Source organism: Staurois parvus, unplaced genomic scaffold, assembly GCF_062004578.1.
Source record: "Staurois parvus isolate SC_StPar_1 unplaced genomic scaffold, SC_StPar_1.0 ptg000030l, whole genome shotgun sequence".
Lineage (NCBI taxonomy): Eukaryota > Metazoa > Chordata > Amphibia > Anura > Ranidae > Staurois > Staurois parvus.
The window spans coordinates 7,228,253-7,300,341 of record NW_028317826.1 but is presented as its reverse complement, the minus strand read 5'-3'; the positions used below and the strand labels follow the sequence as shown (position 1 = coordinate 7,300,341).

Below are 72,089 nucleotides of genomic sequence, written 5' to 3'. Positions count from 1 at the left end.
CCCTCTCCCCTTTCCCACCTTCCCTATTTCCCTACTCCTTGTTCTTCACCCCCTATAGATCTCTTCTACAACCTTACATGGTTCAGAATATACTAATCATACCTCTCATGCCAACCCCACCTATTCTAGTATTATCCCCAGCCAAATGGTGGGGAAAATATTGTTTTGTTTACTTTCCTGTACTGCATTATTTCTAACTGAACCGTATGTACCTACAATGTCTTGTTATTAAAACTTCATAAAAAACTATTGAAATTAATACACAAATTGCTTTCAGGAAGATGTTAAATACCTTTCAAAAGAAATTAATGCCACTGTCATATACAGCCAAACTTTCCTGGGTTATTGGGTGCTGGAAACGCAGAGTTGAGAAAAAAATTGTCTCTGCTATTTAAACAAAAATATGGTTTTCCATATTGTTTATTATAAAACAATGAAAGTTAGTTTATGGGACATACTTATTAAACATTCACTGGTGAACATTTTCTACAACATTATTTGGCTGAACATTCACTGGCATAACATTTATGCATTCCAGTCAAATTCACTGTATTCATATTATGCCAATATTTAACTGATGCTTAGCTTCTGGGATCGAGCAAAGCCCCCATCTTTGCCACATCAGGACAAATACATCAAATAGGGAACAAAAGCTTCCCATCTTCTCCTTATTTTCCTTGGCTAAGAAGTGGGACAATCCTGGCACAATGACTAGGGAGGTGGTTGCTCTGGGGAGGTCACTGTGATATCACTGCTCATTCATCATATAAGTCCAAATATGATGAATGATGTAACCATTGCTTAACTAATATAATTTTTTTTCTCTTGGCAGGAAAGAATATATTGTTGTTGTTGTTTATTTGTTTTCTCATATTATTGCATCATTCCTACTTTCTCTTTCCTTCTCTTCCTTTCTTTTCATTCCTTTCATTTATATATTTTGGTGACCAAGCATAAAGTTTGGAACTGTAGGCATAGCTAGGGAAAAGGTTGAAATGGCTGGAATTTGCAGAAGAGTTTAGTCTTAAATAAGAAGGAAAGGCACCTACCTGAATGGACCTTTGAGAGTCACGGGTGGTGAATCTGGGTGGTTGGGAGGAGGGAGTGTCCTGCTGAAGATCAGTGGGGACTTAGTCAGCATCAAACAGGTTTCTCCCATCCTCCCTCTCCTGAGCCTCCTCCTTTTGTCTTTTCCAAATTTCCTTTTTTTTCAGAGTTGGCCCTTTGGGGACTGGTTTCAGGATATTGTACTTAAAATTGGTCTGTTGCATTCATTTGCTTAATTTAACTGTCATAGCAGTGGGCAATGGTCCTTGAGTGTTTAAAGGCGGTTAAAAATTCTTGGAGAAAGGTAGGTTGGGCCCATCTCAAGTATTGTGTCCTTTCCCAAAATTAGGTTACCTTTGTAACATGGTGATGGTGATTTGTCTCTACTTGGGGTAATTCGGTGATTGGTTGTCCACAAGGTGGCCTTGATAGGAGTTTTGAGGGAAAAACAGATGGTTTTTCAAATGCTATGTGCTCCTTTAAAAACCTTAGACTGGCTAGGAGGTCAATTTTTCATTTATACGGTTTTCTGTATTTTTGATACTTGTAACAAAATCGGTTTTGTATTGTGTTTACTTTAAAATGACTGCTATGGCCATTGGACCCTGAAAGAAAAAATGATTGTCTTATGGTTACTTTGATCACTTTGGGGGGAGGTCTGAGGTTTGTTTGAGTTTTATGGGCTTTGAGGGATGGTCAGAAGCCTCAAGATCTGCAGTCCTCAGTCATATTCATGTACGAACCATATCAAGATTTCCATGCCATCTGACAACTTTTAAAAAATGTTATATTTTGACAAAATATGTGGAAACGTACTGCAAATGATGAGAAACTATACATGATTATCTAGAAATGGTATGCATTTAGGCCATTGTAGGCGTATTTGCTAATGCTAAACTGTCATGTCTGTTTAACAATAAAACAAGTTTCCTCGGAACAGGCAGATGTAGGGATGTTTTGGGTGTCTGGTGGGAAGCTTTTGGAATGCGTCAAGGGTTATCTTGTACCTTGATCCAAAGTTTATATTTGGTGTGCCATCCTTTCTATGAGCAATGGTCCTAAAAATCGTAGATGTGTATTCAGCCTCAACAATTAACTTCAGAATGATAAGAAAAAAAAATAATAATAATAATAAATTAATGCAGCTCAGTATTCTTTAATACATAATAGAATGAACACAGTAACATGACCTCAAACTAGCAGGGGGAAAGTTTGAAACTCATCTTAGAAAGTTTGATTTTACCAAGAGTAGTTGATATTAGGAATAGATTTCCAGCAGAGGTAGTGAGTCAGTCAACAGTAAATGGAATCAGACATGCTTGGGACAGAAAACTGTGAGAGGGAGAAGAAACACAAGGAGCCAATCAGTTGCTCTGCAGTGCAAGGAGCATGCACTAGATAGAGAGAGAGGAACTCATCAGTCTGATGCTTCTCCTTTTTATGGTAGAGTAATTTGGACAGGGAAAGGGACCTTTGAGTGTTACTGAAGAACAGCAGAGGTTTCCTCCTCTGCCAATCAGGACCATACTGTATTCTAGAGCTGTATAAATCTCAGTATTGGATGGACAACAACACAAATCCTTTGGAAGGTAAAGGATCTCCCTTATATGTATTTCATCCGTGGATAAAGTTACATGCCTTAAAATTAGTGTATCCTCTGGAATTCATAGAGTGCCAAACACACTAATTAGAACTTTCCCCTCTGTGCAAGAAATGTTGCAACGTGCAACAAATTCATGTATCTGTCATTTTGTCTGTGACAAAATACATACATATACTAAACATGGAAGAAATCTCTTTTACTTGGTGCAAGACTGTCTTACACAACCGTATCAACAAGAAAGTCAACATAATTAACACTTTCTGAATAGCAAAGTGTTTAAACAAGTGTGTCAATAAGGCCTGGTTCACACTGAGGGGATTAAAGATATGACTTGGGTCGCACTGAATTGCATAACAATATAAATAACACTGCTTTCAATAGCAACTATTCACATCAATGCAGGGCAACTGTGATACAACTTGCTCCTTTGGTGCAATTTACAGTGCAATTTGGCCCCATAGAATATGCAAACCACATCTCAACTCAACCAAAGTCACATCAAAGTTGTACTACATAATTGCACTGTAAATTGAGCCAAAATCTTATCACAGTAGTGTGAACTGAGCCTACATATGAAATTATTCAACCACAGGTGATTTTTGGAATTTCTACCTCAATTGCTAATTCCCTCGAGGCATGAATGGTGGTTTGTACTTTAATAAAATGACCAAAAAAAATGTTCATTTATATGCTGTGATATGAATGCCTTGAAAGACCCATCATGCAAAGAAGCATCGGCATTTCCATGAGCATGACCGCATACAACCAATCACTTGTATGGCAGACTGTGCGTAGCATGCGCAGCTCCCTGGGTGTGGTAAAGCACCGGGAAATTATGCTAGGCTCATAAATGATGCCTATTAAAACCCCAGTTTTAACACGGCTGTGAGTTAACACCAGGAAATAGACACCCTTCTAAAAAGGACTGTTAAAAAAAATGATATAGCACTGAATTGCATAACAATATAAATGACTACTTTGGGAAATGAAAATTATCAACCAACAGAGGACTGAATTCAAAGACACCCCGAAAATCAAAGTGAAAAAATGATGCAGCAGGTTAGTCCATTTTGCCGAAATTTCATTGCAGCAACTCAAAATGGTACTCAGTAGTTTGTATGGCCCCCACGTGCCTGACAATGTCGGGGCATGCTTCTAATTAGATGACGGATGGTGTCCTGGTGTATTTCCTCCCAGATCTGGACCAGGTCACCACTGAACTCCTGGGCAGTCTGAGGTGAAACTTGGCGGTGTCAGATGGACCGAAATATGACATCCCAGAGGTGTTCTACTGGATTTAGGTCAGGTGAGCCTGGGGGCCATTCAATGGTATCAGTTCCTTCATCCTCCAGGAACTGCCTGCATACTCTCGCCACATGAGGCCAGGCATTGTCTTGCACCAGGAGGAACCCAGGACCCACTGCACCAGCGCAGGGTCTGACAATAGGTCCAAGGATTTCATCCCAATACCTAATGGCAGTCAGGGTGCCATTGTCTAGCCTGTAGAGGAATGTGCGTCCCTCCATGGATATGCTTCCCCAGACCATCACTGACCCACCACCAAGATGTGAAAAGCACATGGTGCCAGTAGGGGACCTGCAAATTTTGATGCTAAATGGCAAATGCCAATCGAGCTCTATGGTGCAGGGCAGTGAGCACAGGGCCCACTAGAGGATGTTGGGCCCTCAGGCCACCATCATGAAGTCTGTTTCTGATTGTTTGGTCAGAGACATTCACACCAGTGGCCTGCTGGAGGTAATTTTGTAGGGCTCTGTCAGTGCTCATCCTGTCCCTCCTTGCACAATGGAGCAAATACTGGTCCTACTGATGGGTTAAGGACCTTCTGCGGCCCTGTCCAGCTCTCCTAGAGTATCTGCCTGTCCATCCTGCCTGTACTGGACACGTTTTAAAATATTGTTTTTTTTTTTCAAAATTGTCGGTCTTTTTTTCTTTATAGCACAAAAAAAAAATGAACAGGCGATCAAATACCATCAAAAGAAAGCTCCATTTGTGGGGAAAAAAAGGACATACATTTCATTTGGGTGCAGCATTACATGACCGTGCAATTGTCAGTTAACCTCCTCGGCGGTATGATTATTTCCGATTTTTTGTGCTGAAAGCGGTACCATTTTTTTGCATGAAAATATGTAGTTTTTTATTGTAGGCTGTAATTTTTAGGAATAACTCACTGAAATCTGTACAAACAAGAGTCTAGTAAACATTCCGGATATGATAAAATGTGAAACACAAAATCATAAATTATAATTTAATAAATAATCATAAAAAATAATAATATAATAATAATAAATTTAATTCAATAATATAATCAAACCAAAAACACTGAAATTTGAAATACAGAGGCAAATTCGCGCATCGCTGAGCAAAGTCGCAAAATCGTTTTCAGTGTCCGATGACGAATTTCCCCCACAAATCATTATCACTCAATTCTGCAAGTGGTTCTAATTTACTATCGCTGTTCTCTAGCTGGTCTAAAACCGCTTTTGACGTAAAGGGACGCTTTTTGGACACCATGGACTTTTCTCAGTTTCCAGGCAGAAAGAACAGTAAAAATGCAGGCAGGGCACAGGACAAAGCACTCGGGACAAAATGTATGTGAAATGCATTGAAACAGCAATGTTTTACTATGTAATAATCATTTTAAAAAAAATGAAATTTTTTAAAAATTTCAAATTTGCCGCCGGTTCCGGCGCCTGTACGTCCCGACGTCACAGGGACCAGAACACGGAAGCCGGATGCCGGCATAGGCTAGAGGAGATGGCCGGGGACGCTGCAGGGGACACATCGTGGGAGCGAAGAACAAGGTAAGTGCTGCAGGGACGCCCTGAGCAACGCCACATGGTAAGCCCGAGTGTAGCTCGGGGTTACCGCTCTTGGTACTCAAATTTTACCCCGAGCTACACTCGGGAATACCGCCAGGGAGGTTAAAGTAACGCAGCGCTGTAGTGCAAAAAATTACCTGGTGGGCTGGAGGGGGGGGGGGGGGTATTCTTTGGAGGGCGATTGGTTAATTAACTTGATGCTATACTCTGATTAAAAAGTGTTCCTTTAATTTTTTTGAACAGTGTGTGTATATATATATATATATATATATATATTTATGTATATATATGTGTGTATACTGTAAATATATATAAAGAGATCCAGATACTTTTTTTCTATGTACCTTTATCTTCAAAATTCTGATTTTTTTCTATTTCTTTATTAACATAACATTGTTCCAATATTGCTCACTCCAAAGTTTGAAAAATGTGTATATATATATATATATATATATATATATATATACATATATACATATATGTGTGTTTGTGTATGTCTGTATATCAAACTGAAAAACTTTTTCAAAAGGTCACTACATGAGTAAGAATGAGTAAAAAGAGTAATTTTCTACGTAAATAGTTGAATGTTTCATAAGCTCGGTGAAGATAAGTAGTGTTCTCTTCCCCGTCAGACAGAGGGAGACCCCTATTTCAGTAATTGAGCAAGATTAATGACATCACAGACTTTCAGGAAATTGTATCCATTACGGGAGGGGAAGCCTGTAGAACAGCCCTGACTATCAGACAAGTTTTTGGCTGAGGTGAGTGCCAGAAACAGAAAGATCCCACAAGTGGGAGAAGAAAACAGCCTTGTAAGTGGCAGTGAAAGTGAAAAGCGCTTAACCTGACTCCGGGATGAAAGTTGCAGTTGAGAGAACAAAACATAGTAACGGTGCTGAATTTACAGGATAATAAATACATGATTCATGAACCAGATCTGTATTGAATCACTAATGATTCACCAGACTGAACAGTAACCAGATTGCCGATGACCCAGGAAATGTCTCTACATTCTCTAGACTTTGAATCACAGTATACTATTGTGAAAAAAATGATAGAGAATATGACAATATCATCTTTGTTTTACGCATATTGAAAACCCAGAAGGCAATTTATTATCAGGACGGAAATGCATTTGCCCAATCTTTAAGCAAAAAAATAAAAAATTCCCGTTATCCCAGCCATCCACCCCCTTCTGCATATTCAATGATTTTTGTTTAAAAAAAAGTCCCTTTTGACTTAAAGTGTTACTAAACCCAGGACCCTGCATTCCCTATATCTGCTTTCCCACGGTACACAGGACACGGAAATACAATAATTTTAGTAAATATAAACTGCTACAAAGTACATTTTCTCATCATCAGCATATAGCAGTCTTGTGACTTCTATCAGTGTCCAGCTGAGCACTGGTTAAAGCTTGTGGAGAGGAGTTTTCATTCTCCTCTGTCTGTCCTATGAGGCTGCATAACCCCTGACCCTCTGTCTGGTCAGTGCTGATTGGCCCTATGCTGATCACATGCTGCTACCAAAAAAATAAAACTCTCAAGCATTATACACCACACTGAGCATGTGCAGAGAGTTCCCTAAGGCTCTGTACTATCAGTAGATGGGTTGGGGACAGTAGAAGAAAGTGAGGATCTGAGAAGACAGGATCAAACAGCTTTTTTACTCAAGAAAGAGGAGTAACCCCTTAGGTTTCACAGTGAGTATAACAAGCATGTTTTACTGCATATACAGACTGATTTTAGTGGTGTCGGTTTAGCAACACTTTAATCGCTAGCCTACAGGGCACTTATACCCCCTTCCTGCCCAGGCCAATTTCCAGATTTCAGTGCTGCTGCACTTTGAATGAAAGTTGCGCGGTCATGCAGCATTGTACCCATATGAAATTTTTATTATTTTTTTTCGTGACAGATAGAGCTTTATTTTGGTGGTATTTAATCACCTCAGGGTTTTTTATTTTTTCTTAAACAAACCAAAAACCACTGAAACTTTTGAAGAAAAAAAACATTTTTTCTTAGTTTTTGTTATAAAATTTTCTAAATAAGTGATTTTTCTTCTTCACTGATGTGCGCTAATGAGGCTGCAGTGGTGGGCACTGATAGGCTGCACTGATGGACACTGATAGGTGGCACTATTGAACTCTTCCTGCTCAGCAGCTTCCTTCTTACTCACCATTGTTAGCCAAACACCTGGCTACACCAGTAACACACTCTCTGTCTTAGGGTGTCACCATTCTGGATGGAGGAGCAATGGAGACACCTTTAGACAGTAGCATTATCAGTATCGGGTGGGGAGGGGGTAGTGTTAGATGCTAAGGAAAACCAGTGCAGCCACCACATCTAAGAATTGGTAGTGGTTTGCCCTCTTCAAATGCTTGAATGTCCAGGCTACGATAACCTCACTCCCACACATGCACATGGGAGTCATTGGCATGGCAAGGCACTCTCTGCGATCACGACACACTCAGTGTGCTGTGAATGCAGAGTGTACTGCTCATGCACTGCTGACATCATTGGCCCCTTTAACTGGCTCTGCCATCACTTGCTCCTTACTAGCGCCTCTTCAGTTTGTCAATGGGGTGCAGTGTGGTATCAGTGGCAGAGAACACACAGAGGTGGAGTAAGGTTAACTGCATAGCTGCCAAAGATCCATTATCTCCTGCGCTCAAGGACTCAGATCAAACAGGCGTTAGTGACAAGCAGCGTGTTGTGTGTTCATCCGCTGGTGATCAGAGGTTGTGCAGCTCTATCATGAAGCTGGGGAAGCTTAATAAAACTGTAGAGGAAGATGAAAGAAAGAGCACACAAACCTTGCGCATTACCTCAATAAATAGTGACTAATTTTATTAATAAGGAAATATACTCACAAAGTGATGGTATAACAGGGATAAGTAACCATAATCCAAACAGGGTTACAGGTAAATCGAAAAGGGGGGGGGGTGAAGGCTAACGCGTTTCGAAGGGTGCTCCCTTCTTCATCAGAGTTGGGTTTGGCAGATAGAAACTTCAGTATGGCAGAGTTCCCATGGCAAGGAGATATTCAGCCACTGAGTGTCAGTATTACAGCAGTTCAGCCTGTTTAGTGTCATGTTCTATCTGCCAAACCCAGCTCTAATGAAGAAGGGAGCACCCTTTGAAACGCGTTAGCCTTCATCCCCCCCCCCTTTTCGATTTACCTGTAACCCTGTTTGGATTATGGTTACTTATGCCTGTTATACCATCACTTTGTGAGTATATTTCCTTATTAATAAAATTAGTCACTATTTATTGAGGTAATGCGCAAGGTTTGTGCGCTCTTTCTTTCATCTTCCTCTAACTGCATAGCTGACCAGAGCCACTTACAAAAACACACAGCAGCTATTCTGTAGCTTGGAGTGATGCTGGCAGCTTCTGCAACAGGGAATGGGAGAGCGGCTTGGCCGATCCAACCCAACTGGTAGACTTTTTTAAAAAGGAACACGTAGTCCTTGCACTTTCCTGTTCCTCTGAAACCTTTCCCTGCCCCTAAGTGCTGTCTCAAGCGGAGAACCTGTCCTTACACTAGCCACTCACAAAATGCGCATCAAATCAAGGGGCCAGGGGCTTAAATAAGTTCTGCCCCCACCCAAGATGGTCGATGATGTCACAATGGGCCCAGCTACTCCCAGGTGACCATAGGAAATGATAGAGAAACTAAGTTCCCCACAACTTCCTTCTCTTGCTGAACTGCCGCTAGAAATTTACGATTTGTTTCATTACAAATTAAAATTTGGGCAAAATTTTTGTTATTCAGAGATTCAGATGTATCCGAATCTCGGAATCACAAAAGTAATGAATTGCAACTAATCCAAAATAAATTATAAAGAAATAAACAAATTCATTAATATTTATTTGTCTCATTCTTTTGCGACTCTAGAGAGTTTTGTAAATTCAATAATATTGTTATGATTGGCCAAAGTTGCAAGCAAGTCGCTGAAATAACATAACAATATAACAAATGAATCCAAATCTTCTGAAGTAACTTCCAAAAATATGAAAGGATTCAGAGCAGCGAATATACAAAATAAATCTGAATATATAAAACAAATTGGGAAAACGAACCATTCTAACAACCAATATGACGAAACAAAATTATTGACTTAAAGCGGAGCTTCACCCACAAGGGGAAGTTCCGCTTTAAGGCTTCATCCCCCGCTGCCTGTTAAGGATTGGCACCTTTGGGGGAGTGGGTATCCTATTTTGACAGGTACCTGCTCCCACTTCCTCTGTGGTTGCCTAGGTATCTGAAGCAAAAGTTGTCCCCCCCAAGTCTTCTGGGACACATGACAGGTCCCAGAAGACTACAGGGCCATTCACAAAGCGCAGCACTACTTGTGCATGCGCAGTGGGTACCCGACTGTGAAGCCGCAAACTGTAACAGCCGGGTGTCCATACTGAAAATGCCTGCAGCGGGGAGTGAGAGCGGTGGGTGAAACCAGCTGTGGTGAGGACACCGCGTGATCAAGGAACAGCTAAGTGTCTGTTTTTTAAAAGTCAGCAGCTACAGTTTTTATTAATTGGAAATGAAACAAAACAAATCTTTTCAGCATGCATGTCCCTAATTGCTGCTTAGCTCAGCATCACCTGCAGCGGGGAGTATCGACTGCACCTGAACTCAAATTAGTGAAGATCAGTGTCCAATGTTGCAGTCTGGGTCCACCGCCCCTCGTCATGACATGACCACACCACCAATAGAATCTGCAGGACCTGTGGGGACCCCACCATAAGACAGCCAATAGGAAGTGTCTATGTCACCAGGCAACAACATGGACACCCAAAGAGAGACCCTCATAATCTACAGTGAAGAAAAAAGAAGCCTTGGAACTTGGTCAAGTCACATGACCATGGATTTAGTTGAGTATTTGAGGCATTTACATTGGGATTTATTTTTAATTGTTACTTTGATAAACTAGAAAAGGTGGGGGTATTGTTTATGGGGAGAAAACCCGCTTGGCAGATTTCAACTTTAAATAAATCTTGATAGTGTGTATATGGTATGAACAAAATAAGGTAAAAAGGATGAATGCTAAATAGTCAAATAGGAGGTATCCATAAATATATCCAAATACTTTCCAAATCACTTTAGCAATTAAACATACATACTTGTTTTTTTTTCCTATTCTACTTTATCTACTCAGAAAATGGCAAAAGAAAATATTAAGGTATTTTGATGATAACCAATCTGATGAGTAAATAGGGCTTACTATGAGTTCACAGCCTGAGGTGTGTTTAGTCATCAGAGGAGCCACATATGAAAGAGTGAATATATGGTTATGAATCCTTTAAAAGTAATTAAAATGAGGATAGAAATGTAAGCTCATGTCTAGGAAGTCTTGTCTGCCAGTATGGGTGGGTTTCCTGTTTTCTTTTGGTAAGTATGAGATATCAGATAGGTTAGGTGTACAAATTAAAAAAAAAAATTGCACAACACTCTGGTACATGCCTACTGACAACAGAAAGGGTTAGTACATACAGTTTTATGATTTTTAGTGTTGTTATCTATGTCAAGCGTTTTGCTTCCCTTCCTGTCTTGTAGACACAACAGAACACAACAATCAAACTACTAAAAGTGACATAAATTCATTCTTTGGCAGTTGACCCATTTCAATCCATTCCTGTTTTGGTAACATATCAAAATGTGGATTTTCTTTCCTTTTTTCAGTCTTGGTGACAGTGAGAGAGTACACCCCCCTCCCCCCAGTGGAGGTACAGGCAGCTATAAAAATCTGACAGATTCTTAGCATTCCCAATTCTCAGCCCCAGAGGAACTAATTCTTTGGGGATCATTGGGAAAATGCCCCTTATGTTGGTAATCTGTAGGAAGAATAGAACCCTTGCAGTGGTGTCCAGATTACCTCCCTTAAGGAAAATTAAAAAGATTATTGGTGTCATGCTGCTGGCTTTGCCAAGTATCATTGATCCCAGCAACTCTGCAGGCACCATCAGATAGGATGTTAATTAACTACAGCTCAAGGAACCCCTAGCAACCTCTGGAGGAACCCAGAATGGCTGCCCTACTCTATTGAAAAAGTAAAAAAAACCTTTTGGATTTATATACATTTTAATGCAGACTTTAACCACCCCCCTCCCCCAAACACAGTGGAACAGTGGAATTCTGCATGCACATGTTGAAACATCATTAAAAAGCAGAACTACACCATATCTGAGCTAAACAAATCAAAAGCGCATTTCATTCATTTTTAAAGCAAACTTTTTTTGAACCATGCAATGGGGCTGTGCCTGCACTTCATGGGCTAACTGCTCATTTTTGTCTTGGGGTGATAACAGTGAAGATATAGTTACCAAATTCGCTAGTCCTCGGAGTGCAAGACCTGTCCCTGCCACTTCTGCCCCCCTGTATGCTAGCGTCTTGTGAATGGACTGTTCTTGACGTCATCACAACCATAGACCAGCGTGAGGACAGGAGGAACAGTTTGCCGCTGGACGTAGGGAAGCTCAGTTTTCCTAGGGGGTTGGATGACAGGGTAAGTATAGCTCTTCCCTAAACCCCTGGACAAAGCGAGCAGTTTTCCCATGCAGTGCAGCCCCACTGCATGGGAAAAAAAAATTACATGGAGTTCTGCTTTAATATTCAAAGTAAACTCCCCCATCCATTTGTGTCTCCATGCTTTATTTTGCTGAGAAATCACTTTGAAAAATACCACCTAGCATTTCTGGCCGAGGCTATCTTGAATAAGGGCAGATGATTCATTTAGCAATTAATTCTTGAAATCCTTCTGCCCTTAGCTCAGGCATACAGGCAGGAGGGTGTGCTTAGCTGAGAAAACCCCTCCTACCCTTCCAAAGACTCCTGGGATGTATGATGCCATTTCCCTAGGCATGGAAACTAGGAAGTAAATAAAGAAATGTAAAACATAATTTAAAACAAGGAAATATGATATACTTTCCTATCTATTTACTAATACTAGCAACATAAAGATTCAAAATAATCAATGTTGATTAGCCCCTTTGTGCTGGCGCTTCCCGGACCTTTAAATGTTTCAGAAGCCAGGACGTGGGCGGGGTTTTTGGGTCATGTGACCGCCGTAATTCGCTGTCACGGAGGTCACATGATCAGAAAAGGTCCCGATCGCAAGGGGAGAACGGGACCTTTCCGTGAATCACGGACATATGTGCTGGGAGCACGCAGGGTGCACGCTCTCAGCACATATGTATTTTCTAATGGCACCCAAATATGTGGTCGCTTGGCATCAAGGGGTTAAGAGAGTGAAATTGCACTTTAAGGTCACTTGTACATTATATCAAATAGAGATAGTGAGCGCTCCTGAAAGGCAGCTGCTAAAACACCAAAAGGTACCAATGTAAAAACCTCCAGAATAGACGATAAAATATGGGTGTAGCGCTAAAAAATGTTAATTATGTGGTTTCTAACACAGACCAACCAATAATGGTGTATTAAATATTGTCCGCTAATATGCATATGTATAAGTATAAAATAAGAATCAAATCCCAAGATAATATAATCAGCAGCAGGCAAGCTTGTGATGTCAACCAATGGTTAAAGTGCGCACTCACCGGAAGCACGTGTGATTTAAACCATCAAGGTATCTGTAGATGGGCAGGTCAATCCGGTGAACTTATCCTCTATGGTGTAGTCATCAAGCTGTATTAAGTTGTCTGCTGAATCCAGAGGTCCCCTTAAGGATGGATAAGGTGCTCAGCCTGTATACAGGGCTCCTGTTCCTCTGGTAATGCTGTATCATTGGGGTAACCTGTAGGCTTAATAGCTCCATATAGGAGCCAGAAAACAGGTGCCCATAGTGTAGTAGGTTCACAAATCTTTATTGGAAATGCAGATGACAGGGTGTAGTAACATCCATATGTGACAGGAATGCAGTAAACTAACCCAGAGTTAAGATGGCCGCCGGGCTTCCTCCAGGCTCCGGTGGCAGTGATGTCACGATTTTTAGCGCTACACCCATATTTTATCGTCATTTGTACATTGACAGAGTTTTTTTTTTTTAAATAAACTTACATTTTTACCTCCATTCATTGGTTTTCCTTAGGCACTGGTCATATAGCCAGGGCCTCAGTGGTACCCCCTGGGATGGCTACCTCACCAGTACCTTCCAGGGAGATCTCTTCTTATCTTGCATATGCACCGCACTGGACCTGGTGCAGAATGTTGGTATCCAATAATGGTGCCATATTTCCTGCATAATAATAATAATGGTGCAGAATGTTGGTATCCAATAATGGTGCCATATTTCCTGCATATGCCACATTGGGCCGTCCAATTTGCCCATAATTTTTTTTTTTACAAAAATGCTGTGGGTGGTATTAGTCCCCGAAAATTACAGCAGGGATAATTTTTTGCTGTGCTACATGGCAAAGCATTGTACATATGTGCACTCCCCTCCACAGCCCTTGCTCAGCTGTACTTTTCTACCATCCCACCTGAACCACAAATGTAAGCAAGGCCTTACTGCTGTCTTTTTCTTCAGTAGGGAGATTTCCCATCGCTTCCTGTTGATTAGTCAGTTGTGAGACAGAATAGGGAGAGATGAACATAGAGAGCAACAAAATTTTTTTTGTAGCAGAAGAAAATCCGATGTGTTTTATCTGCTGTCTGTGTCCTCATTAACAGGTCCCCCCCCCCATTTCCAGTCCTGGGGATGTGTGTCAGACAGAACAGGAAGTGATAGGAAACTTCTCCATGGGGATGCGGACAAGTTTGATAACCCAACAGAGCCTGTAAAGTGGTTGACTTGCCTCAAGTGATACATTGTTAAGAAGCTCATGTTCGATGTTTGAGACTTGTTTTCACATGCATGAGATGTGCACATGTTTTCGGGCATAGGAGTATGCAAGGATGTGCACTTGCAACGGTGTGCATGTAGATGCACAGGAAAATCTGTCACAGAAACTGGCACCTGATGGCCTTTTTAAACCTGAGGTCTGCATAAGATCATTGCTGGATGATTTTTCCAGACTGAATTGTGTAAGAAACCACCCTCATCATCTCAGGCTCCACCCACAGGTACTGTAAGTGAAATACACAGAGATGAAACAAATTCTCTTCTTTCTCCAGAGTTGTTCAAAGTGTAGAATTTAAACAGCATTTCTCAGCTCCAGCAGACAGGGAGTGGGGGGATCTGATGTCACTCACTACACAGCGGAGAGCTGAGTGTAATCTGAGACTTGGGTGGAGAGAATAGGCACACCCACTATACAAAGCTGCAAAGGGAAACAGGGACACCTGAAGATGTCAATCATATGCTATGTGCTGGGGGTAAGGCGTGGGGATGTTCCTCAGATCCCTTGGTGTCAAGAAAAACTGTCAGAAGGGATTTATGCAGATAGCAGCCAGAAATTACACTAGATGCTTTGGATTGAGACAATTGCGTTCTATAGAAGGATATGCTTTGTTCATTTTTCATATCACTTTAAGCCTTCACTTCTCTGTCTGAAGCTAAATTAAAAATGTATTGGCTGAAGTTGGATTTTAAAGCAGAACTCTGGAAAAAAATTCTTTACATGTCCATGTTGCTGATTTCCTACCTTCACTGAATATATAATGTATCTTCTGGTTCACTCAGCAGTTGCTCTGAAATAGCCCATTCTTTTTCAAATCAAACTGTTCATTTTCTTTGGTTTCCTGTTTGTAAGACCAGTGGCTGCTATGCCTCCCATTCCCCCAGCCACTGGTCTTGGCACATCCCTTCTATAGTTCCTTTCCCAGGAAGGAGTGATGTAATTCAGCCCCACCTGCAGTGGTGCGCAGACTGAGACTCTCAGACATATTCAACATGTACAGGCCTTGTGTACCCGCCCAGAATCACTGCAATTCCCTGTGGTTGATGGGAACTGTAGTTTCCTTTTTCAGCAGAGAGAAGAGAGGATATGAGGTAATCCCTGCTGTTACACCACCTCTTTACCAGAGCAGATGCTGTTATCATTTGAACTACAGAGAGGAGGTCATAAAAACTCGATTAGACTTTTCTCTTAAATGGTAAGGATTTTCAAAAGTTTATTGACTGTTTAGTGTTTTGTGTAGGGGTATATTAATGGGTGATTTTTTTGTCTATCCTGGAATTCTTCTTTAAGAGCCAACCTAAGCCAGATAACTATAAGCTGTGTTATTGAAGCTCTGAATAACATAAGACATGTTCATTTCATGAAACCATGTGCTGGCCTGTGTATCTGTTCCAGATCTACACACATCCCTATCCAATTACCTGTTGTTATGCTTTAAGGAAACATATTTAATTGCCAGATGTATTACTAACTGTATAAAACAGATCCTCTAGAGGGATTTTGGCCATGGGGTGTAACTCCTGATGGTCACTTGTTGGGTGGAGACAGATTAATGCTTTACATTTAACTTCAGTGGTTGTCGGGTGGGGAAAGGGAGATGGCAGAAGGACAGTGGGAGCTGTCCAGAAACAAAATGACTTGACCTTCATTAAATTCAACAGCTTCAAATTGTTACAAAAACAAACATCGGCTTTCACCGAGCCCATTGGGACATGATTCTCTGCATGATGGATCGAAATATTCATCTTCTACAATTTTATGACAGAGTCATTTCTGCATCATACTTAATAAGGTATGTAAAAAATTCCTGGGAGAGCATTTTGGAAAATATCCTGTTTCTTTTTCTGTACTAATTTTGTTCTGTTTCTTTTAGGCTGTTCCACAATATGAAATTTCACCATAAAAAAAGTTATTCTGGGAAATTAGGAAAATCTTCTAATACGCAGTAACATTCGGTAAACATAAATTGCACTTGACATTTGGGAGCTGATGTATTAAAACTGGAGAAAAAAAAAAGAGAACAAAATTGGAGTTGTTCCCCATAGTGTGTAGGTCTATGGCCACATTTATCATTGTTTAGATGATTTCTGTTGAAAACTTCTGTAGCTCAGGGTCCCTCCAGTTAAAGGCTTATAGAGTTGCCCTGCCCCTTGAAAGATTAGCAAACAGGAAGTCTAGGAAAAGCCTACCACGTGTGACTGCTGCTCAGTGCAGTAGTACTGTGAGCCCTGGTTGTGTGATGATACCACCCTACGGGAGGGCCCATGACAGCCTGGCGAGAATGTGGGTTTAAAGACCCCGGCCATCATTCAACCCAATCTACTGTTGAGCTATATTTAATTAATTGCAGCCCTAACCCCAAAGGGATCGCTGGAAGTATACTGGGTCCCTGTTACCTGTTTAGAGGCTGCCTGCCCTGCTTTCAGTATCAGAAGTACACTGATAAATTTGGTCTCAGTTTAGGTCTTTTTACCTTTTTTTGCTGATCTTGAGCAAAATGCTTGGGGGTTAAGTGTGCAGGAAACTTCAAGGCACTCACAGATCTTGGAGGACAGGTTCCTGGACAAACTTGTCCCAGAAGTATTAGGCCCTGTGCTACCTGCCTCAAAAATAATCCTGAAGAAAGAGGGACAGCAAGTATATCTGAGACCCTATGAGAAAAGCTACATTCAGCAGCAACTTCTGGAGTCTCACCCTCAAGAAGAACTTCCATACCTGTAGCTATAGGCAAAATGCATCCACCTCTTCAGCTGAGCTTCCACTGGCAAGTTTCTTTCATGCAAGTCTTCTTTTAGGCCCTCAGCCCATAGCACCTGTTATGGCCTAGTAGCAGTAGCTCCTCTGGAACATGTACATATGCTTCCACCCAGGGGGAGAACCCCAGGGAAGAGAGAGCCTGATCAGATCCTCCCAAACATTTATCTTCTCTCCTGCCATGCCTTCTGGGTCAGCCTCCCAGGGATTGGCTAGGGTCAGATAGCTAGTCATAACTTAGGGATTGATCCTTCCACACTTTTTCTGGAACATTCTTCCAGAAGCAGGCAGGAACATTAAAGCCAAACTAAAGGCAAAACTTTTATTTTAGTTTTGGAGAGTGGAGAGGGATTAGAACACCTGTCAGTTTGTATCGCTGTCTGTGTCCCAATTAATGAGATTCAATCTTTCTATTTGTCTGGATTACCATTATCATTGAAAGTTAATGTAAAAGAAAATCTAAAATTTTGGGTTGTCCCCAGAAAAATAATAGAGAAGCCTTACAATAGGGACATTAATTCTGGTGACCTGGGGTCCCCAAGGCATTCCTTTAATTTGCAGGAATTTCCTCCAACTTCCTGTTGGCTATGGAACAGGAAGTGAAGGGAAATTTCCACATAACCCTTCCTTGCTCTATCCAAAATGAAGAAAGAAAGTTTTGCCTATAGTTCTTATTTAAGCACCAGATTTAGGGAAAGCCTAAACAGACCTGAAAAATGAAGTGCAGTTTAGCTGAATATAGCAGACCCATACAATAAATTTAGCCAGCCCAGGGAAAGGCTGCTAAATCATGAATTAATGAATTAATAACCGAATTAATGGATTAGTTAACTCAGTTATTTGTTTAAATTAAAACTTCAGACTGAATGTATTACACCACTTTTTCAAAAAATATTTTTACTATTATTCATTTAACTTATTAATTATTTATTTATGGGATGGCTCCAGACTTAATGTATTATGGCAATCTGTTTTTTTGACATATTTTTACTATTGTTTAATTGATTTTGACTGTTTAATTAATTAAACCTATTACATTTATTTAATTAACTTAGTTGGAGCTCAGATTTATCTTTCTTAGTTTTTTTTCAGCTACAAAATACAACAATGTTAACAACATCTAACTCTCACAAGCTGACTAGCAATAGCACGTTAGCAAACAAGGGACTGTAATAATCGCAGGGTCTCCATAATTACTACTATGGCTGTATTTTATTGCCTTGGCATTGGAACACCTGCATCTCTTTTCTCCCAGCATTTCCATCGATGCCTGTTTACTGAATTCCCTAAGAGACAGGGCCAGTCTGATGATATATGGATTCTTTGATAATATACCAGGAAATACCAGGAAGTGGTATTAGCTGGGAGTGGGGATGCATTTCATAAACTTTTAAATATCTTTCTCACTCAGCATATTATACAGAGCTTTGGGAATTCTAAAATTCAGTAGAAAATCTGTCCAGGGATTTATCTGACTGCCAGCATGGGGTCAAAAGGATAGGGTGAAACGGGGCAAAAAAAAATGTTATTACCCCATAAAGTAAGTTGATCTATGCTTGTAAGGGTTCTTTTTCAAACACATAAAACTCACACATATAAAGGTTAAACTTGATGGGCCTGTATCATATGTTAACCTTATCTATTATGTAACTATGTAAAAAAAAAGCTGCTATAAAAGGTGTAAAGTAAAAATCCCCAGAGGTTCTTGCTAATACCTGCCGCAGCATTCCTAGTCCCTGCTACACCCAAAAACCAGGGTTGTTCTGAACGGGAAAATCTCCAACTTCTCGTGGTAGTGACCAGGGGTGGACTGACCATTTGGAAACTCGGGCACTGCCCGAGGGCCAGGGGTCAGTAGGGGGCCCCATGAGATGCCCCTGTTACCTTTTTCATAGGCTTTTTTGAGTTTGGGCAAGGGCACAGGGGCCCCATGATCCCCTATTGCCCGGGGTCCCCATGAGTTGTCAGTCCGCCCCTGGTAGTGACTGAGCTTGCCTACTTTCAGCAGCCCTCCACATTCCTATTGGGCGATTACTGTTCTGTGCTGCTTCACTAACCAAAAGGGTAAGTGAATAAAATAATGTGCTAGGCGGGAGAGGACAGGCAAGCTCCATCATTAACAGGAGAAGCTGAAGTTTTACCAGTTTAGAATGGCTTGGCATTTGGGGTGTAGCAGGGACAAGGAGGACCATTGTAGTTAAATGCAGGTACCTCTGATTACTTGTACTCAATACCTGGGGGGTACCTTAAAGGGTAAGTTGACTTAAAAAGTGAACTAACTTCACTTATCCTGGCAAACCCTTCGAACCCTACTGCACATAGTGACCATGATGTCCTGCGCTGTCAGGAAAGCGTTCTGTACACCATACACTGCAATATACAGTGAGTATCCATCATAATTATTGCAACCGCTCATTTGTCAGTGTAGTCATATTACTGTGATGACCAATGAAAAGCACATCTGAGGTTTCTTTTTATGGTAAGGTGTTTCAGAAGAAAGAAGCACTTCTCACTGGTCAACACCAGTCGCGCTGACCAATGAACACTGGCCATTGTTAGCATTATGATGGACACTCACCTCGGGGCCGTGTATTGCAGTGTACAGTGTACAGACTGCTACAATGACAACACAGAGCATCATGCCACTACAGCAGAGACCGGAGGGGTGGCCTGGATATTTGGATTTAGTTAACTTTTTCATTTGTAAGTACAATCTGAATTTGCCTTTTATCTGTTTTTTAAATCGAGTCATTTTAAGTCTTTATCCCTGATTAGTCCACAGGCAAACACCAATACGTATTTCAACTTTCTATTTTAAGAAACTTTTATATTTCACGTACTCCTTTGCACTATAAAAAAATAAATATGATTTCATATGATATTACAAGAAATTTCCTCCATTAGTCACAGCAAATAGAAGTAAAACCCTCACAATGACCACCACAAAACATGAGTTAGACTCTGATTTCATAGCATGCGATTCCACATCAGTGCATGTATGAAGAGTAATAAGGGTGTTAGTCAATCCCCAGGAGGGGACAAGCTGCTGGTTTCTTTTGAAGTATCTTTACAGCACCTACAAACTTTTCTGCGGGTCATTTTGTTTAGTGCATTGAAAAATATTAGGTGATTCAGATTTAAATGATTATTCTGTACAGTTAATAAGGGTCAGTTCCCCCAAAACTATTATTCATGCTTTGGTAGATGCTGGAGAGTTCAAGCAGCTGATGGTATTTTTCGAGGACTCTGTCAGTAAGATCTCGGCTCTGAGTTTCTGGGTCTGCACACCTACCATGACCATTATCACAGTCCCACTCTCCCTGCTCAATCCTTTATTTGTTACACAGTATATTTTGGAGGCTGTAACAGCTGGAGCTAGAAAGGTGGGCAGGAACACCCAAAAATGCCAGGATAACTAGGACATTTTCAGGGAGATCTAACTGCTGGAGCATCCAAGATAATTAAAGCTGGTCATAGATGGCCCACTCTACAGACCCCAATGCCAGGGATTTGTAAAAGAGGCCCTTGTCCTTATCAACATGGGGACAAGTTGCTGTGCCAGGGACCCCATTCCTGGAAAAATACCCTTCCCATGCTAAGAACATGCTTGAATAAGCCCCATGCTAACCTGCATCGTCTGATAAGGACTGCTCAGATCTTACATGGGGATCCTTTGTCAGGGGTGCCTACACTGTTTTTTTTTTTTTTGCTTTTTTCCATGGCTTTCCCTTTAAAATTCATACCAGACCCTGATCCTGAATAAAGCACACTCAGTTAATTTTTGTTTAACCACCAGATCCCCTCATCAACACAAAGAATGTTGATGCAGGGATCTTTCCTTCTGCTCTTTTTGTATTCTGACTCCCCCCTTCCCTTGCCAGAATACACAGATCAGAGCTTGCAGCAATTGGCTGCAAGCTCTGATCACATGCTAGTTTTCCAGCATGACCGTTAGACAGAAGATGGCCTTTAGACCAGCTTTTTTTGAACAGACAGCAGTACACATGGACTGAAAATCAGCTGATTTTTTTGTCCATATACCCTGTTTTATGGTCTGGTATAGATGTTGCATAGGATCCCCAAGCCACATTGTTTACAAAGAGGCAATAATTTTTCTTTTTTAAACATTAGTTTTGCTGTAGTACATTCTACAGTTGCACCACCTCACATGCTGATTTAAGGCATCCTCAAGCATTGTTTTAAAAAGAATTGTGCATTTTTATTTCAACTAGTTTTTATTGAAATTTTCAGAATCATAAACAAGGTAACAACATGTATAAACATTGTAATACAAGGTTCACAATAACAAGTGTACAATCCATGAGTTGAATGAGGAGGTGGTAGGTCCTCACCATGCGGCCGGGGACCTGTTGGTCATAATCATGCTTACATGAGAGGTATGCTCGCGTTCCCTGAACCTTGTGGAAGTACTTAACACAATTGGAACTGGGTAGGGGTGGAAAGAAAGGGGTTAGGAAGAATATGGGGGGGGGGGAGGGAGGGGGCACCAATAAGCTACGGATATAAGATCCAATATGAGTTGGGATTAGTAATCAGGTGAGTGAGCAATTGGGATGTTTTAACCATCGGGACCAATGAAATATGAATTTTTGATAAGTGGAATTTCGGAGAGCCGTTCTTCGTTCCATCTCACATTGTAGATTGAGATCCACAAGGAGACGGGACAATAGGGGAGGTGACGTAGACCGCCATAATTTAGTAATATTTATCTTTGCTGCTGCCAGGATATGTACTATAATAGTGCGTGAGCGTATGGGGAATGTTTCTATCGTTAAGTGAAGGAGGGCTAGATTAGGATTTGGGGTCATTGGTGAATCTATAATTGAAGAAATTATTTGGAATACTTTATTCCAATATGATTTAATGGATTTGCACGACCATAGGAAGTGGAAAAGTGAGCCAGTTTCGCCACACTGTCTCCAACAGGCTTGTGATTGTTGTGAGTAGTATACAGATAATTTAGCAGGGGTCAAGTAGCATTGGTGGAGAATTTTCAGGTATGATTCCCAATGTGAGCTACACTTGGAGGCTTTGTATGTGATAGTAAACGCTGCTTTCCAGGATTGTGAGGATATTGGGAGAGGTAAATTGCTCTCCCAGTTAGTCAGGGAGGACGTTTGGGTTATGAATTGCGCTTCAATTAGCAAAGTATAGAACGTGGATATCCCCTTCTTTGGATAGATAGTTCTATGTAGGAAATGGTGGGCAGTGGCGGGAAAGTCTATTTCAAGTGGTATGTTTGTTTTATGTAGCAAGTGTGTTATTCGCATAAAGGTGAATCGCTCTTTATCAGGTAGATGGAATCTCTCTTGGAGAGTCTGAAAGGAGACTGGTTTTTGAAGATTGTAGAGATCTTGGATATGATATATGCCGCTCGCTTGCCAAGATGTCAAGTTCAAGTGGGGAGAAAAAAAATGTAGGGATGACAATGGGGTAGGGATTCGTAAGTTAGTTTTTTGGGAGTGCGTGTAGGTCAAAAAATCACGTCAAACCATCATAGAGGCCTGGATACATGGATGTGTGTGTAGGGGTCTAGTTCGATCTACTTGAGGTGTGAAAAGTAGGTCTCTTAATGTGCCTGGCAAGTGTAGGGAGGTTTCCATGATCGTCCAGGTTTTGTCTGGAGTAGGGTGCCACCAGTAGAAGAGTTGGTCTAGTAAGACCGCTTGGTAATAGGATTTTAGATGCGGAAGACCGGCTCCCCCTCTGGAGGGCGGGCGGATCAGGAGATTTGTAGTACACCTCGGCCGTTTGGAAAGCCATATAAAGTTATTCAGAATTTTCTGAAGTGAGGAAAAGAAGGAGGATGGTATAGGAATGGGCAGCACACGAAAGATATATAATATTTTAGGTAATATGCACATTTTGACAGTTGCTATTCTGCCTAGCATTGATAGAGAAGCCGTACGTAGGTTTCTAAGCTCTTGTGGGATTGTATCTAGTAGCGGTTTAAAATTTGCCGCGTAGAGTTGATTAGTGTTGGCAGACAGTTTAATCCCCAGGTAGGGAATATTATGTTTTTCCCATTTAAAAGAGAATCGTTTGGTAAGCAGGTTTTGGAGTGGAGCAGGAGTGTACAGGTTTAAGATAGATGACTTGGGTTCGTTGAGTTTATAGTATGAAACGTCCTCGTATTTTTGTAAGTGAGTGCGTATCGAGGTAAGTGATTTATAGGGGTTTGTGATCATTAGAATAATGTCGTCCGCAAATAGACTGATTTTGTGTTCATGTTTAAGAAATTTGATTCCTGAGAAACCGGGGTCATTTCTGAGATTGGATGCCAGAGGTTCAATGAGTAAAGCAAAAATTATGGGGGAAAGAGGGCATCCCTGTCTAGTACCATTGGAGATTTGGAACGGTTGCGAGAGCGTGCCGTTGGTGAGAACTCTAGCGGAGGGTTTGGAATATAGGGATAAAATTGCAGACAACATCCAATCCGTAATTCCAAATTTTTGGAGGGTAAGCGTCATGAATTGCCAGTGAATGCGGTCAAATGCTTTTTCTGCGTCAAGTGATAGGAGGAGTGAGGGTTGATTATCAGTTTCAAGGTGGTGTAATAGTGATATGATTCGTCGAGTCGCGTCAGGGGCCTGTCTGCCTGGTATGAATCCTACTTGGTCAGAGTGGATTAGGGTGGGAAGATATGGAAGCAGTCGTTGAGCTATTATCTTGGCATATATTTTTAGATCCGTGTTAAGCAGAGAAATTGGTCTATAGTTTTGAACTAATTGGGAATCTTTACCTGGTTTCGGGATCGTAGTAATTATTGATTGTAGCATATCAGAGGGAAATTCTCCTTTAGAGGCAACAAAATTATAAAGAGCCGAGAGGTGTGGTTTTAGGTGGGGTGCAAACGTCTTATAGTATTCATTGGTAAAACCGTCATTACCTGGTGATTTGTTCAAGGGGAGCTTGTTTATGGTTTTCTCAATCTCAGTAGGCGAAATCGGCACAGATAGGGAAGCTAATTGGGAAAGCGTGAGAGAAGGGAGATTGGTATGTTGTAGAAAATTTTCAATCGTCTGGGTTGTTGGTTGGGTCGTGTTTGGATCGTCTTTTATGTTGTATAGGGCTTGGTAGTAACACGCGAACGCATTAGCTATGTCTTGTGGGTTGGTTAGTGGGGTATGTGAGGATGGATGTTGAATCGTGTGAATTTTGTTTTTGAGACGTTTTTGTCTGATGATTTTGGTAAGGAGAGAGTTTGATTTATTGCCTAGCGCATAAAATTGGGATTTGGTTTTTTGTAGGTTCATGTCATAAGTGTGAAGTAGGATAGTGCGTAGTGCATTTCTATCTCGGTTTAAGGCTGCGGTCGTAGTGGGGTTCGGATTTTGTTTGTTAATGTCTTCGTTTTTGCGTATAGAAGTGAGGAGTTGGTCAATTTGTTGTGAGCGTTGTTTTTTGATGCGAGAATTTAGTTGGATGAGGATACCTCTCATATAAGCTTTATATGTTAACCAAAGCGTGGCGATAGAGATATCTGGGGTGCTGTTGGTTTCAAAAAGAGGTGATGAGCATCTAATACAAATTTTTGGTTTTCCGGGAGTTTCAAAAGGGTAGGATTCAGTCTCCAAATAGGTGGGATCGCTGACCGTTGGGTATCGTCTAAGGATATGCTAATCGGAGCATGGTCGGACCAAGTTATAGTACCAATGTTGGATGATGATACGTGTTGTAAGGTCCATTTATCAGTTGCAAACATGTCAATTCTAGAATATGAGAGATATGGGGGTGAGAAATAGGTGTTGTCTCTCTCCGAGCCATGTTGGCATCTCCAGATGTCGTATAGGTCATGGTCATGTAATAGGCGATTGAGGTCAAGGTTGATGGGTTTCTTGGTAGAAGAAGAGTCTAGAAGTGAGTTACTAAGAGCATTAAAGTCTCCGCCAATAATAAGTCTACCTCGTTTGTTTCGGGAAATGAGGTTGAAGAGCTTGCGGTGAAATCTTATTTGTTTGTTATTTGGTCCATAAATGTTCACCAAGGTGTAAGAGATTTCGTTAATTTCGCATATCAAAATGAGGTATCGCCCCTGTGGATCGATTATGGTGGAGGTAGATTGGAAAGAGAGAGCGTCATTAACAGCAATAATAACTCCATTCTTCTTTTTGACATTATTTGCCATAAATTGTTGAGAGAAGCGGGGAAGATATAGTTTAGGGGTCTTGTCCGTGGCGAAGTGGGATTCTTGTATAAAAAGTATGTCAGCTTGAGATCTCCGGATTTCTCTTGATAGCATCGACCTTTTGAATGGGGAGTTGAGGCCTCGTACGTTAAGAGATGTAATAGTAATCATTGATACATGGATTCACGGAGTATATATATAGTTGGAGTGTTCTTAGGCCGTATTCGGGGTCAGGAGATCTAGATCTAGTGTCCGAAAGATATAGCTGGTGGTGCCATGGTGAGGGGCAGGTGGGAAGGGAAGGAACAACAGTAAAAAAACTCTTGCATATAATGCAAGTAACCAAAGTAGCTAGGAACGCTACTGCAAAAAAGGGGGAGTCAGACAGGTTTTGACCTCCAGAAGGGTCAAACCTATAGAAATTTTTGAAGATGAGAGTCATTGGATACAGGCCGATCGCCAGTAAAAGGAGTGTTCAAAAGGAGCCTCCGAGGAAAAATTTAAACATGTATATTGCGGCTTATGCCGCTAGGCCCGTCAGGTTGCTTCCATGTTTTGAACGGAGCCAGGGTTATTCTTCTGTGGATCTGCAGGAAATATGCCCCAGGCCTTAAGAAAGTCCAAGCCAGCCTCCAAATTTTTAATGGTATACACCTTTCCTTGGTGTCGTACTATTAGTTTTGTTGGAAAGCCCCATTGGTAGGCGATATTGTGGTTTCTGAGTGCTTTGGTAATTGATATGAGTGTCTTTCTATTAGAAAGTGTGGCCTTGGATAGATCAGCATAGAGACGCAGATTCGCATGAGAGGGTGGAAGTGGAGGTGGATTTCTAGTGGCCAGCATAATTCTCTCTTTAATATGGTAGAAATGTAAGCAGACAAGCACATCCCTAGGGATGGATGCTGACAGGAATGGAGGTTTTGGAAGTCGATGTGCACGGTCGATCGTGGCCTCAACTTCAGAGAGTGTTGGGATTAAAAGCTTGAGGAAGTGTTGCAGATATGGCAATAACGCGTCGGTAGTCACGGTTTCTGGAATCCCTCTGAATTTGATATTATTACGGCGTGATCTGTCCTCCATGTCAGCTAATTTTAAGTTGATTTGTTCTATGTCCGATAGGTGATCTGTATGAGCATCAATCAGATCATTATGCGCTTCTATGATGTCTGCTATATTGGTCTCAATGTGGCGGATTCTGCGTTCCTGTCTTTGTACCAAAGCAGTAATTTGGGTCAATGGCGCAGATATATCATTATGCAAGGTCTGGCGCAATGATGTTAGCATGTTTTTCATGCAGATTTCGGTCAGTGGTTGGTCAGACGCTGGAAATGTGTCTATATCAGGCAGGGAGGTATGTGGTGGCTGAGGTGGAAAATTTAGGGCCCGGTGGGTGTCATCAGAGTCACTCTCTAGCCGCGGCCGTGATCTTGCTGGGCTACAGGTCGTGGGTGACAGTGGAGGAGACAACTCACCAGGGTCCCCCGGGTAAAGCTGGTGTTGTAGCCTGGGATCCACGCTCTGGGACCTGTAGTCCTCCTCCTGCTCATTGCTGCCTTACCGCATGTTTGAATGGCGGCCGCCATCTTGGTTTCCCGGCATGACGGCCGGGAAAAAGTTTGTCAGTTTCCCTGGCTGCCCCGGACTCTTTTTCCTCCGGGGCATGTCTAGTGGGCTGCGGGCACACTCCGTTAGCTGCCGTGTGCTGTCAGAATTCCCTGGGGTCTGAGTGAGCCGCTTCATTGCTGGCGGGTGGACGGAGCGGGAGCTATCTCGCGTCCATCCTCGAGCCGGCCGCGCATGCGCCCCCAGAATTGTGCATTTTTAATGTTATCCTGTGAGACTTTAAAAAAAACCTGCTCCCCACCAAAAGATATTTATGAAAAAAATGCTTGGAATCAGTACATATCCTCCATGACAGTGCCCAACTATCCATGCCCTTTTTTTAAAAAAAGCTTGCATATTGGCCTGAAAAAGGCTAGAAAAAAAATTCAAGATTTGGCTCCCATAAACTTCATTGGGGTTCACATGCAGGTTCAGATTGCAGAGTTTTTTCAGGAAACACACAGTGAACCTACCTTCACTCATCACAATACTTTTTATATATTTATTATTAAATATCTACATGACAAATACACTCCACTAGTAAACACATTTTATTTTATTGAAACAGACTTGCCCTCTGCATTGCAAAATTGCTACATTTAGATAACTAAAAGAGATGCATGGCCAAAGCTCTTTTGGTCATACTTCTCTTGTGGGTCACAGGAGTGCACCCAGAATCAGCCAGTGGCAATCTATGGCCAATATTGTTGGCTTCCACCTAGAGGTCTGATCAGCAGCTGGCTCAGCCTCTCAGCATGCTTGTCAGGACCTGGATCTGAGCTCGGGACCTCTGCTGTGTCTGGCATTAACTCTTCTTGCTGAGCCACCTAAGATACTGCATAGCTCCTTATCTGATCCCTTAGACAATCTTGCCTTGTACCGTGTTTATGGTGAATCTTGAACTCTTTGCTCCTGCTATGAACTTCCTATTTCAGCCATGCTTTTGCACTTCCTGTTTGCTAGATTATTTAGCTCTCTCCAGCCAATGTCTCACTCTTGTTGCTCCTGCTGCCATCCATATCTTCGCTACCACTTGTTACCGACCTTTGGTTTGTTCCTCAACTTCACTTCTGCTTGATTCCAACCTGCAACCACTTGTTACCGACCTTTGGCCTGTTCCTTGACTATGCTTCTGCTTAATCCCAACCTGCAACCACTTGTTACAGACTTTTGGCTTGCATACAGACTACACTTCTACTTGATCCCACCTTGTTATATCTGCACTGGACCCCGGCTTGCTCACCTCCTGGGAAGGCGATTCTGAGGACCGTGACTTGGTGCTAACACACAGCAAAACCCATCTCCGCCATCAGGAGCTCTGGTGAATACAGGTTAGTGCTCAGATCACGTGCCTCGGGTGAGCACGCATCATCCACCAAGGTGACCTGGCCATGTGCTTATCCTGCTGGTCAGTGGGTGTCTTTCTACTGCTGTAGCCACTGGTCTCCGAGCCTGACCCCTGACTGTGACAGCACCAATGAGAGCCTGAGCCAGCTGCACCAGTGAGTGCTGGAGGGGCAGAGCAGAGAGCGGTGACAGTAACCTCTCTCTGCACAGAGTGGACCTAGAGCCCTGAGTGATCAGTAGTTATGTGATTGCTCAGTTTTTCAGCTTGGTGCCAGTGAGGGACAGCTGAAGCAGCACACTGATTCTGCAGCCATATAGGTGTGCTTGTTTTTTTTTTGTTTGTTTGTTTCTCCTTTAACAGGTCTATTTATCAGTTTTTTTCAACCAAAAAATCATTGAATCCTGGGTGAATAACATTGACAAATAGACCCCTACATTTTTTGTAACAGTATTTCTCAAACGTTTTGTAATTTAAGTAGTATCTTTGACATACAGGTAATATTCTGTGGGGTCTCTTTATCAATGTTTTACCCAAGATTTAATCGTTTACCCAACATTTACACCAACATTTACAACATTTTTCTAACCAAATTTTAAGTAGAAATATATGAATCTTGTGTGAAAATTGTTTAAATCTTAGGTAAACAAATTGATCCATATACCCCTGTAACCTGTCACAAAGGCTCTATTGTTTTATATCTTGGTCATACTCAAGCAATCCAATGTAATTTTGCCAACTTTTCATTTGATATATACAGTATTATTCAGTTTACTGTAAGTTTCTTTTATAGATTTTTTCCTAGTATTGAACTGAATACAATAATTAAGTCCCTTATGACAGAATGATTCAGGACCTCAAATCAACACAGGTAAAGATCAGAAGAGAATAAAGTCTGACCTTACCGGGAATACAAAGCACAGTATTCCTCAAGTTATGATTACCCGCTCGTGATTCTAAGGATCAGTGCATTTTTGATTAAAGACTGCACAAGCCAAACACAGCTCACTATAGAGAATTATAGAATTTAAAAGAAATAATTATTAATTCCTTATGGATTATGCATTCCATTGCAACATCTTTCATAACAATCCAACAATTTAATTTCTATAAAAGACCCATTGAGTGTCTTCAATCATAATTTTACAGTAATTTGAAAAAGTAACTGAAGTGTACAAAAATGTATAAACATATTCAATAATATTCGATTTTCATATGAAAAGAAAACATTGGTAATCTGAAGTGTAGGAGAAAAAAGAAAAATAGTAAATTTTCTGGCTTCAGCCTAGGGGCCTTATTTGGTTTAACTCTTTTTATCAAGTGATATTTTGGAGAAGAGGCAAAGAAATTCAATATATACTTGGTATCTGTTTTACCAGCTAAAAGCTTTGTATTTCTGTCCATCCAATTTTGAGATTTACACAGCTCTGTCCTGTAGTACAACACTGTCGGCAATGGTGTAAACCTGATCTTTTTCTGCTACCGTTTCACTTTTACATACAGGTCCCTGTCACAAACGTGTGCAACATTGACTGACGCAGTCCGCCATTTTGTTAAGAGTATCCATTTTTCTCCCCTCACTCTCTGAGAGGAGACATTTGGCCAGTGTGTGTGTGCTGGTTGTGGGTCACTGGTAGGCCAAGGCAGCAGGGAACCCCAGAGCCATAAAACATCTCTGAGCTAGGTGCCTAGCTGTCTGAGTGGAGCTGTGCCATATCACACCTCGTATAAGATAAGGCAAGCTTTCCCCGGAGTTCAAAGAACATTCCAAGGAAACACGACCAGATAACCTTTTGTTAAAATCCATTTTTCCCCTATGTCTCATATCTTGGAATATGAGGGACTTACATAAAAAGGGACATATCGTCAGTTGGACGATGAGCAGGCAAACAGTTTGAGTGTCTTGGACACACAGGAAAGCAGAAAAATAGATCTTGCGAACCATTCAGTGTACACTTTCATAATTCATATCTCATCAATCCTCAGACTTGTCTGCATAATAATCTACCCGCGGGTGGAATGTCACTTGCACATAGGAAAAGTTATGAGCCCAAATATGAACTACACGAGATTTTGGCTCTAGTTTAGGTCGACACCTAGACCTCCACGCCAACACGGGGTGTTGGTCCGTGGCGTCAGAGACGCCCCCTGCTGGGGAACTACAAATTGGGCTGTCAGGTCTAAGAGAGGAAGTTGAAGAATTTCCCATTGACCATCGTAACATAGGGAGATCAAAACACCCTTCTGCTCTGAAACTTGGATCTGCTAACCCAGGACATTGGCAAGTACTTTAACCCTTTCACCTCTCTCTGATATCTCTTTGCTGTGCTATGGTTCTTTGTATATTTATATATATATCTTAGTTACATCCTTTTTCTGTAAATATTTTTATTGCACCCGTTTGACCTTTTAGTAATAAATCTTTCTTTCTGAAAGTGTTGAAATGTTTCTATAGCTCTGTATTGCAATTTACGAATCCCTGCCTCTAAAGAGAAAGCTACTGTTTGCTTAACCCTCTGTATAACAGGCCTGTGTTATGACCATTTTATACAGACGATTATCTCAATCATTATAGTGTTATAGCTGATAATGCTGAGTTTCCTCTTTCTCTGTACAAAAAGGAGGTGGTGGCAGTGTGAAGGGTTAATTGTGTAATTAACTGACCCAGTAACAATCTCCCAGGCTGCCAGTACATCGATTGTGGCCCATTAGCTGGAAAATCGTTGTGCAGGGTGCAGCTGGGTGTGGCATTGTTACGCACGTCACATCGCGGTTTTAGATCGGCTAGTCCTTCGGTCACGAGTTTGGGTGAGAAGGTCTGGGGTCTGACGCCGCGATCGTGACAGTTCCCTTCCCATCCCAACCCTGTGATGGGACAGTGAAAGGAGGAGTAGCATACTGATGAACTCATCTCTCTTTCTTTCTCCTCTTCTCTTCAGCATGCTCCTTGCAGAAGTTTTTAGTTAGGCCATGCACTCACAGTATTTTCTCAGTGTTCTGAGATGAGTGACATTGAGCATCTTTCAACCCATGAAAACTGGGGCATCTTATGGGGGGCAAATCCTGGATACTAGGATTTGCCCCCCATAAGATGCCCTATCTTATGGATACTATGGGGGGGCAAATCCTGATTGAAGGTGAGTATTGTGGCCAGAGCTGCCAGTATGCTGAACCTATAGCTCTGCAATCAGCAAAGCTCACGTTTCTGACTGGAGAGCTCTACCTCTGACTCAGCAGTAGGATTGACCTCTAAAGTGAGATCATTGCTTGCACACAGAGAAAAAGGGTCCTTTTCTGCACATGCTGGCAGGGGAAAGTCTTTTCTTCTCACTCTGTGTCTGCTTTCTGAAGAGAACAAACTGTAAGACTGCCCATTTTTTGTTATATGCATCTGAATTGTATTTAAAGATTAGCTTTAGTAATTTTTTTTGGAATATGTGTGTGTGGTGGTGGTGGTGGAGGGGGCTACAGCACCAAACACATGAGTGACATGCAATGGTGTGTATCCCGTTTCCTCCAAGCTGCTGCTTCATATACAAATCCTTCCTTCATGTTGCGAGATATTTTCAAGAGTGGCAATCTTCTGGTGCTGTATGGGGTCAAGTCATTCAAGTCATTGACTGTGTGTATGTAAATTTCTGCTTAAGCTTTTGAGGTTTGTAAACATCAGGCTTTACAAAAAGAAAGCAAATGAGAACCATAATAAATAAAGATGGTATGTATAAAAAAATTGGCATATTCTTTATTTTAATTGTATACCGTACTGGCAAAGAATATTTAGCAATTTATTTTGTAGCAACTTGCGTGATTTTCAGTCCTAATAAAGTTAACATTATGCTTATTACAAATGGGAAAATGAGACTTTAATATTTTGTTTAATTGTATTATATCAATCTCACATCCTAATAAAAGTGAAAAAAAAAATCATTTTATGAGATATTCCTCTACAAAATAACATAATCTTGTAGCTAAAATTTGAACCATCCCATTACTAAGTGGAGTAAAAATTCAATAAAGAAAAATCCCTAAAACCCCAGTGGCAATGTTTTAGAAAAACTTAATTTAAATGCTGAGTCAATCTACATCATTGGCTGTAATAAAAATAAACATCTCTACAGCTGATGTGATATAAGTCGTATCAATGACGTCTCTTTCCATTCTCATAGGTACTGAAAATTGATCTATATGATAACATTGACATAACACGTCACAGGGTGCACACTTTACTAATAAAAATAATAATGTATTAAAGGTGTGAGATACAGTAACTCATAAATGTTTTCATAAGGTTATAGTAGTGCATAAATGAGTGATACCAAAAGCGCTAGATATTCCCTTAACACATCATTTAACAGATAATCTCTTACACCTATGCAGGAATTGGTTATAGAAAGTAAATAAAGACTACTACTCTATATGGTGTGCATTTAAAATGTTATAATATATATATGTGTATATATATATATATATATATATATATATATATGTATATATATGAGCACACTTTATTGCCAAAAGTATTGGGATGCCTGCCTTTACATGTACATGAACTTTAATGGCATCCCAGTCTTAGTCCGTAGGGTTCAATATTGAGTTGGCCCACTCTTTGCAGCTATAACAGCTTCAACTCTTCTGGGAAGGTTTAGGAGTATCTATGGGAATGTTTGACCATTCTTCCAGGAGGGCATTTGTGAGGTCAGGCACTGACATTGGATGAGAAGGCCTGGCTTGTAGTCTCCATTTTAATGCATCCCAAAGGTGTTCTATTGGGTTGAGGTCAGGACTCTGTGTAGACCAGTCAAGTTCCTCCACCCCAAACTCGCTCATCCATGTCTTTATGGACCTTGATTTGTGCACTGGTGTGCAGTCATGTTGGAACAGGAAGGGGCCATCCCCAAACTATTCCAACAAAGTTGGGAACATGAAATTGTTCAAAATGTCTTGGTATACCGACGCCTTAAGAGTTCCCTTCACTGGAACTAAGGGGCCAAACCCAACCCCTGAAAAACAACTATACTTTACACTTAGCACAATGCAGTCAGGCAAGTACCATTCTCCTGGCAACCGCCAAACTGAGACACATCCATCGGATTGCCAGAGAAGAGTGATTCGTCACTCCAAAGAAAACATCTCCATTGCTGTAGAGTCCAGTGGCAGCGTGCTTTGCACTTGGTGATGTAAAGCTTGGAAGGAGCTGCTCTCTATGCACTGTTGTTGTGCTAATCTGAAGACCACACAAAGTTTGGAAGTCTTTAGCTATTAACTCTGCAGACAGTTGGCAACTTCTGTGCACTATGAGCTTCAGCATGTGCACAGCACGCAGCACAGCTGTGATTTTAAAACTGTGTTGGAGTTCCCTCCTTTTTTGCTATTTCATTGTAGATTCTATTCACACTGACAATACATTTGTTGTATATATATATATTATATTATATATATATATATATATATATATAGAGAGAGAGAGAGAGAGAGAAAGAGAGACAAATAAAGGTATGTCACAGAAACTTATATAGTTTTCACGATAGAAAAACAGGGAGCTCTGATGAGAAAACATAGACCACCCCCATAGTCTCCAGCATACTCCTCATGCTATTTTTACTATTTAAACTATTGCTTAGGAACACTGACCATTAGAGATGAGCGAATCGAACCTGGCGAAGTGGAATTCGTTTCGAATATCAGGAAAAATTCGATTCGCATCGAATCCGAATTTTAGCAAACTTCGGGTGCACGAATAGAATTTTTCCCGATCAGCCGGCAAAAGTGTCACTGCAGAGAGCTCCGCTATTTCTGACAGTTCTGACAGTTCATTTACAGCGGTTGAAACATTGTATCTATTTGTTTCCATTTAGGATACAGATGTTTTTATTCGGAAATAAATAGATACAATGTTTCAACCGCTGTAAATGTGAAGGAACTGTCAGAGAACTGTCAGAAATAGCGGAGCTCTCTGCAGATACACTTTTTGCTGTACTGGAATACTTCTTCTTTTCATTCTTCTTCTTCTTTTCATTCTTCTTCTTCTTCTTCTTCTTTTCATTCTTCTTTTCATTCTTCTTCTTCTTCTTTTCATTCTTCTTTTCATTCTTCTTCTTCTTCTTTTAATTCTTCTTCTTCTTTTCATTCTTCTTTTCATCCTTCTTCTTCTTCTTTTCATTCTTCTTCTTCTTCTTTTCATTCTTCTTCTTCTTTTCATTCTTCTTCTTCTTTTCATTCTTCTTTTCATTCTTCTTCTTCTTCTTTTCATTCTTCTTCTTCTTCTTTTCATCCTTCTTTTCATTCTTCTTCTTCTTCTTTTCATTCTTCTTTTCATTCTTCTTCTTCTTCTTTTCATTCTTCTTCTTCTTCTTTTCATTCTTCTTTTCATTCTTCTTCTTCTTCTTTTCATTCTTCTTCTTCTTCTTCTTCTTTTCATTCTTCTTTTCATTCTTCTTCTTCTTCTTTTCATTCTTCTTTTCATTCTTCTCATTCTTCTTTTCATTCTTCTTTTCATTCTTCTTCTCATTCTTCTTTTCATTCTTCTTCTTCTTTTCATTCTTCTTCTTCTTTTCATTCTTCTTCTTCTTCTTTTCATTCTTCTTTTCATTCTTCTTCTTCTTCTTTTCATTCTTCTTCTTCTTCTTTTCATTCTTCTTTTCATTCTTCTTCTTCTTCTTCTTTTCATTCTTCTTCTTCTTCTTTTCATTCTTCTTTTCATTCTTCTTCTTCTTCTTTTCATTCTTCTTCTTCTTTTCATTCTTCTTTTCATTCTTCTTCTTCTTCTTTTCATTCTTCTTTTCATTCTTCTTCTTCTTCTTTTCATTCTTCTTCTTCTTTTCATTCTTCTTCTTCTTCTTTTCATTCTTCTTTTCATTCTTCTTCTTCTTCTTTTCATTATTCTTCTTCTTCTTTTCATTCTTCTTTTCATTCTTCTTCTTCTTCTTTTCATTCTTCTTCTTTTCATTCTTCTTTTCATTCTTCTCATTCTTCTTTTCATTCTTCTTTTCATTCTTCTTCTCATTCTTCTTTTCATTCTTCTTCTTTTCATTCTTCTTCTTTTCATTCTTCTTTTCATTCTTCTCATTCTTCTTTTCATTCTTCTTCTCATTCTTCTTTTCATTCTTCTTCTTCTTCTTTTCATTCTTCTTCTTCTTCTTTTCATTCTTCTTTTCATTCTTCTTCTTCTTTTCATTCTTCTTCTTTTCATTCTTCTTTTCATTCTTCTTCTTCTTCTTCTTCTTCGTCGTGCCCCGTGACTGCCCAAATGAGTGAAGTGTGCAGTGATTCTAAGATCGACGGCACTCATCTGCATGTCATACTGACTGACAGTATTATTTCTCTTCCCCAGCAGACTCCAAGGGCATTTAAATTAAAGGTACAGTGTTCTGCACTAATATAAAGGCTCTCTGAAGCCTAGAAACCCTTTTAATAAGTTAAATTCGCGGCGAATAAATTCGCATCGAATCGAATTTCTCCCGCAAATTCGGCGAATCAGCCGAATCGAATTTTTGAATAATTCGCTCATCTCTACTGACCATCATAATGATGGGCTAATAGGAAAGTATTGGGGGGGGGGGGGTCAGAGCTTGGATACTGGTTGGTTTCCATCAGGAAGGCAAAATCTCTGTTGGATATTTTTCAAATGTAATGCTAAAGGAAATTACTATCCACATTGTGACCAGCTGTGATTTTGTAAAACTGTCAAAAATGTAAATATTTTTTACTTTCAACCCTGGGAGCAGCACTTTGTAGTTATGACTTCTCGGAATACTCATCTCTTGTCCCTTGTGGTTGGCTTGCTACTTTTTCTAAAGGTCCACACAGAGCTTAAGGTATAATTTCAAGAATGACATTACCTGCATGGCTGAAGGTTTAATTCAGCAAGCTTTTTATTTTTAGTAAGTTACCATCATTATATATTGCACTTCTGAGGCTAGACTTTTAACTACGTGTAGTCAGGTGTAGTTTGGCCTCTCTACATAGGTGGCGCTGTTCAGCGACCACCATGCAGAGAGAGCGGAGAAAAAGAGGAACCCATGTTGCTCTGTAGGTGTCATCAGGAGAGCAGCAGGCCAATTGGACTATTGTCCTGGATGACCTCTGCAACCATTTTTGATGTGCGCACTGCACTGTACCCCTTTATTGTCAAAATAATTTTTATTGATTTTTCACAGCACTGACCCCTTTGGTTGGTGCACATTTTGCAAAGTGTTCAAGTCAGGGACAGAGACCCTGCTGATTAGGGAAAGATTGTCTAGTGTAGGGGCTGGTTCCAGTGGAGGAGGGACAAAGTAGGCACTGTCACTGTGTCTCAAGCAGGATCCCTTCCTCATTCAGGTGCTTCATTACTGGTCTGACTTCCAGCTGCCTCCTCTGCTGTTGGGTATCAACAGTGTGTACAGATATCTTCTGCCCAGCTCCTTGAAATTGTTGTTGGGCCAGTGCTGCCATGTATGCAGATTTTGTTCTACCTCCTCAGTTTCTTCATGTTAATATAATGTGCTGCATCAACCAGTCTCCACATCAGTTCTCCTCTCTGCAGGCATCAGTTGCTACATCCCTTCTAACATATGCAATTAAAAGAAACTACAAAAAATAGCAGTCGGGGCAATAGATAGCTGGGTCAAATTCAGATCAGGGCTGAGAGGCTCTGTAGATTAGTTTCTTGATACCTCCCCCTGCTGTAGAATCTTTTATAAGTTTATAGAAGCAGTGGGTGGGGGTGAGAAGGGGCTGGTCTGTATACTCAAGGGACTCTGGCCAATCCCTGAGCAAGAGGCTTGGTATGGGATCAAAGCAGCCCTTAAGTGTGACTGAGCCTACTCAGCAGCAGGAGAGTTCAGATGGAAGATGTGAGGAAAGTTGAGATTCAGGAGCTTGGGAGGGGGCCCATTGGGAAGTGGTCCACCTACAGGCAGGCAGCTGGAAAGGAGGATCACTTAGCCTCACCAGCCCCCAGAGTGAGGACCACCTATAGAGCCAGGAAAGGAGCCAGCCCAGCAGAAGGCCTGAAGGCAGCCACCTACCTAATGCAGCTCACAGGACAGAGACTGAGAGGGTAGTCCTGCACCCGCTGCGGCAGTTAAGGGGAAGAGAGCATTCTGGGACACCTGTCTGGCTCCTTACTCGGGACCGTTTCATTTTAAGGTGGCAAGCATTGGATCCCCTTGGTCAGGGATTCCCTCATGTAGCTGGATAAGAAGAGGATTATCTGGGGTTTTAGGTGGTACACCAGAAGAGGCTGGAGAGCTCTCCAAGAAGAGTTTCTACTGTGTAAAGGCTTGTACATAGTTGCTAAGGAGTTTGTCCTCAGTTCACTGTTCCTTGGGCATCCAATAACCCCTTACCCTATCCAAGTTAAAATACCCCTAAAAAAAAAACAAGCTCAAGGGCTGTTTATTTTCTCCTGCATGCAAGCTGGAATGAAAGTCTGAAGAAAATGAGTATTGCCTGGCTGTGCAGATCTATAGGACCCAAATCTCTAGTGCTACATTTATAAGTTCAACATAAAACCAAAGATGGTCCAGCATCTGTCAGGAAACACATAATAATCCGATACCCAAGAATAAAGGTGAAATATGGTTCCGAAGTAAATCTTTACACCACACATATTTGCCAGAATAAACGATGTTGGGATCATGTGAATTCCACTCAATTATAAGAACAATAAAGGGATCCAATACAAACTTTTCTGAAGCCCATGACTGATGGTAAGTGTACATGCGAGGAGGAAGGCAATCCATCAATTTGAAAAAGGATAACATGCTCAGCAGTTAATTTCCTATACTCAAAATCAGGGGTATCCAAACTTTTCCGAATGAGGGCCACATTGTTTATTTGACAAATATTTGTGGGCTGACAATAATCGTTTTTTTAAATAAATTATTTAAATATAAGGGGTTTTATTTGTAATTAACATGATATGAAACATATATAAACTTGAGCCCATCTGAGAGCCCATCAGACTTGCCTTACATTGGAGTTTGCATCTAACTTCCCCTTACATGAGAGTTTCCATCAGAATATCCTTGCATCAGGGTTCCCAATAAAGCTTCCCTGATGCAGGCCATAGACAGTTCGTTTATCGGCCGATTTTTCGGCCGAAAAACTAAACATCGGCCGTTCCGTTGCCACCAATGATTGCGAAAATTGGCCGTTTTTCGCAAATTTTCCAGCATGACCGATAAAAGAAATGAGGAGGAACCTCGAAAATCAGCCGATGACATTGCCCCACTAACGGTGCGAAAATTGGCCGATTATTCTTTCAAGCGCAAAATTGGCCAATAAACGAGCCATCTATAGCCTGCATTACATCAGAGTCCCCTTCAGAGGTCCCTCTTACATTGGCCAGCCAGATAAAATCTTGAATTGGGCCATAGTTTGGAGATCCCTGTTCAAGATTACAAAAAGGAAACTATACACAACTACTGACAACATAATTGTTTCTTTGCACGTGAACAGAGCTTTACCTAAATCACTAAACTAAGTGAACATTCCCTCTGCAGACCCAAAACTCTCTAAATTAATAAATCTGCCCCATTGACTTTTTTAGTTTTAGCATCTCTAATAATGAATATGCAAACCCAATTGCTAAACTCTCAAGATAGTGATTTCACTTGTAATTTCCAATGTTTTTAAATCTGCAGTTTTCATTAAAACAATACCTGGTGATCCTGCCAATGAAGGTTCAGACACTTCCTATTATAAGGTGATAACTGCCTTCCAAGAATGCTCCTGTGTTGTCACTCTCTCACATGTTGACAGAATGTGGTCGAAAGTAACTAGGGGAGATCAGCAGCACTGAGATGCCAGAAAAAGGTAAAAAATAGGATGAACAAAGGCATAGGTGTATCACTTCTCAGCCTTTTGGCTAAGATCAAGTGTAGTGTCTGTTCTTATCAGTGTCCAGCAGGGGTGCTCCACGGTCATTCTAGCTTTGCGGGGATGACTGGTTGTATAGTACCCCTGCTGGTATGATGGGGGTCCTGATGGTTAATACGGGGGGAACAGAAACCGTGGTGCCCATAGAGAGTTGGGGCTCGGGAGTAATTCCCCTTTGGAACGCCAGAGGGGCCCAGTACCTCCTGATTTGAGCGGATCTACCTCGGTCTGGCCAGGGGCCGGGAGGGCAGAAAGTCCGCAAACCAGTGCCCCCTGAGTGGTCGCCTCAGGGGTGCTCTTAGTATCACTTGGGCGTGGGACCCCAACGTGAGAAACGGCACATGGTCACTGTGTTTAAACACTTTTTCTGCACAGCACCCTCGGGACCAGGCCTTTTGGCTAAGTTCGGCGCAATTTTTGCTACAGGCCTCAGGGCCTGGTCTGTGCACATTTGGCATGACCACTTTTTTATTTTTTTTTTATTTATTTATTATTTCTCCCACGTTTTGTCACTTTCACTCTTATGTGTGTGTTTTATTTCCTCACAGGATGGAGAGTGTGGGTCCTCGGGCCTGCCCTGAAGTCTAGGGGGAGGATGTGTGGCCTTTTGGTTCCTTCCTCCCCTGTCCCTAGGGGGTTTTCTCTTCGGGAGAACCCCCTGGCCAAGTACTGAGTGGCTGGCATCGGCTGGCCACAAGGAACGGTGGTCCGCCAGGCCTTTTGGCCAGGAGGACCAAATGGGAACCTTGTCCCTATCAGGAGCTTCGTGCCCCGGGGGATCAGGGTAGAGGTCCGTCCCCTTAGGGGGAAGGACAAAGCACACCCCTAAGTGCACTTTTTTGTGTGGTGTTTCGCACTTGCACGCTTTTTTGTGATTCACTTACGGGTTTTTCGTTTTTCGCACGTTTGCGGACTTAAAAAAAAAAAATAAATAGGTGTGCACGCCTCTTTTGTGGCATAAAAGGGAGATCTTTCCCATCTCCCCGCACACAGAGTGATGATACTAATGTGCACTGGGTAATTAGGGTGTGCCTAGACACACCCAGCACATCCTGTGCGCACGTTTATGAACAAAGTTTAAATAGTATTTAATGCTAAGAATGGCAATGGTTTATAACACACAGTGGTTGATTTACTAAAACTGGAGAGTGCAAAAACTGGTGCACCTGTGCATAGAAACCATTCAGCTTCCAGTTTTTATTTTCAAGCTGAAGTTAGAAGCTGATTGGTTTCTATGCACAGCTGCACCAGTTTTTGCACTCTCCAGTTTTGGTAAATCAACCCCACAGTGTTTAGCAAACAAAATGTCATCTACTTTAACTACACTTTTTTTTAATACTCATACATTTGTTTATGAAGCTGTACTCACCAAAGAATCCATAACAACTGTTTTTACTCAGTAAATCTCTCACACCATGTAGCCATTAACCATGCTTTTTAAGTATTCATAAAAGTGTCATTTTTGTTTAGCCCCCAATAAATTTCCAGATCCTTTAAAATATGACCTAAAAAAAATCACAGAGGACTTTTCATGCACAGAGCGTCTTATACGGTGAAGGTCATAAACTTGTAGAAGTGAAGTGTCACGTTCCGTTTACCATCTGTGCAGGGCAAGTGATGTTCTCTGTCCATCTCTTCATACTCTGATCCCAACATACTGAACTCTACAGAGTATTCCACAGTGACACGGGTGTGATCCGCTATAAAAAATAAAAATGTTTACCACTTAGGACACATAAAATGTAACACAGTATTTTTTACAATTTCTTGTTATCTTTAATAGGGTTGTGGTACTATAGGAATATATGTGAATTTAAGTAGCTTAAATCTGAAATTAAATCTGTGAAAAAAAAATACACGCCTCTGTTGCAGGGGCGGTGATAAAAAGAGGCATTTGAACCATGGTTTTACCACCTCTGGCTGCCCACTTAAAACCCAATATACAGCCAGAGGGCACTGTTCAGATGCTGCGGCCATTATGCTGTGCACTGAGGTCCCAGAAAATGTAATGCGGCATGCCGAGCTGGTAATCGCCTGTCAAACTCAACTGCTCAGGTCAGTGGAGCCACACCACAACTGAGTCCCTGGCCATTGCAGCACACCTGTCCTGTCGAAAATTGCTTTACGGCAAAGAAAAAAATAACAGGTATTCAAGGGGCTCAAGATTACCTCCTGAACACCTGACAGCAGCCACTTAGCCACACTCCTTCAGTCTAGGTTCACACTTGTGCGGTGCGGACACCTCCTATAATTTGCACAGGAATCGCATCGCATTCCTGTGCAAATCACATGCAATGTCTGTGCAGTGCAATCTGAGCCATACATTTTGTATACCTCAAATCACATCTGCTCCAAAAAGGTACAGGATCCTTGTTTTTTCCTGCACCTGATTCCCATCGCATAGGTATTCATACCCATGCAATGCAAATTCTGGCAATCGCACTGCATTTTGTGATCTGTTTCGGGGTGTCTTTAATTTAACACTGACACCCGCACCAGATCGCGTGGACACCATGCGATTGCAATGCAGTGCTGGAAACGCACAAGATTTGCTGTGTTTCCTGCACCGTATCAGTGTGAACCAGGGCTCATGGATTGCTTTTGAAGGATTTTACAAATGTGAAAGTAGCCTTGGTCTAGTTATTATTATTATTATATAGTATTTATATAGCGCCAAAGGGTTTGCTCAAGCCTAACACTAACTATTCTTCAGAATATTCCCTCCCCGCTCTCCTTACCTATTCTGCCTACCCTGCAGAAAAAAGATCTGTATACTTACTGTTTTTTCTCCACTCAGGTCCAGTCTCGTGATTCTGCAGCTCCAGCTCCCCTGTGTTAGGGAGTACTCAACAACAGCCGGGAATTTCATCACCCATAGGCTCCCTTAGCCCAGCTGTTGTCAGCTCTCCCTTCTCTCCCCTGCAGCAGATGCTCACTGATTCAGGGGAGCTGGAGCTGCAGAATCACATGACCAGAGCAGAGCAGACTTAAAATAAAGTAAGTATACAGATCTTTTTTTGCACAGGGTATGCAGGATAGCTGAGATGAGGAGGAAGGGAACACTTTCAAGAATAGTTAGTGTTAAGTCTGGTACACTTGGTAAGTTTTTTTTGTTCAGCGGGTCGAACAAAAAAAACTGAGGAGCTTGTGAGGAGCTCACTGTACTAACTATGAATCAAAAAGCTCCTATACAGTCACAAAACACTACTTCCTCCCTAGGAAGTGAATAAACTATTATTTGTACTTTTTGTGATGAACTTCCCAATACGCCCAATCTATCTCAAAAATTCAATAAACCCACATATTCCAAAAGGTGATGATCCAATCTAAACAAAAATAATAATAAACCCCCCCTCCAATATATAATCCAAAATCATCAAATATAGCAATCAAAATAATAAAATAACATAAGAAAAATAAAAATATATATAAGTGTCCAAATCTCCAAAAATAATAATAATAATAATAATAATAATAATAATAAGTGTCCCAATCTCCAAAAAGATATATAATAGATAAATAAATGTCCAAAAATTCCAAAAAAAGTTCTTTATGTGTTCAGTGAAGCAAAACGATTCTCCAAAAATGCCTTGTTATCCTCAAAATAAAAGAAAAATATCATAGTGTAATATCCTCAAACAAAGACATATATATATGCTTCACACTGTGCAAAACTCAAATCACATCAAAAATAGTGGAAAATCAATAAATCAAAATAAACGTGAGAAATCGTGATCACTCCAATCTCAGGTGAATAGTGATACTAGGTACCAATATCCTTAGTACTCCAGCCAAAGTAGATGCTAAATACCATTACCCTCTTATGATATATTCAGGCATATACTGTTAGATAGGAAAGGCATTTCTCCATCACTCTTATCCCGGGGTATTCCTCATATGGACAAAGAGAAGGCTCAATCAGGCAGATTACATAAAAAGATATAAATTTTATTCCACACTTACATGTAAAAACACGTTATCCAGCTCTCTGTACTGCACATTTCAATCTCTGGTTGAAAAAACGATTGTTTCCAACCGACAAAATGGCCGCGGCGACACTTCCGGTTAGCGTGCGTGCGTGATGACGTCACTCCCCTAACGTGTTTCGTCACTTCCGGACTTCATCTGAAGGGATACAGACGTCTCATTGGTCTCTCCTTATAATCCACTGTCTTATAATGGGGTGAGGCCGGATCCGCCATATTGAATGAGGGAAACATCGCAATAGACCCCTATACAGCCTCCCGCAAACCCACAATCCCGGAAATAAAGTTCGCAGTTATATCCTACTAATATAAAAAGTTTAGTAGCAGTATTATTATACGACCACTAGAGGGAGCACTGGGCGTAATATTATGATACATATTAGGGTCATACAGTATATAGTGAAATTATGTTAAATATATATGAATAGGGGATGTCTACTGTGCTAAGTAGTTGTTGCTGTGTTTCACTTGGTATGTTATATGATGAGTGGGACATGGTGGGTATTGGGTTAATAGTTTTAATATGTTTATTCTCTGAATATATATTATCTACATATGAGCTGGTTATTTGTTGATCTCATATGTAGAGAGGTTGTAAATTGATATATAGTATCGTTGGTGATATTAGGATATAACTGCGAACTTTATTTCCGGGATTGTGGGTTTGCGGGAGGCTGTATAGGGGTCTATTGTGATGTTTCCCTCATTCAATATGGCGGATCCGGCCTCACCCCATTATAAGACAGTGGATTATAAGGAGAGACCAATGAGACGTCTGTATCCCTTCAGATGAAGTCCGGAAGTGACGAAACGCGTTAGGGGAGTGACGTCATCACGCACGCACGCTAACCGGAAGTGTCGCCGCGGCCATTTTGTCGGTTGGAAACAATCGTTTTTTCAACCAGAGATTGAAATGTGCAGTACAGAGAGCTGGATAACGTGTTTTTACATGTAAGTGTGGAATAAAATTTATATCTTTTTATGTAATCTGCCTGATTGAGCCTTCTCTTTGTCCATATGAGGAATACCCCGGGATAAGAGTGATGGAGAAATGCCTTTCCTATCTAACAGTATATGCCTGAATATATCATAAGAGGGTAATGGTATTTAGCATCTACTTTGGCTGGAGTATTAAGGATATTGGTACCTAGTATCACTATTCACCTGAGATTGGAGTGATCACGATTTCTCACGTTTATTTTGATTTATTGATTTTCCACTATTTTTGATGTGATTTGAGTTTTGCACAGTGTGAAGCATATATATATGTCTTTGTTTGAGGATATTACACTATGATATTTTTCTTTTATTTTGAGGATAACAAGGCATTTTTGGAGAATCGTTTTGCTTCACTGAACACATAAAGAACTTTTTTTGGAATTTTTGGACATTTATTTATCTATTATATATCTTTTTGGAGATTGGGACACTTATTATTATTATTATTATTATTTTTGGAGATTTGGACACTTATATATATTTTTATTTTTCTTATGTTATTTTATTATTTTGATTGCTATATTTGATGATTTTGGATTATATATTGGAGGGGGGGTTTATTATTATTTTTGTTTAGATTGGATCATCACCTTTTGGAATATGTGGGTTTATTGAATTTTTGAGATAGATTGGGCGTATTGGGAAGTTCATCACAAAAAGTACAAATAATAGTGTACTAACTATGCAAAGCGAGTACAGAGATCTCTTTGCTGTGCTTTTATGTTCTGACAGGGGGACTCTCATCCCCTCCCCCCAACTAAAGCATACCGGTTAGGGTTCAGAGCCATTGGCTGCAAGCGCTGATTGGACGTTGATCGGCTGCTGATTTTGCAGCATGCTCATTCGAGAGAAGTTGGTCGTGAGATTGGTTGCTATCGGACAAGGACCTGTACATACTGGCCGTATGTCGTTCGGTTTCTACTGTACCGGCTGATGCATGTGTATGAGGCTTTAGGCTTCAATACAAAATTCTATTTATTTGTACATATAACTAGTAACTAAATCTGTCTTCACAACACCCTCTTATAATCCCCTGTGCAGCAGCACTCACACTGAGAGGTGGTGCAGCACTCTCAGCCAATCAGGGCTCCAATTCTTTGAACAGTGATTTTTTTTCTAACATGCTTACAGAAGGGCATATCAGTGTGCTGATGCTTTTTTTCAATATGACAGTGACAGGCTGGAGTGTGTATTGGACAATGTCCTTTTACTTATCTGCTATGTAGTCCATAGAGAGGTCTAGGACCTGACTAAGCTGTCTGGCATTTGCTGAAAATATGCCATAGCTTCCAGAATACATATATATATAAATATTGTACAGGACATCATGGGTGGGTCCTGAACGCATAACTATAGCTAACGCTTATCTGGATTATAGTTCCTTTATTGGGTAGTAGAGGGTTAATTTACATGCGGGTAAAAGTCCTGAGTTAGAGAGACACTATCTTGCTTTATCTGTGAAGACAAGTTGACTTGTGTTTTGCTATTGTGCTAAAAAAAGCGCTTTTTTTTTAATTTTGCCACTGGTAGCATTTTTTGTTTGCCTTTTGGAAAACAAGGCCATTATTTTATTACCTTCCTGTTCTGCTGGTCTTGGACAACCCTGAACTTTATATTTTGTGCTGGCAAAACACTGCATTTGAGAAAGCTGTTTAAGTGAGTCAAACTAATATTTAAATTGACAGTGCGCCCTGTGCAATGGAAGGGTTACTCAGCCAGCTGGTGTGGGCCAGTCAGCTGCAAGGACATGCTAACCAGATTTAGGCATAAAGGTATAAGAATCGGCAAGGGAGTTCTCACTTGTTGGTAGCCCAGCTTGTTGCTCAGAGAATGCATACACCTACTAGCAAGCAGCTAGTGTGAGGACCAGCCACTACCTGCAAAAACTGATCCAAACCAATGATGTGGAAACATTTCTCCCCACGACTGAAAGAAAAGCAAAGAGAGAGGTGGCCCCAAGAACAGTGGGTAAGACTCACTGCTCATTTTCTCATTGGAGATTCCCAAAAGGCCTACTATGACCTCCCACCTGGTGATGCCAATAATTATGATCAACTGAAAGCAGAGGTGCTAGCCCACCTTTGGGTGACTACCTCTGTCTGGGCACACAGAGTCCATAGCTGGATTTATGAATCAGAATCCAAAATGCACAACCTGCTGCAACTTGTTAAGAAGTGGCTGCAGCCAGATGCTCTATCTGACTCCCACATGGTGGATGGACAAGTATCTATAGTCCCTGTGTGGTGTTTCCAGTATTTGGTTGATCATGCAGACTCCAGATCTGCAGATCAACTGGTGGACATGGTTGTAAGATACACTGTGGTGGTAGATCTACTTGAGCCTCATCTCTTTACATGTATCAAGTCCTTCTATAGCTTCCAAGAATGGAGCCCTGCAAACCAGACTTTTTAATATATTTATAAACAATATAGGGTCTGAGAATGAAAATCCCATTTCAGTCTTTGCAGATGACACCAAGCTGTGCAGTGGAATAACGTCCTTACAGGATGTCTCCAATTTACAAGCCGACCTCAATGCAGTTTAATTGGGCAACTATGTGGCAAATGAGGTTTAATGTTGATAAATGTAAGGTTCTGCACTTGGGGGCTAAGAATATGCATGCATCATACATTCTGGGGGGGGGGGGGTACAACTGGGGGAATCAATGGTGGAGACGGATCTGGGGGTTCTGGTAGATCACAAGCTTAATAATGGCATGCAATGCCAAGCTGCAGTTTCTAAAGCAAGCAAAATCCTCTCTTGTGTTAACTACTTGCCAAGCACAGGTAGCTGAATGACGGCTACACTACGGCGGGCTAGTTCTGGGAGGGCGACATATGACGTCCTCCCAGAACGCGCTCTCCTGCGCACCCCCGGTGCGCGCACCCGACGATCTCCATGATCGCTGTATCCTACGGACACAGATGATCATGTGATGTGGTAAAAGGCCAATCACAGCGGCCTTTTACCACGTGATCAACCGTGTCCAATGACACACTGATCACCGGGAAATGCAATTGCCGGTTCTCGGCTGCACTTTCCTCACGCTGTCAGAGCGTGAGGAAAGTACTGCTGAGAACCGGCAGTTGTCAGAGCGGGGATCGGCACCGATCATCAGGGCACTGATGATTAGTGCCCTGATGATCGGTGCCCAGCAGCGCTACCCACCAGTTCCGCCCACCTGTGCCCAGCAGTGCCGTCCACTAGCTCCGCCCACTTGTGCCCAGCAGTGCACCCACCTGTGCCCAGCAGTGCCCACCAGTTCCACCCAGCAGTGCCACCTACCTGTGCCCAGAAATGCTACCTACCTCTGCCCAGCAGTGCCACCCACCTGTGCCCACCCATCTGTGCCCACCAGTGCCACCCACCTGTGCCCACCAGTGCCACCCACCAGTGCCCATCAATGCAGCCCAGCAGTGCTGCCACCAGTCAGTGCCCAGCGGTTGTGCCAGTCAGTGCTCAGCAGTTGCGCCAGTCAATGCCTAGCAGTGCCGCTAGTCAGTGCCCAGCAGTGATGCCAGTCAGTGCCATCTATCAGTGCTGTCTATCAGTACCCATCATCAGTGCCGCCTATCAGTGCTGCCTATCAGTGCTGTCTATCAGTGCCACCTATCAGTGCCGCCTATCCGTGACACCTCATTAGTGCTGCCGATCAGTGCCGCCTATCCGTGCCACCTCATTAGTGCTGCCTATCAGTGCCGCCTATCAGTGCCCTTCACTGCTGCCTATCAGTGCCCATCAGTGCTGCCTCATCAACGCACATCAGTGAAGGAGAAAAATTACCCGTTTGAAAACTTTTATAATAGAAACAATGAAACTTTTTTTTTTCAAATTTTTTGCACACTTTTTGTTTATAGCACAAAAAGTAAAGCGCCCAGTGGTGATTAAAAACCACTAAAAGAAAGCTCTATTTGTGAGAAAAAAATTCATATGGGTATAATCTTGCATGACCGCGCAATTGTCAATCAAAGTGCAACAGTGCTGAAAACTGAAAATTGGCCTGGTAAAGAAGGGGGTATAAGTGCCCGGTAGGCAAGTGGTTAAAAGAGGTATAAACTCCAGAGAGAGAGATATCATATTACCCCGGTACAAATCATTAGTACCACCTCATCTGGAATATGTAGTTCAGTTTTGGGCACCAATTCACAAAAAGAACATTAGGGAACTGGAGTAAACACAGAGGAGGGCAACCAAACTGATACGAGGCATGGAGGAGCTCAGCTATGAGGAAAGATTAGAGGAACTGAATTTATTCTCTCTTGAGAAGAGGAGATTAAGGGGGGATATGATCACCATGTATAATACATAAGGGGGATATGATCTCCATGTATAATACATAAGGGGGATATGATCACCATGTATAATACATAAGGGGGGATATGATCTCCATGTATAATACATAAGGGGGGATATGATCTCCATGTATAATACATAAGGGGGGGATATGATCTCCATGTATAATACATAAGGGGGATATGATCTCCATGTATAATACATAAGGGGGGATATGATCTCCATGTATAATACATAAGGGGGATATGATCTCCATGTATAATACATAAGGGGGGATATGATCAATATGTATAATACATAAGGGGGGGATATGATCTCCATGTATAATACATAAGGGGGATATGATCTCCATGTATAGTACATAAGGGGGGATATGATCTCCATGTATAATACATAAGGGGGGATATGATCTCCATGTATAATACATAAGGGGGGGATATGATCTCCATGTATAATACATAAGGGGGATATGTACACCATGTATAATACATTGGGGGATATGATCTCCATGTATAAAACATAAGGGGGGGGTATGATCACCATGTATAATACATAAGGGGGGATATGATCTCCATGTATAATACATAAGGGGGGATATGATCTCCATGTATAATACATAAGGGGGATATGATCTCCATGTATAATACATAAGGGGGGATATGATCTCCATTTATAATACATAAGGGGGGATATGATCTCCATTTATAATACATAAGGGGGATATGATCTCCATTTATAATACATAAGGGGGGATATGATCTCCATGTATAATACATAAGGGGGGATATGATCACCATGTATAATACATAAGGGGGGATATGATCACCATGTATAATACATAAGGGGGGATATGATCTCCATGTATAATACATAAGGGGGGATATGATCTCCATGTATAATACATAAGGGGGGATATGATCTCCATGTATAATACATAAGGGGGATATGATCTCCATGTATAATACATAAGGGGGGATATGATCAATATGTATAATACATAAGGGGGGATATGATCAACATGTATAATACATAAGGTGGGGGATATGATCACCATGTATAATGCATAAGGGGGGTATGATCTCCATGTATAGTACATAAGGGGGGATATGATCTCCATGTATAATACATAAGGGGGGATATGATCTCCATTTATAATACATAAGGGGGGGATATGATCTCCATGTATAATACATATGGGGGATATGTACACCATGTATAATACATTGGGGGGATATGATCTCCATGTATAATACATAAGGGGGGGGTATGATCACCATGTATAATACATAAGGGGGGATATGATCTCCATGTATAACACATAAGGGGGGATATGATCTCCATGTATAATACATAAGGGGGGATATGATCTCCATTTATAATACATAAGGGGGGATATGATCTCCATGTATAATACATAAGGGGGGATATGATCTCCATTTATAATACATAAGGGGGATATGATCTCCATTTATAATACATAAGGGGGGATATGATCTCCATGTATAATACATAAGGGGGGATATGATCACCATATATAATACATAAGGGGGGATATGATCTCCATGTATAATACATAAGGGGGGATATGATTAGAGATGAGCGAATCGAAGTATCCGAAGTGGAATTCGAGTCGAATATCGGAAAAATTTCGATTCGACGCGCGAATCGAAATTTTTCAGAAAATGGCGGCTGACATGTGCGGCGACGGAGCGGGGATGTCTGGGAAGGCGCGCAGACAAGGCGCGCTGACCCATAATGCATTCCTCAACTACATGTGATCGCATCAGCCAATCAGCAGCCAGCCAGCACTGTGTAATGGTCGAGCTATAAATAGCGGCCATTTTGGAATTCTTCATTTGCCTGCAGTTATTGAACAGAGGCAGACCGCTCTGTACTAGGGACAGGGACAGAGTTAGGGCCACAGAAACGATAATTGGGGGCAGAGAAAAGTTACTTAGGGACAGAGAACCATTACTCAGGGACACAGACTTGTTAATGAGGGCCACAGAATCGTTATTTAGGGACAAAGAAACGCTAGTTAGGGCCACAGAATTCATAATCAGGGACAGACAGAATTGTTACTCAGTGCCAGAGAATTGTTACTTAGGGCCACAGAAACGTTATTAGGGCCACAGAATTTTTACTCAGGGACAGACAGAATTGTTACTGAGTGCCAGAGAATTGTTACTCAGGGACAGACAGAATTGTTACTGAGTGCCAGAAAATTGTTACTTAGGGCCACAGAAACTTTAATTAGGGCCACAGAATTTTTACTCAGGGACAGACAGAATTGTTACTGAGTGCCAGAGAATTGTTACTCAGGGACAGACAGAATTGTTACTGAGTGCCAGAGAATTGTTACTTAGGGCCACAGAAACTTTACTTAGGGCCACAGAATTGTTACTCGCACAGACACAGAATTGTTACTCGCACAGACACAGAATTGTTACTGAAGGCCACAGAACTGTTACTTAGGGCCACAGAATTGTTACTCGCACAGACACAGAATTGTTACTCGCACAGACACAGAACTGTTACTGAGGGCCACAGAACTGTTACTTAGGGCCACAGAATTGTTACTCGCACAGACACAGAATTGTTACTCAGGGCCACAGAACTGTTACTTAGGGACAAAGAAACGCTAGTTAGGGCCACAGAATTCATACTCAGGGACAGACAGAATTGTTACGGAGTGCCAGAGAATTGTTACTCAGGGCCACAGAAACTTTACTTAGGGCCACAGAATTTTTACTCAGGGACAGACAGAATTGTTACTGAGTGCCAGAGAATTGTTACTCAGGGACAGACAGAATTGTTACGGAGTGCCAGAGAATTGTTACTCAGGGACAGACAGAATTGTTACTGAGTGCCAGAGTATTGTTACTTAGGGCCACAGAAACTTTAATTAGGGCCACAGAATTTTTACTCAGGGACAGACAGAATTGTTACTGAGTGCCAGAGAATTGTTACTCAGGGACAGACAGAATTGTTACGGAGTGCCAGAGAATTGTTACTCAGGGCCACAGAAACTTTACTTAGGGCCACAGAATTTTTACTCAGGGACAGACAGAATTGTTACTGAGTGCCAGAGAATTGTTACTCAGGGACAGACAGAATTGTTACGGAGTGCCAGAGAATTGTTACTCACGGCCACAGAAACTTTACTTAGGGCCACAGAATTTTTACTCAGGGACAGACAGAATTGTTACTGAGTGCCAGAGAATTGTTACTCAGGGACAGACAGAATTGTTACTGAGTGCCAGATAATTGTTACTCAGGGCCCCAGAAACTTTACTTAGGGCCACAGAATTTTTACTCAGGGACAGACAGAATTGTTACTGAGTGCCAGAGAATTGTTACTCAGGGACAGACAGAATTGTTACTGAGTGCCAGAGAATTGTTACTTAGGGCCACAGAAACTTTACTTAGGGCCACAGAATTGTTACTCGCACAGACACAGAATTGTTACTCGCACAGACACAGAATTGTTACTGAAGGCCACAGAACTGTTACTTAGGGCCACAGAATTGTTACTCGCACAGACACAGAATTGTTACTCGCACAGACACAGAACTGTTACTGAGGGCCACAGAACTGTTACTTAGGGCCACAGAATTGTTACTCGCACAGACACAGAATTGTTACTCAGGGCCACAGAACTGTTACTTAGGGACAAAGAAACGCTAGTTAGGGCCACAGAATTCATACTCAGGGACAGACAGAATTGTTACGGAGTGCCAGAGAATTGTTACTCAGGGCCACAGAAACTTTACTTAGGGCCACAGAATTTTTACTCAGGGACAGACAGAATTGTTACTGAGTGCCAGAGAATTGTTACTCAGGGACAGACAGAATTGTTACGGAGTGCCAGAGAATTGTTACTCAGGGCCACAGAAACTTTACTTAGGGCCACAGAATTTTTACTCAGGGACAGACAGAATTGTTACTGAGTGCCAGAGAATTGTTACTCAGGGACAGACAGTATTGTTACTGAGTGCCAGAGAATTGTTACTTAGGGCCACAGAAACTTTACTTAGGGCCACAGAATTGTTACTCGCACAGACACAGAATTGTTACTCGCACAGACACAGAACTGTTACTGAGGGCTACAGAAACTTTACTTAGGGCCACAGAATTGTTACTCGCACAGACACAGAATTGTTACTCGCACAGACACAGAACTGTTACTGAGGGCCACAGAACTGTTACTTAGGGCCACAGAATTGTTACTCGCACAGACACAGAATTGTTACTCAGGGCCACAGAACTGTTACTTAGGGACAAAGAAACGCTAGTTAGGGCCACAGAATTCATACTCAGGGACAGACAGAATTGTTACGGAGTGCCAGAGAATTGTTACTCAGGGCCACAGAAACTTTACTTAGGGCCACAGAATTTTTACTCAGGGACAGACAGAATTGTTACTGAGTGCCAGAGAATTGTTACTCAGGGACAGACAGAATTGTTACGGAGTGCCAGAGAATTGTTACTCAGGGACAGACAGAATTGTTACTGAGTGCCAGAGAATTGTTACTTAGGGCCACAGAAACTTTAATTAGGGCCACAGAATTTTTACTCAGGGACAGACAGAATTGTTACTGAGTGCCAGAGAATTGTTACTCAGGGACAGACAGAATTGTTACGGAGTGCCAGAGAATTGTTACTCAGGGCCACAGAAACTTTACTTAGGGCCACAGAATTTTTACTCAGGGACAGACAGAATTGTTACTGAGTGCCAGAGAATTGTTACTCAGGGACAGACAGAATTGTTACGGAGTGCCAGAGAATTGTTACTCACGGCCACAGAAACTTTACTTAGGGCCACAGAATTTTTACTCAGGGACAGACAGAATTGTTACTGAGTGCCAGAGAATTGTTACTCAGGGACAGACAGAATTGTTACTGAGTGCCAGATAATTGTTACTTAGGGCCACAGAAACGTTATTAGGGCCACAGAATTGTTACTCAGGGACAGACAGAATTGTTACTGAGTGCCAGAGAATTGTTACTTAGGGCCACAGAAACTTTAGTTAGGGCCACAGAATTGTTACTCAGGGACAGACACAGAATTGTTACTGAGGGCCACAGAACTGTTACTTAGGGCCACAGAATTGTTACTCGCACAGACACAGAATTGTTACTGAGGACCACAGAACTGTTACTTAGGGCCACAGAATTGTTACTCGCACAGACACAGAATTGTTACACAGGGACACAGAACTGTTACTGAGGGCCACAGAACCGTTACTTAGGGCCACAGAATTGTTACTCGCACAGACACAGAATTGTTACTCGCACAGACACAGAATTGTTACTGAGGGCCACAGAACTGTTACTTGGGGCCACAGAAACGTTAATCAGGGACACAGAATTGTTACTGAGGGCCACAGAACTGTTACTTAGGGCCACAGAATTGTTACTCGCACAGACACAGAATTGTTACACAGGGACACAGAACTGTTACTGAGGGCCACAGAACCGTTACTTAGGGCCACAGAATTGTTACTCTCACAGACAGAATTGTTACTCGCACAGACACAGAATTGTTACTCGCACAGACACAGAATTGTTACTCAGGGACACAGAACTGTTACTGAGGGCCACAGAACTGTTACTTAGGGCCACAGAATTGTTACTCGCACAGACACAGAATTCTTACTCGCACAGACACAGAATTGTTACTCAGGGAAACAGAACTGTTACTGAGGGCCACAGAACTGTTACTTAGGGCCACAGAATTGTTTCTCGCACAGACACAGAATTGTTACTCGCACAGACACAGAATTGTTACTGAGGGCCACAGAACTGTTACTTGGGGCCACAGAAACGTTAATCAGGGACACAGAATTGTTACTGAGGGCCACAGAACTGTTACTTAGGGCCACAGAATTGTTACTCGCACAGACACAGAATTGTTACTCAGGGACACAGAATTGTTACTCAGGGACACATAATCGTTTAATTAAAGAGTATGTCAGACAACATGCAGAGGAGTGGCAGAGGAGGCAATGTTTTAGGAGCGAGCAGACGTGGCAGCAGAGGAAGGGGTCGAGGCAGCACTATTCGCAGCCAGAGGCCAGTGCTCCCGGTGTCATCCAGCGGTCGTGTCTCCACCGACAACCCTGCCGTCATCGATTGGTTGGCTCGGTCGTCTTCCTCTTCCCAGGTCACCTCTGACACCTACAGCCAACGGTCGGTGGGTACGTCAGACACAACCGTTAGTTGGCATGGCCCGGGACCAAGCCCACTGAAATCACGTGTCCTCTACCTGCCCCTGTCCTTTGGTGTTCCCTCACCAAGCGAAGTATCGCATGCTGTGGGCTCAGCCCCACTGTACAGTGAGGAAGAGCTAACAGAGGGCGGTCAGGAACGGGGGGAGACATCCGCCTTTTCAGCAGCTAGGCGAAGAAGTAGTGGCGAGGAGAGTGGCCCGGTAGCCGGTCTAGAGACAGGTCTGTCTCCTGACCCAGACGCAGCCGAGGGGGCTAGTAGTGAGGCGGAGACCCTACTTGATGATGAGGAGGTTGATCGCACTTGGCAGCCTCGTCGTCATCAGGCAATTTCTTCCGCATCATCAGGAGAAGAGGGTGGCAGCTTGGCAGTGAGCGAAACAGTCGGTGGGTTGCCCAGGAGACAGCAGCAGGGTCGCAGCAGTGTCAGTGGAAGCAGTGTCAGTGGAGCCAAACGGCCACGGAGTAGAGCACCAGCTCCACTGCAGCCTACCACCACGGCCAGTAGTGGTGCCGGTGTGCACGGAGGAAGCAGCAGTCAGCCAGTGAGGAGTATCGGGGGCAAAGTTTCCTACTCGGCGGTGTGGCAATTTTTCGTCAAGCCGCCCGAGGAAGTAAACGTAGCCGTATGTCGACTATGTGGCCAGAAAGTCAAGCGTGGCCAGGGGGCCCATGTTGGGACTACAGCGTTGCGGCAGCATATGCAGTGTCGCCATTTGGTGGCCTGGGAAAACCGTGATAAAGATACGGCGGTTCTGCCCGCCCCAGCCCCCGCTCCATCACCCGCTCCGTTACTTGCTCCGTCACCCGACGTCAATCGCCCTCCATCAGCCAGTCAAGGCTCCAACACCTCTGTTGAGGGGAGTTGTCGCTCGTTGGCATCTTCCGCTCGTTCAGATGCTCCTTCTCCTGCTACTCCTCTTCACGGATTCCGTCAGCAGTCTTTCTTGGAATCCGTTTCCAAGAGACAACAGTTTGCGAGCACGCACCCGACGGTGCAAAAGCTGAACGTCCTCCTGTCCAAGTTGCTGGTGCTGCAGTCCCTCCCTTTCCAAGTGGTGGACTCAGCACCTTTCAGAGAAATGATGGCTTGTGCCGCGCCGCGGTGGGGAGTGCCAAGCCGTCATTTCTTCGCCAAAAAGGCAGTGCCAGCCCTGCATTCACATGTAGAAGACATGGTGGGCCAGTCTTTGAGCATGTCGGTCTCTGCCAAAGTGCACGGCAGCGCCGACGTGTGGAGCTGTAACTACGGTCAGGGACAGTACATGTCATTTACGGCCCACTGGGTGAACGTGGTGCCGTCACAGCCGCACCAGCAACTTGGACAGGTCACGCCGCTTTTGCCTCCACGTTTGCACGTCCTTGGTCCGGCAAAGATGTCCGCCTCTACCACATCTTCTTCCGCCGTGTCCTCAGCCGCCACCCCCGTGCCAAGTCCCATTACCCGACCGGCATATCACATGTGCAGGGCGCAACGGTGTCACGCTGTTCTGCACCTGGTATGCCTTGGCGAACGTAGTCACACAGGGGAGGAACTTCTGAGTGTAATGAACAGAGAAATCGACAGATGGCTGTCTCCGCGCAAACTGAAAATCGGAACCATGTTGACCGACAACGGAAAGAACATGGTGTCTGCTCTGCGTCAAGGAAGGTTGTGCCATGCGCCATGCATGGCTTACGTGTTCAATCTGGTTGTCAAGCGGTTCCTAAAATCCACCATCCCACTGCAAGACATCCTTAAAATGTCACGTAAACTTTGCATGCATTTCAGCCATTCCTACACCGCAAAGCACACCCTCCTTGAGCTGCAGCGGCAGAACGGAATTCCACAGCATCGCCTGATCTGCGACGTTGCAACAAGGTGGAATTCAACCCTACACATGTTAGACCGCCTTTACGAACAGCGAAAGGCCATCACCGATTTCCTGATGTTACAAGCGGATAAAGGTACTCCCCTGTGTAACTTCGATGTCAGCCATTGGCAGCTCATGCGTGACACCTGCCGCTTGCTCAGGCCCTTTGAGGAGGCCACGCTATTCGTGAGTCGGCAGGACTATGGGATGAACGACGTCATTCCTCTGTTGCACGTCCTTGAACAAATGCTGTTAACAATGGCTGGTCAGGGTGCGGTAGACGTGGCGCACAGATCTCAACGCCACATGACCCCTGTGGGGGCAGGACAGGAAGAAGAGGAGGAGGTAGAGGAGGACATTTGTGCTCAGGAATTATTGAGTGAAATGGGTGGTTTTTCCACTCAGCGGACAGGAGTGGAGGAGCAGGAGCATCTGGTAGAGGAGGAGGAGGAGGAGACAGAGGACCCAGACGCACCGTGGCAGTATGCTGTGGAGATGGAGGCAGGGAGTCCCTCGCATTCCTTGTCACAAATGGCCCATAGCATGCTCGGTTGCTTGCGTAGCGACAGCCGAATAATAACCATCAGACAGAGGGATGACTTTTGGCTGTCCACCTTGTTGGACCCTCGCTACCGTTCCAAAATGGTGGCCTTTTTCACACCTGCTGAGGGTGAGGCCAAAATAACGTACTATAAAAACCACCTATGTAGTCAGTTGGTCTCTGCCTTTGTGCGCCAACGTCCATCCTCAGACACTGTGGGCCCTGTGCGCTCGCGTTCCGCTGCCATGGCAGCAGGGGAGGGGTGGGGTGGTAGGAGCAGTGGCAGCTCCACCAGCAGCGGCTGCCTCAGTCTGCAGTCGATGATGAGTAGCTTTCTTCACCAGCGCAGTGAGGAAACTACTAACCAGCCGCAGCAGCAGCAGCAGCAGCATCAGGTGGACCTGGAGCAGGAGCTCAAACAACAGGCTTGGGCCTACTTGGACAGCACCCTGCCAACCGAGGTAGACAATCCCCTTGACTACTGGTCAACGAAACTTGACCTTTGGCCCCAACTAGCTGAATTTGCCCTTGAAAGGCTGTCATGCCCGGCCAGTAGCGTGGCATCGGAGCGCGTGTTTAGTGCGGCAGGAGGTATTGTAACTCCGCGGAGGACACGACTGTCCACCCAAAGTGTGGAGAGACTGAAGTTTGTGAAAATGAATCAGGCGTGGATTAGTCTGGATTTCAAACCACCAGTTCCTGACACAACTGACTAAATCTGCCATGAATCATGCCTCAAACATGTGCCACTTTGAGGTCTCCTCACACACTGCTGGTGTGTAGAATTTTTTGACATAGGGTGCTGGCAGATTACGGGCCTCCCATAGCTGCTGCCAGGCCCCTAATCTGCCATAGGCCCCTATATACCGCCTCCTCATGCTGCTGCCAGGTCCAGAGTCTCTCATGGGTCCCTGTACGGCCTCCCATTGCTGCTGTCTCCATCGCCACACTCTGCCATGTGCCACTTTCAGGTCTCCTCACACACTGCTGGTGTGTAGAATTTTTTGACATAGGGTGCTGGCAGATTACGGGCCTCCCATAGCTGCTGCCAGGCCCCTAATCTGCCATAGGCCCCTATATACCGCCTCCTCATGCTGCTGCCAGGTCCAGAGTCTCTCATGGGTCCCTGTACGGCCTCCCATTGCTGCTGTCTCCATCGCCACACTCTTCCATGTGCCACTTTCAGGTCTCCTCACACACTGCTGGTGTGTAGAATTTTTTGACATAGGGTGCTGGCAGATTACGGGCCTCCCATAGCTGCTGCCAGGCCCCTAATCTGCCATAGGCCCCTATATACTGCCTCCTCATGCTGCTGCCAGGTCCAGAGTCTCTCATGGGTCCCTGTACGGCCTCCCATTGCTGCTGTCTCCATCGCCACACTCTGCCATGTGCCACTTTCAGGTCTCCTCACACACTGCTGGTGTGTTGAATTTTTTGACATAGGGTGCTGGCAGATTACGGGCCTCCCATTGCTGCTGCCAGGCCCCTAATCTGCCATAGGCCCCTATATACCGCCTCCTCATGCTGCTGCCAGGTCCAGAGTCTGTCATGGGTCCCTGTACGGCCTCCCATTGCTGTTGTCTCCATCGCCACACTCTGCCATGTGCCACTTTCAGGTCTCCTCACACACTGCTGGTGTGTAGAATTTTTTGACATAGGGTGCTGGCAGATTACGGGCCTCCCATAGCTGCTGCCAGGCCCCTAATCTGCCATAGGCCCCTATATACCGCCTCCTCATGCTGCTGCCAGGTCCAGAGTCTCTCATGGTTCCCTGTACGGCCTCCCATTGCTGCTGTCTCCATCGCCACACTCTGCCATGTGCCACTTTCAGGTCTCCTCACACACTGCTGGTGTGTAGAATTTTTTGACATTGGGTGCTGGCAGATTACGGGCCTCCCATAGCTGCTGCCAGGCCCCTAATCTGCCATAGGCCCCTATATACCGCCTCCTCATGCTGCTGCCAGGTCCAGAGTCTCTCATGGGTCCCTGTACGGCCTCCCATTGCTGCTGTCTCCATCGCCACACTCTGCCATGTGCCACTTTCAGGTCTCCTCACACACTGCTGGTGTGTTGAATTTTTTGACATAGGGTGCTGGCAGATTACGGGCCTCCCATAGCTGCTGCCAGGCCCCTAATCTGCCATGGGCCCCTATATACCGCCTCCTCATGCTGCTGCCAGGTCCACAGTGTCTCATGCCATGTGCCACTTTCAGGTCTCCTCACACTGCTGGTGTGTTGAATTTTTTGACATAGGGTGCTGGCAGATTATGGGCCTCCTATAGCTGCTGTCAGGCCCCTAATCTGCCATAGGCCCCTATATACCGCCTCCTCATGCTGCTGCCAGGTCCAGAGTCTCTCATGGGTCCCTGTACGGCCTCCCATTGCTGCTGTCTCCATCGCCACACTCTGCCATGTGCCACTTTCAGGTCTCCTCACACTGCTGGTGTGTAGAATTTTTTGACATAGGGTGCTGGCAGATTACGGGCCTCCCATAGCTGCTGCCAGGCCCCTAATCTGCCATAGGCCCCTATATACCGCCTCCTCATGCTGCTGCCAGGTCCAGAGTCTGTCATGGGTCCCTGTACGGCCTCCCATTGCTGCTGTCTCCATCGCCACACTCTGCCATGTGCCACTTTCAGGTCTCCTCACACACTGCTGGTGTGTTGAATTTTTTGACATAGGGTGCTGGCAGATTACGGGCCTCCCATAGCTGCTGCCAGGCCCCTAATCTGCCATGGGCCCCTATATACCGCCTCCTCATGCTGCTGCCAGGTCCACAGTGTCTCATGCCATGTGCCACTTTCAGGTCTCCTCACACTGCTGGTGGGTTGAATTTTTTGACATAGGGTGCTGGCAGATTATGGGCCTCCTATAGCTGCTGCCAGGCCCCTAATCTGCCATAGGGCCCCTATATACCGCCTCCTCATGCTGCTGCCAGGTCCAGAGTCTCTCATGGGTCCCTGTACGGCCTCCCATTGCTGCTGTCTCCATCGCCACACTCTGCCATGTGCCACTTTCAGGTCTCCTCACACTGCTGGTGTGTAGAATTTTTTGACATAGGGTGCTGGCAGATTACGGGCCTCCCATAGCTGCTGCCAGGCCCCTAATCTGCCATAGGCCCCTATATACCGCCTCCTCATGCTGCTGCCAGGTCCAGAGTCTGTCATGGGTCCCTGTACGGCCTCCCATTGCTGCTGTCTCCATCGCCACACTCTGCCATGTGCCACTTTCAGGTCTCCTCACACTGCTGGTGTGTAGAATTTTTTGACATAGGGTGCTGGCAGATTACGGGCCTCCTATAGCTGCTGCCAGGCCCCTAATCTGCCATAGGCCCCTATATACCGCCTCCTCATGCTGCTGCCAGGTCCAGAGTCTGTCATGGGTCCCTGTACGGCCTCCCATTGCTGCTGTCTCCATCGCCACACTCTGCCATGTGCCACTTTCAGGTCTCCTCACACTGCTGGTGTGTAGAATTTTTTGACATAGGGTGCTGGCAGATTACGGGCCTCCCATAGCTGCTGCCAGGCCCCTAATCTGCCATAGGCCCCTATATACCGCCTCCTCATGCTGCTGCCAGGTCCAGAGTCTCTCATGGGTCCCTGTACGGCCTCCCATTGCTGCTGTCTCCATCGCCACACTCTGCCATGTGCCACTTTCAGGTCTCCTCACACACTGCTGGTGTGTAGAATTTTTTGACATAGGGTGCTGGCAGATTACGGGCCTCCCATTGCTGCTGCCAGGCCCCTAATCTGCCATGGGCCCCTATACCGCCTCCTCATGCTGCTGCCAAGTCCAGAGTGTGTCATGGGTCCCTGTACGGCCTCCCATTACTGCTGTCTCCATAGCCACACTCTGCCATGTGCCACTTTCAGGTCTCCTCACACTGCTGGTGTGTTGAATTTTTTGACATAGGGTGCTGGCAGATTACGGGCCTCCCATTGCTGCTGCCAGGCACGTAATCTGCCATGGGCCCCCGTACCGACTCCTCATGCTGTGACGTTGCAACAAGGTGGAATTCAACCCTACATATGTTAGACCGCCTTTACGAACAGCGAAAGGCCATCACCGATTTCCTGATGTTAAAAGCGGATAAAGGTACTCCCTGTGTAACTTAGATGTCAGCCATTGGCAGCTCATGCGTGACACCTGCGCTTGCTCAGGCCCTTTGAGGAGGCCACGCTATTCGTGAGTCGCCAGGACTATGGGATGAACGACGTCATTCCTCTGTTGCACGTCCTGGAACAAATGCTGTTAACAATGGCTGGTCAGGCTGCAGTAGACGTGGTGCACAGATCTCAACGCCACATGACCCCTGTGGGGGCAGGACAGGAAGAAGAGGAGGAGGTAGAGGAGGACATTGGTGCTCAGGAATTATTGAGTGAAATGGGTGGTTTTTCCACTCAGCGGACAGGAGTGGAGGAGCAGGAGCATCTGGTAGAGGAGGAGGAGACAGAGGACCCAGACGCACCGTGGCAGTATGCTGTGGAGATGGAGGCAGGGAGTCCCTCGCATTCCTTGGCACAAATGGCCCATAGCATGCTCGGTTGCTTGCGTAGCGACAGCCGAATAATAACCATCAGACAGAGGGATGACTTTTGGCTGTCCACCTTGTTGGACCCTCGCTACCATTCAAAAATGGTGGCCTTTTTCACACCTGCTGAGAGGGAGGCCAAAATAACGTACTATAAAAACCACCTATGTAGTCAGCTGGTCTCTGCCTGTCTGCGCCAACGTCCATCCTCAGACACTGTGGGCCCTGTGCGCTCGCGTTCCGCTGCCATGGCAGCAAGGGAGGGGTGGGGTGGTAGGAGCAGTGGCAGCTCCACCAGCAGCGGCTGCCTCAGTCTGCAGTCGATGATGAGTAGCTTTCTTCACCAGCGCAGTGAGGAAACTACTAACCAGCCGCAGCAGCAGCAGCAGCAGCATCAGGTGGACCTGGAGCAGGACCTCAAACAACAGGCTTAGGCCTACTTGGACAGCACCCTGCCAACCGAGGTAGACAATCCCCTTGACTACTGGGCAACGAAACTTGACCTTTGGCCCCAACTAGCTGAATTTGCCCTTGAAAGGCTGTCATGCCCGGCCAGTAGCGTGGCATCGGAGCGCGTGTTTAGTGCGGCAGGAGGTATTGCAACTCCGCAGAGGACACGACTGTCCACCCAAAGTGTGGAGAGACTGAAGTTTGTGAAAATGAATCAGGCGTGGATTAGTCTGGATTTCAAACCACCAGTTCCTGACACAACTGACTAAATCCGCCATGAATCATGCCCCAAACATGTGCCACTTTCAGGTCTCCTCACACTGCTGGTGTGTTCCATTTTTTGTCATAGGGTGCTGGCAGATTACGGGCCTCCCATAGCTGCTGCCAGGCCCCTAATCTGCCATGGGCCCCTATACCGCCTCCTCATGCTGCTGCCAAGTCCAGAGTCTCTCATGGGTCCCTGTACGGCCTCCCATTGCTGCTGTCTCCATCGCCACACTCTGCCATGTGCCACTTTCAGGTCTCCTCACACTGCTGGTGTATTCCATTTTTTGTCATAGGGTGCTGGCAGATTACGGGCCTCCCATAGCTGCTGCCAGGCCCCTAATCTGCCATGGGCCCCTATACCGCCTCCTCATGCTGCTGCCAGGTCCAGAGTCTGTCATGGGTCCCTGTACGGCCTCCCATTGCTGCTGTCTCCATCGCCACACTCTGCCATGTGCCACTTTCAGGTCTCCTCACACTGCTGGTGGGTTCCATTTTTTGTCATAGGGTGCTGGCAGATTACGGGCCTCCCATAGCTGCTGCCAGGCCCCTAATCTGCCATGGGCCCCCGTACCGACTCCTCATGCTGCTGCCAGGCCCGTAATCTGTCATGGGCCCCTGTTGTCGCTTGTTGGCATATTCCGCTCGTTCAGATGCTCCTTCTCCTGCTACTCCTCTTCACGGATTCCGTCAGCAGTCTTTCTTGGAATCCGTTTCCAAGAGACAACAGTTTGCGAGCACGCACCAGACGGTGCAGAAACTGAACGTCCTCCTGTCCAAGTTGCTGCTGCCAGGCTCGTAATCTGTCATGCGCCCCTGTACCGCCTCCTCATGCTGCTGCCAGGTCCAGAGTGTGTCATGGGCCCCCGTACCGACTCCAAATGCTGCTGCCAGGCCCGTAATCTGTCATGGGCCCCTGTACCGCCTCCCCATGCTGCTGCCAGGTCCAGATTGTGTCATGGGTCCCTGTACGGCCTCCCATTGCTGCTGCCAGGCCTGTAATCTGCCATGGGCCCCCGTACCGACTCCTCATGCTGCTGCCAGGCCCGTAATCTGCCATGGGCCCCTGTACCGCCTCCTCATGCTGCTGCCAGGTCCAGAGTGTGTCATGGGTCCCTGTACGGCCTCCCATTGCTGCTGTCTCTATCGCCACACTCTGCCATGTGCCACTTTCAGGTCTCCTCACACTGCTGGTGGTTTCCATTTTTGTCATAGGGTGCTGTATGGCCTCCCATTGCTGCTGCCTCCACCGCCACACTGTGGCTCCACACTCTGGTTTTGGCCCCGTGACTGGCCAAATGAGTGAAGTGTGCGGTGATTCTAAGATCGACGGCACTCATCTGCATGTCATACTGCCTGACAGTATTATTTCTCTTCCCCAGCAGACTCCAAGGGCATTTAAATTAAAGGTACAGTGTTCTGCACTAATATTAAGTCTCTCTGAAGCCTAGAAACACCCTTTTTTAAGTTAATTTCACAGCGAATATATTCGACTCGAATCGAAATTTTTCCACAAATTCGCCGAATCAGTCGAATCGAATTTTTGAATACTTCGCTCATCTCTAGATATGATCTCCATGTATAATACATAAGGGGGGATATGATCTCCATGTATAATACATAAGGGGGGATATGATCACCATGTATAAATACATCAGTGGTTCATATAGTGAACTCGGTGTAGAGTTATTCACTCTGAGGTCATCACAGAGGACAAGGGGACACTCTGTCGTCTGGAAGAAAAGAAATTTAATCTCCAAATATGAAAAGGTTTCTTCACAGTAAGAGCCGTGAGAATGTGGAACAGACTCCCTCAAAAATATTCTTGCACCCACCTATTAATTATAATGTAAACTCAAATCAGTATTCACAAAATATAGGAGAAGAAACAAACCTTTTTTCCTCAAAGCAACAAACAATGCATGGATGGTGAATCCTTTTGACTTGCATTGATGGTAAATACAATGAGGAGTAGGGGGAGAGATCCACACAGTTTCTCTTCTGATGATAGCTGATCCTGGTTTAATAAAGGGAAACACGCATGTCTTGACCTTTAAAATCAAAGGTTCATGTTTTAAGGTGAGTGTCCAGCGTGTGTGATGGCAGTTTGTCTTCATGTTTTGGAGGTGATAAACCATACTGAGTTATGAGATTATTAACACTGCTACTACTACTCCAAGAATTTTCAAGTGGCCATCCTTTGTTTCAAGGTGGTGGAATTTCATATGATTGCATGGTGTACTGGATGAAAAAAGAACACAACTAGAGACTTTACTGTATGCTGAGATTTTATTATATTTATTATATTGATTTGCAAAGCTGATATATATTGTGTTTCATTTGTGACACATTATTCATTCATTCTACACACTATTAGATTTTTATTGTTCACTAATTTTCACTAATTTTCACTGTTCACAATTTTGAGCATGGCGCTTATTTCACTGTTATGCTGAAGAAAGCTATTTTTTCATGTTGCATTTTGGAAAATAAATCCTTGTATCTTTTAATATATAGCAGAGCTAGTGATCCCTGTCCCTCTTGGTTACACTGGTAAACACTAGTCAACAGTTTTAGGTGTCCTCCCCTCTACCTGTAATGCAGGACAGGGACACCTGAAACTGTTGATTATCATATTTACCCTTTTACCTTTTTTTGCACTACAATAGAAATTCAATCCACTGTTTGGATTTGCTGTTTGGTTGTGCAGCATCCCTCTATTGCAGGGGTGTCCAAACTTTTTTCAAAGAGGGCCAGATTGAATGAAGTGAACATGGTGGAGGGCCGAACATTTTTCCGAACATTCTTTGAACCATTACAATTAAATGCAAATAAATTATTTTATGCCAAGTTAATTGCAAACGACATACTTTTCATTTCATAACATTAAGATCAACTGACAGCTGAGTTTTCACAATGTATTGAAAATAAATTTAAAAAAAACTTACCTGCACTAATGTGAAGGGTGAAAAAGGTAGCTGGAGCTGAAGTCTCTGCTCGGCAGCCGGGAGGGGAAGAGAAACACACTTCACGCTGGAAGCCCGGCCCTGATGTCACCGCTCCCTCTGTCGCTCCCAGCGCGGCGCAGTCACGCATGCGCACTGCTCTCAAGTAGAAGACTGTCTGCCACAGAAGGGAGGGCCGTGCGACAGCCGCATTTACACAGACCAGGGAGAACGCTCCGCAGTCAGGCATGCACACTGCCCTCTTCTCTCAAGCAGAAGACTGTCTGCCATTGAAGGGAGGGCCGTGGGAGGGCCACATTACACAGAGCAGGGAGGGCTGTTGGAGGGCCGTATTAAACCGACCCCCGGGCCGTAAATGGCCCGCGGACCGGACTTTGGACATGCCTGCTCTATTGGATACATAAACAGTATATAAATGTATGTGTATGATGTTCTTTCCATTTAAAGTGGAACTTCACCCAAAAGAGGAAGTTCTGGTGACCGCCTCCTCCCCATCTTCTTTAAATTTTGGCACTTTTGTCCTCAGGTGAGGACAGCGCTGGATCGCCGACACAGGTAAATGTCCAATTATTAAAAGTCATCAGCTACAGTTTTTATAGCTGCTGACTTTTAAGTTTTCATTTCTAGAATACATTTGGAGAAGAATACAGTTGATAAGAACTGCTTTAAATCTTCTGTCTCTCCATTTGTTTGCATACATTGCCATTGATGCAGTAAAAGTGCTGACCTCAAATAAATGCTGCAATTAATATATAAATATCAGTGTTCACTCAGTGTTTGTGCAATTGATTATGAAATAGCAATAAAACATTATATGCAAATAATATATAAAAAAATGTAGTAATAAAAAAAAATCAAATAACTGATGACAGTCCCATAGTCCGTTATGTGAAAACTCAATGTCTATTAACAAAGTCCCCAAAAAATCCAGGTGAGTGTTCCTGTTGGTGGAGGATTTGTTGTGTTGCTATTGTTTATGGTGGAGCACATTATTTATTTATTTATTTCAGGTACCTATATAGCGCCGTCAATTTACGCAGCACTTTACATATATATTGTACATTCACATCAGTCCCTAAGCCTCAAAGGGCGTACAATCTAAGGTCCAATCTATCACATCATGTGGAGCATTTGTGTCATTGGCTTTGGAGGAGCACCGTTCATCTGTTTTTTTGGGACTTTGTTAATAACCATTGGGTTTTGACATAACAGACTGCTATGTGTATGGGACTGACATCAGTTATTTATTTATTTATTTTTTATTGTTACATTTTTTTGGCACAGTGCTATTTTCATATAATTTGTTATTAATATTTGATAATCAAACACACAGATATTGAGTGCACACTGATTTTTTTTTTTTTTGCAGCATTTACACTCACTGGCCACTTTATTAGGTACACATTGCTAGTCCCAAGAAAATATTCCCCACAACATTACACCACCAGCCTGAACCATTGATACAAGGCAGGATGGATCCATGCTTTCATGTTGTTTACACCAAATTCTGCCCCTACCATCTGAATGTCGCAGCAACCAGTCTGCCCATTCTCCTCTGATCTCTGACATCAACAAGGCATTTTCGTCCACACAACTGCCACTCACTGGATAGTTTCTCTTTTTCGAACCATTCTCTGTAAACCCTAGAGATGGTTGTGCGTGAAAATCCCAGTAAGATCAGCAGTTTTTGAAAGACCAGCCCATCTGGCACCAACAACCATCCCACATTCAAAGTCACTTAAATCCCCTTTCTACCCCATTCTGATGCTCGGTTTGCACTTCAGCAAGTCGTCTTCACCACATTTAGATGCCTAAATGCATTGAGTTGCTGCCATGTGATTGGCTGATTAGCAATTTGTGTTACCAAGCAATTTAACAGGTGTACATAATAAAGCGGTGGGTGAGTGTATTTCAGTATAATCAGCATATTTTTTAGGCCCCTTTCACACGAGCGTTCCGTATGTCCGTTTTTCATCTGTCCGTTTACGAATGAAAAATGGACCCCCATGTATTTCTATGGACTTGCGGATGTAAATGGATGAACATCTTTTTACATCCATTAATGTCCACATCTGTTAACATTCATCTTTTTGAACGTAAGAAAACTCTATTTTTCTTCTGCAAAAAACCCAGAACGGACCAAAAACGGATGTAAACGGATGTAATCAGATGTAAATGGATGAAAAATGGACGTAAACGGATCTAAACAGATGAAAAACGGATGGAAACCAATGTAAACGGATGAAAAAAAGATGAAAAAACGGATATAAATAGATAAAAAAACGGATGTAAACTCATTCGTTTTTTCGTTGAAAAAAACGTGACTGAACTGAAGAAAAAAAACAGAATGCCCGTGTGAAAGGACCCTAAAGCAGAGCAACACAGTCGATTGATTTTGCTTTTTTTTATGTGTGTAAACACATTAAGTCCTCCTGCACACTGGATGTTTTTACAACGGCTGTTTTTGGCTTTTGGCATTTTTTACTACAGTCACTAAACTCCCCAGCATGTTATCTTAGGTGTCCATGCACACATAAGCTTTAATAAGCATTTTTTGGCAGGGGCATTTTTTTGGCCAGAAAAAAACCCAGAACTAGTAGATTTCTAGCTGTAAAAATGCTTTAATGCTTGAAAACATGGTAAAACGCTGTATAACGCAGTAAACCAACGTTTTTTCAGCATTTTTTGAGCAAACATTTTGTCTATTTTTTTGTATTAAAAAAAATGCTAAAAAACGCAAATATGGAAAAACGTGGCTAAATGCTAATGCAAAAACGCTAAAAAACGCTGAAAAACGTGTGTTTTTAATGTGACTTTACACAGCTAACGCTACCAGTGTTATTAAAACGCCCCGTGTGCATGGAGCCTTAGTGTTTGCTGCTGCTTGTGGATATTTAATTGTTATTTTTACTTATTTATTTGCTGTTAAGGGTGAGTGGCTTGTTAATGCCAGGTAAGGCACAGAGCTGTTTCTTTTGATATTCATTTTTTCAAAAGTATTGACCTTTCTCCACTCCTAATTTTGATCTATTAAACTATCGCACCTTCTTCAGAAGTGACTAAGTCTGGCAGATAAAGCCTTGATGTCTTGTGCTCCTTCTTTATTTTAAAACAGTCCAACTCCATTCCAGGGGCGGACTGACCATTTGGAAACTCGGGCACGGGGTCAGTAGGGGGCCCCATGAGATGCCCCTGGTACCTTTTTCATAGGCTTTTTTGAGTTTGGGCAAGGACACAGGGGCCCCATGATCACCTATTGCCCGGGGACCCCATGAGTTGCCAGTCCGCCCCTGCTCCATTCAAACACTTTTATGTAGTTTTGGATAGCATCGGGAAGGGTTATAGCTTCTGTCAAGTTTTTACTGCCTTTTGTGTTTGAAGAAACTTCCTTCCAAGACAGGAAATGAGGGGAAATCTTTCTAGCAGGGATTGACTGCAACCACTGATGGAAAAAAAATTTCAAAAGTGCCCCTTCAACAGAATTGATCAAACAACTGACTGTTCCAGTAGGAACAGCCACACACTGATCAAAATCTACCTGGTCCCTGATGAAATGCATGAATTTCGATCGGTGTATGGCCAGCTAAACTTTAAGTAAAAAAAAAATAAACTTTTTTTGTCTGAAGCTTGGCTTTGAAATAAGTGGAAATCATGCATATAGTTACATACTGTAGTTATATAGTTAGTCTGACTGAAAAAAGACAAAAGTTCATCCAGTTCAAGCCAAAAAAAACCCAGTTAACAGAACTGTAGTAGGTACCAAGCTTTTTTTTTTCAGTCTGGTACTTTCTGGAGGAGGGATCTCCTCTCCAACAAGAGCTGAATACATAGCTACATAGTTATTTGGGCTGAAAAAGACAAAATTCATCTAGTTCAACCATAAAAAAAAAGTTTTAGTTCTACACCCACAGTTGATCCAGTGGAAGGCAAAAAAAAACCCAGCAAAGCATGATCCAATTTGCTCCTGCAGGGGAAAAAAATCCTTCCTGATCCCCCAAAAGGCAATCGGATATTCCCTGGATCAACTTTACCTAGACCACTTCTGGCCAGACCTCTCTAGACAGTAGATTGGTGTACCTGGGTCCCACTGGTTCCTAACAGTTCTGTGGTAATTGCACTGCTGGGCATCTTCGGACGTTAAAGGGAAGTAAGCATGATGTGTCTTTTATCTGCTCCATTCAGTTTCCTTGGCCAACCACTGTGTTTACAGTCCTCCACATTGCCTGTTTCTTTGTGCTTCTTCAAAACAGCTTGATGAATTGAATTGATGCTGGTTTGAAGCCAATGGGTAGTCACACCAAATATCATAGGTACATAATTAGTCTGGCTGAAAAAAGACAAAAGTCCATCCAGTTTAACCATTAAAAAAAAAATGTATAATCCTACACCCACAGTTGATCCAGAGGAAGGCAAAAAAAACAGCAAAGCATGATCCAATTTGCTCCTGCAGGGGAAAAAAATCCTTCCTGATCCCCCAAGAGGCAATCGGATATTCCCTGGATCAATTTTACCTATAAATGTTATATCCAGTTATATTCTGTATATCTAAGAAACAATCCAGGCCTTTTTTAAAGCAATCCACTGAGCTGGCCAGAACCAACTCTTGAGGGAGTCTATTCCACATTTTCACAGCTCATACTGTGAAGAAACCTTTCAGTGTTTGGAGATTAAATTTCTTTTCCTCCAGACGTAAAGAGTGCCCCCTTGTCCTCTGTGATGACCTCAGGGTGTATAGCTCTACACCGAGTTCACTATATGAACCACTGATGTATTTATACATGGAGATCATATCCCCCCTTATGTATTATACATGGAGATCATATCCCCCCTTATGTATTATACATGGAGATCATATCCCCCCTTATGTATTATACATGGAGATCATATCCCCCTTATGTATTATACATGGAGATCATATCCCCCCTTATGTATTATACATGGAGATCATATCCCCCTTATGTATTATACATGGAGATCATATCCCCCCCTTATGTATTATACATGGAGATCATATCCCCCCTTATGTATTATACATGGTGATCATATCCCCCCCTTATGTATTATACATGGAGATTATATCCCCCCTTATGTATTATACATGTTGATCACATCCCCCCTTATGTATTATACATGGAGATCATATCCCCCCTTAATCTCCTCTTCAATAGAGAATAAATTCAGTTCCACTAATATTTCCTCATAGCTGAGCTCCTCCATGCCTCTTAGTAAATCAAATATTTAAATTTACATCTAGCATTATTTTACAATACAAATTAAAGCTTGAAAAAGTATTTATCTACAACAGAAGTTGTTTATTTGATGTATTTCAGCCCACACACAAACATCGTCAGTGGATTGCTCTTTCAAATTCTCTGAATGATGTTACACAACTTCATCCATAGCCCAGCTAAATTCAGATGGTCTGCTCACTTTCAAACCAGAGAGCAGTGACATCAGTAAGATTTCACTATCTTTTCACAGACTGGTTCAATGGAATGGCCTGGAGTCTGCAGCTAAAATCATTACACAATGTCATTCATGTCCGGCATAAAGTAGTATCCACCACAAAAATAGAATAGGATAATACTGAGAACTGGTCGAAGGTTTGTCTGAGGGTCAACCACAGGATGTTTTCCATAAACAGAGAAAGCGGTTTCACACTGTTCAATAAAAATATTAAGTTTACATTTAATTATTTTTGTGATCTTTAGCAGTTGCCCACAATTAGGGTTACAAATAAGTTCTCAGCAGCTGGAGATGCTAATCAAGACATTTTAGGAAGGAGGACAGACGCTCTACAGAATAGAAATATATTTTGTGCTCTAGAAATAAGTGAAGCCATCTGCTGAGTGTGAAGGTTGTGGCAGATCTTTGCTTTCTGGTAAACTTAAAGTGGACCTAAAATCAGATATATTTGTCCATGTTAAAGTATAACACTGGACAGATATAAAATGTGCAAAGAAATACAGCTCTGGATTTATTAACCATTTGACCTCCAAAAGATTTTACTCCCTTCATGACCAGGCCATTTTTTGCTGTTCGGCACTGCTCTATTTTATCTGCCAATAGCAACACTGTACCAAATGTTTTTCATACTAATATAGCTTTCTTTTGGTGGTATTTGATCATAAGTGGTTTTCTTAGTTTTTTTTTTATTGTACAAAAAAAGATTGAAAATTTTGAAAACAAAACAACATTTTTTTACTTTCTGCTATAAAACATATCCAATAAAAAAGTCAACATTTTTCCTAAAATTAGGCCAAAATGTATTCTGATACACGTCTTTGGTAAAAAAAATCCAAACAAGTGTATATGGATTGCATGAATATTACCAATGTACAAATGATGGTATATATGCTGGAATAGGTATTTATTTATGTTTGTGCTAGTAATGGCGGTGATCAGTGACATATAGTGGGACTGTGGTTTGTGGCGGCACTAACACTGTGACATACGGTGACACTGACACTTTTTGGGAACTGGCTAACTGACATCACCAGTGACACGAGTACAGTAATCAGTAATAATACTGTACACTGTCACTGTACTAATGACACTGGCTGGGAAGGGGTTAACATCTCAGGATAATCAAGGGGTTAGGTGTGTGCCTAACAAGTGTTATTTGTGTAATGTGTGCTGCTTTTTACTAAAGATCGCTTTGTTTCTTCTCCCTGCTTTTGCAGGGAGAAGAAACAAGAAGGCTATGAGAGTGCAAGCTCCCCGACAACATACTTATACTAGTTCTTATAGACTTCAACATCATTAATCATAAATAAATGGTGCTCTTAAAGTAGTAAGTTTTGTAGTATGCCTCATGATCTTGGCTGGGATTGTTAAGATGAGGGTGCAGGGTTTTTTTTAAAATCACCATTAAAGGAAAAAACAAAAGAAGGATAGAAAGTCATGATGAACTTGCATAAAGAAGATGTGTGATAAGTTGTGGGGAGGAGATTAAATAGGATGAGGAGAAGCATT

The 72,089-nt window shown here is 43.0% G+C and overlaps 1 pseudogene; it reads left to right on the top strand.

Annotated features, from left to right (window-relative positions):
* The first annotated feature begins 38,970 nt into the window (after window positions 1–38,970).
* On the top strand, window positions 38,971–39,132 carry LOC149470862 (U2 spliceosomal RNA; annotated as a pseudogene).
* Window positions 39,133–72,089: the final 32,957 nt, after the last annotated feature.